The sequence below is a fragment of the Chrysemys picta genome, chromosome 15 (assembly GCF_011386835.1).
Source record: "Chrysemys picta bellii isolate R12L10 chromosome 15, ASM1138683v2, whole genome shotgun sequence".
Lineage (NCBI taxonomy): Eukaryota > Metazoa > Chordata > Testudines > Emydidae > Chrysemys > Chrysemys picta.
Genome location: NC_088805.1, coordinates 947279 through 1018312, shown reverse-complemented (window position 1 = coordinate 1018312; position 71034 = coordinate 947279). Strand labels below are relative to the sequence as shown.

The following is a 71034-nucleotide window of genomic DNA, read 5'->3' as shown; positions in this document are numbered from 1 at the left end:
TGGGAGGGAGGTTCTGTAATTCTATCAATGTACTGCTTGTGTCACTTGTGTTTTCATATGGAGCTCTGCTTCTCACTTCTGCAAGTCCCCTCCCAACGGACCTATCCTGCAGAACCTAGGTTCCCCAGGGCTGGGTTCCTCCAGCCCCAGAACCAGATGAACACACACACACACAGAGTCTGAACTTTCAAGCTGACCCCTTATATGCCCCTGGACTCTGGTCTGGGTCGAGCAGCACTTTCAAGCTATCACAGGTTCAGCACGTCCCTATCCCCACTTTCATGTTACAAGTGTTCTGGCAGTAACCCATTTGATGAGCAAATCCCACAGGATTTTTGGGCGCTACAGGGATCTTTAGCTTAGGTAGGAGAAGCGTTGCTGTAGAGTAAATGGGGAAGCTAAAAACACAAATGAGTAAAGTTCAGAGAGAGAGAGAGAGGGTAGCAACCAGCCTAACCATAAAAGTTATTTATTGAATAATAGTGATAAGTATACAAGGAGCCTAAACCAACATAACATACATTATTAAAGGTTACAAAAGTCATATATAGAAAACTATACCTGCCTGAGGTAGAAAAGAAAACAGAGAGAGAGAGAGCTGGGATCTCACCAATCCATGAAGCTTGAACTGGTCGGGGTTCCCAGGTGAAGGTGGTAGCTCAGGGTCCTGAGTGCTGGAGATAGTTCAGAGCCCTCAGCATGATCAGTCATGAGAAGATGAAATTCCAGTGGAACTGATGCAGAGTTGTATCCATGCATCAGAACACACACGAGCATGGGTAGGGGTTTTTTGTAGGGAAACAACAATGGTTCAAGGGAGAACACTAGATTTGTTTATGGGTAAACTGATGCCTCAAGGGTTTTCTTTAGGCAAGACAATAGGAACTGCTCATTCCTGGCTGTGGATGGTGTTCCTTCGAGGGAGCTCACAATGCAATTAGGCTGCTTCAGTATTTTGGATCTCAATCAAAGATTTATTACTAGAATTGGTCTGATAACTGCTGAGCTGGATGTGTGCAGGAGTAGGTTCATTAACATCTGGAGCAGAGATCCCCCAGCATGCAGTGCATCCTTCTTTACTGGTCTGGGAGTTCAGTGCGGTTCTTGCCTTGGAATCTCTGCTCTCCATTCTGTGTGCTAATGGAGATGCCTCCCTGTCCTATCTTTGATGCAGATGAGGCTAGGGGAGTTGCGTTAATCTTGTCACCCTTGTCAGGAGGGGTCAAGGTGTGTCTCCCACCACCCTTCACTGCTCTCTGCAAGTCTTTTCTCTGATCAGTTTTGGTTCAAGCAGAGGATGGGGGAGGGGGTGTCCTTTCATGAGTCAGACAGGCTGGATACTGCACCCTGGTTCCCCAAGAACACAGAGCTGACTGGTATCACGTGAGACACTTTGATCCAGAAAAGCAGATAAGATGTTTCCATCAGAACTAAGTAGCAAGCTGCCCTTAATGATTTTAAAAATAAAAGAATATTTCAGCTATCATAGTATGCTGTGGCAGTAGTAGAAGTGCATATCATGCACTACCACTATTGATATGTCATAATGTAATGTAAAAAATAATACAAATAATATAAAAATGAAAAATAAAATAAAATAAAATTCAAAGAAAATTGGAATTAAAAAATAATTTTGAAATGTCCTCCCACCCCTCCACCCCCAAAAATTTAATCAAAATCAGTACAATTTGGGGGGAAAATTGGTTTGGTTGAAATAGCTTTTTCTGCCAAAAAACTCTTTCAATGAAAATTTTCCAACCAGCGCTATCAATATACCGCTCTGTGCCTCAGTTTCCCCATCTGCAAAATGGGGTTAATACCCCTCTCGTGCACAGTGCTAGGAGATCGAGAGAGAAAGAGAGATGCTAAGGTCAGAGGGGACCACTGTGATCATCTTGTCTGACCTCCTGCATAGCACAGGCCAGAGAACTGCCCCCCAAATAATTCCCAGAGAAGAGCTTTTAGAAAACCTCCCATCTTGATTTAAAAATGTCATTGATGGAAACTCTACCATGCTCCTTGGTAAACTGTTCCAGTGGTTAACGACTCTTACTGTTGACAAAAAGAGAGTGCGAGCGCTAGCTTAGGGGATTTCTTCCTAATTTAAAGAGATGAGCCAAAATCAGGGTACATCTCTCTGAGCCCCAGACCCATCTTTCACTTAACTTTGAGAATTCAGCTAAAGTGGGATCTGAATCTTAATGATCCCTGGTTTGCTCAGCTCTCATTCAAATGTTTCCAATGACCGGTGGGGGTTTGAGGCTAAGAAGACCAGTATCCAAACCACCAAAACCACACCCAGTTTAAAACTGTGCCAAATAGGCCCTTTACTGAACATTTCTCAGTGCATTTGGACTCAGGCCCTGCTGGAGGGCACCAGAGACTGCTCCATGCCTTTTCCCAAACTGCCTAGCTGTCTCCTTGGTTTAGGGTGACCAGACAGCAAATGTGAAACATTGGGATGGGGGGGGGCTTAATAGGAGCCTGTATAAGAAAAAGACCCAAAAATCGGGACTGTTCCTATAAAATTGGGACATCTGGTTACCCTACCTTGGTTGAACTGAGATGACCCCAATCAACTAGCCCAAATATCTTAAGGCATTAGTGGCAACAAATTTTCCTTCAAGATCTGGATCCAGCGCTGATTGTGCCCTCCTAGTTCTGGGGGTGTTTGGATCTGGGGTTCTGAACCAGGCCCATCTTCAGTTCAACCTTTTCCAATCCTCTTATCTGATTTGTTCCTTCCCAGAATATCACAGGATCTGTCTGGTTCATTAGACAGGGCTGTTGCAATCCTTATCTGTGCCTTGGTTCTTTGGAGGACTTATGATTGCCATTCTTTTTGTTTTTGCTAATGGCCTTCCTGATACGGTTACGTCAAGACAGAAGCATGTTGCAAATCTAGCAGCTCACATTTGGGCTTACCCTGATAGGAGAGAGTTCTCGGATTTTTTCTGGCCATTGCCTCTTGGGCTGATGCCAGGACTGCTCCCCTCCCCACGGGACAGCAGTGGCAGTGTTTAAGTAGCGCATGGCCTTTCTCTTGCTTATCTCTCCACTCTTTCATAGTGAAAAGTGTTTGGGTTGTCATCGCTGTTCACTGGGTAGTGAACCACCAGTTTGGGGTCCTGCACAGGGAAAGTGCTGTCATTAGAGCTTTGCATTGATATACACTGGGCAGCTGTAACAAACCCGACACTGACCGTCCATGCCAATTGCATTCCATCGCCCAGCTTCGGACCCTGTTGTTCTTTCACTCCAAAGCTCCCTTTGTGTGTCCTTAGCCTCTGCCCCAGCACTCCCCAGCTCCTACTGCCCCAGGGAGTGAGACAGTACCAGGTCTCTCATTATTCAGCTCCTACTGCCAGAGTTTTCTGATTATTACCAGACAACAGGTACAACACTGGCCATGTTGGTGCAAGCTCCTCCTGTCTCGCCCTGCCTGTCCAAAGTGCCTGAATGCTCACCCAAAGAGATCCCTGCCAGCAGTGAGAGGGGAATTGACTCTTCCTGGTCCTTTCTGTCCTGGGCTGCTACACTGAGGGTACCAATTGGCATCAGGGCCAATTGTGGTGAAGTCTTTCGTGATGTCACCACCTGTCCGTGAGGCCCTGGATTGGGACCTGCTAGACTCGTTTCACAAGTCACTACATCGCCACCAGATGGTAGTGACTGTCAGTCACTAACCTCAGCTGGACTCCGTAGAATCTAGACAATGACACACTAGGGCAGGGCCAGTCATGCCAGCCATCCTCCAAATGTGCTGTGAGCTGGACATTCAGAGGTGAAAGGGTTTGTAGCTCGTCCAGCCCCCCCGCGATGCCTAAAGTCTGGGAGTAACACGTGAGTTGGATTAGGAACAATGGGCATCACTGAATAGTAACCATTTACTGCAGCTCAGGAAAGAGCCTTCAGTACAGGCCCCAGTCTAAGCCCAGGTGACTCTCGGCTGCTATGCACCCGCCGCAGAACTGTCATTTTCAAGGGGTGAACGGGTAATGCCACAGAACTTGCCTGAAGTCTCTGCAGCCTGGTCCCTCCTCACATGTCTGTGCATTTGCTTTTAAAAATGGCCCAAACCCTCAATTGGTGTAAATCCTCCCAAGTATCTACCTCCTGAAACTTATGCCCCATGAAATGGCCCAGCAGGCCAAAGGAAGCAGTCCAGACTCTGCCCACTTTCCACGGTTGGGGAGATCCCAGGTGAGCCAGATTCCCCCCTCCCACCATAGGCGCCGACTCCATGGGTGCTCCGGGGCTGGAGCACCCACGGGGAAAAATTGCTCTGCACCCACCGGCAGCTCCCCGTCATGCCCCCCCGCCCCAGCTCACCTCTGCCTCTGCTCCGCCTCCTCCCCTGAGCATGCTGCATCCTGCTTTTCCCCCCTCCCTCCCAGCGCTTGCCACTGCGAACCAGCTGGTTCGCGTGGCAAGCGCTGGGAGGGAGGGGGGAGGAGCAGGAACACGGCGCGGGGGGGAGGCGGGGCCGGGGTGGGGATTTGGGGCAGGGGTCCAATAGGGGCAAGGAGGGGGCAAAGTTGGGGTGGAGACTTTGGGGAATGGGCGCGGGGCAGGAGGAGGTAGGGCAGGGGTGGAGTTGGGGCAGGGCCGGGGGTGGGAGGGCAGACCCACCGGCGCTGGGAAAAGTTGGTGCCTATGCCTCCCATTCTGGATTAGGGATTAAACTGGTTGGGAATGAACTCCATTAAAAGCACTGCAGCAGCAAAAGTGACAAGAGGGTAGAGGAGGAAACAGCCCATGTACAAAGGAGACTTTCCTGGATGGACAGAAGCTGTTCTGTCTCTGCTGTGGCTGCTCGGTTTGTGTTGTGTTCCTGGGATTATGTGCTAATTTCATTCCCCCCCCATAATCCCAATATATCAAACCATTTGGGCAAGTTTCTCTGTAGATTCTGCTACAATGCCCCTTCCCACACACCCCGGTTCCTGGAGTCCATTGTATAAGGGTCACTCCTGTTCCTCCTGAGGCTCTGTCACCTGGCAAGTTGATTTGTCATGGATGGAGGAAGGACATGCGATGTTGCCAGGGCCGGGACTGCAAGGTCTCTGCTGGATCCATATCTGCTTCTGGGATAAATATTTACACAGTGGAGAGGGAGAGCTGCCATCATTATTGCCAATAGGAAACCACATTGTGTAAATAATGTCGGCAAGTTTGGGTCTGTCGGACTGTTATTTTGGGGAGAGTAAATTAAGTGCTCATAAAAGTGACAGATTGTCCATGCTAGCCAGAGCTGGGAATAGGGCAGGAAGGGTTCCCCCCCATGTTAGGGGGCTTATTCCTTCACCCGCTCGCTTCCCTGGCCCTTCTCGCATGAACAGAGAGCAACAATACCCGAAGTCCAAAGGTGCAAACAATTCGATGTTTATTGGGGTGAACTTCCAGCAAGCATGATTCCAGTTTCCTTTCTCAATGTCCCTTTCCCCAGCTTTGACACCACAGAGCCTTGCCTGTGTCCCTGTTCCCATTTCCCTAGCAAAACATGATTCCAATTCCCCCACCCCCATTCCCTGTTCCCATTCCCCACTTACTTCCTGATTGACTGCAGCCTATATAGTAAAACTTGAGTTTTGCTTAGCTATACCTTAACCAATCATTTTACAAAATTTAACTAACCAATTCTAACATATTATAACATGATTATTTAACCAATTATATCCTACCTCCTTAATTGGTTTACACCCAACAAAATTAATTATACAGCAGACAGAAACAATCCCAGAACCAGACAGAGATTATACAGACAAACAATAGGGAAGTGGAGACTACAGTGATAGAACAATACAGAAATGAGGATTTCACATCCCAGCTATTGATAAGTGAGCTCTTGCCAGGCAGGATGCTATCAAACTAAGTTTCCTTTTACATCTTCTAGGCTCTTCCCTTTCTCTGGAGGTGATAGATCGGATCTCCTTCCTAACAGCCCCAGATTGACTTATTTCAATGTGACTAGTTTGTAGGGTTACCATATTTTAATTTAAAAAAAGGAGGACACTCCACGGGGCCCCGGCCCCGCCCCAACTCCGCCCCTTCCCCAAAGTCCCTGCCCCAACTCTGCCCCCTCCCCTGAACGCTCCGCCCCCTGCTCCTCCCCCTCCCCTGCTTCCCATGAATCAAATGTTCACGGGAAGCCTGAAACAGGAAGGCAGCAGGTAAGCTGGGGCAGGGGCGGGGTGCGGCACGGTCCAGTCCGGCCTCCCTGGCCGAGCGGCTCCCTCTGGCGGCTGGAGATGCATCCGAAGAAGTGAGGTTTTTACTCACGAAAGCTTATGCCCAAATAAATCTGTTAGTCTTTAAGGTGCCACCAGACTCCTTGTTGTTTTTGTAGATACAGACTAACACGGCTACCCCCTGATACTTCTCACCAACAGACATTGCTCCAATAAAAGCTATTACCTCACCCACCTTGTCTCTCTTAACAGAAGCTGTCGGTTAAGTCAGATCATGCAGCGAAATAAGTAGGAAGTAAAACAACAGTGGTAGGTTGATCTGGGGAAGCACTAGTCCACCTAAAACTTTGCATAGGCTCCCGCTGCTTCAATGAATGATGCCCCTGGGAAACAATATAACAATCACAGGGATGCTAAAGTACTGCTCAGCAGCACGGTTAGAGAAATGCTAATCAAAGTATATCTATTTCTGCCACTCACGCAGTGTGGTTGACTAGATAAGGTTTGTGTTAGAGATCCCTTCACCCTCTCCCTGGGATCTTGTCATGCAGACAGGAAGCAGAAGACCAGAAGTCCGGAGTGCAGACAATGCAATGTTGTTTGGGGTTAGTTCCAAGCAAGCATATCCAGAGCTTTATACACCAGCAGAGTCTGTTTCCAGTGTTCAGGTCCAGCTCTGACACCACAGAGCATTTACCCCATGCCTCTTTCCCAGCTCTGACACTGCAGAGTGTTTACCTCGTGTTCCCCCTTCCCAGTTCTGACACTGCAGAGCATTTACCTCATGTTCCCCCTTTCCAGCTCTGACACCGCAGAGCATTTACCCCGTGCCCCTTTCCCAGCTCTGACACCACAGAGCATTTACCCCGTGCACCTTTCCCAGCTCTGACACCACAGAGCATTTACCCCGTGTCCACCTTCCCAGTTCTGACACTGCAGAGCATTTACCCCGTGCCCACCTTCCCAGTTCTGACACTGCAGAGCATTTACCCCGTGCCCCTTTCCCAGCTCTGACACCACAGAGCATTTACCCCGTGCCCCTTTCCCAGCTCTGACACCACAGAGCATTTACCCCGTGCCCCTTTCCCAGCTCTGACACTGCAGAGCGTTTACCCCGTGTCCGCCTTCCCAGCTCTGACACTGCAGAGTGTTTACTTCATGTTCCCCCTTCCCAGCTGTGATACTGCAGAGTGTTTACCCCGTGCCCCTTTCCCAGCTCTGACACTGCAGAGCGTTTACCCCGTGCCCCTTTCCCAGCTCTGACACCACAGAGCATTTACCCCGTGCCCCTTTCCCAGCTCTGACACTGCAGAGCGTTTACCCCGTGTCCGCCTTCCCAGCTCTGACACTGCAGAGTGTTTACTTCGTGTTCCCCCTTCCCAGCTGTGATACTGCAGAGTGTTTACCCCGTGCCCCTTTCCCAGCTCTGACACTGCAGAGCGTTTACCCCGTGTCCACCTTCCCAGCTCTGACACTGCAGAGCGTTTACCTCGTGTTCGCCCTTCCCAGCTCTGACACCGCAGAGCCTTTACCCCATTTCCCCCTTCCCAGCTCTGACATCTCAGACCCTTGCCTGTGTCCAGCTCTGACATCTCAGACCCTTGCCTGTGTCCCCGTTCCCCATTCTCATTCCCCATTCTCATTCCCCATTCCCTATTTCCCACCTCCTCCTTCTTAGTAGGCCCAAATACATCTGCCATGCATGCCCACAGTCCCACCCCTTACAACTTAGGGTCATGTTCCATTTTGGGTCTGGGGTCTTCGTTCCACCTCTTTTGTATCCCATGGGAGGGGTAAGGAGTGAGGTTGTGCTGCAATCAGGGATGGGCATTTCTTTGGTCTTTTAGTATTTTATACATTCCCCCGAGCCTCTTTGCCCCTCCTGACTGGTTGTTTGACTTGCCTTGAGATAGGGATTGAGACAATCTTAAAGTGTGCTCAGAGTAACACTTTAACCACTCTTATCCTATCTAACAAATTCAGCTGGCTAGGCAGACGCAACATCACAGTGTCTTTGTCCTTTGTATACACATATAAGAGTATCAAAAAGTCAAACCCAAAATTCTATCCCAGGCTAACAAACAGACCTCTATACTAACAGTTTGTATCTGTCATAGTAAAGACCTGGGTTCCATACCCAAGCAGCTTGAAGTTACCTAGTGTAACCTTTCTGTTCAGGTTTCAGTGATAGCAGTGTTAGTCTGTATCAGCAAAAAAAATGAGGCACCCTTGTGGCACCTTAGAGACTAACACATTTATTTGGGCATAAGCTTTCATGGGCTAGAACCCACTTCATCAGATGTATGAAGTAAAAGATACAGGAGCAGGTATAAATATATGAAAGGATGGGGGTGCTTTACCAAGTGTTAGGTCAGTCTAACGAGATAAATCAATTAACAGCAGGATACCAAGGGAGGAAAAATAACTTTTGAAGTGGTAAGAGAGTGGCCCATTAAAGACAGTTGACAAGGTGTGAGTAACAGTAGGGGGAAATTAGTATTGGGGAAATTAAGTTTAGGTTTTGTAATGACCCAACCACTCCCAGTCTTTATTCAGGCCTAAGCTGATGAATTGGGTTTGGGTTAGGGTTAGGGTTAGGTTCTAGCCCACGAAAGCTTATGTCCAAATAAATTTGTTAATCTCTAAGGTGCCACAAGGACTCCTCGTTTTCTTTCTGTTCACTTATTTGTAAAATGGGAGGAGGTAATGTCTGATCACTGTCTAGGGCTGCGATATGAGGCCTTGATCTGTGAAATGCAGGGCTGATCTGTGAAATGTAAGGGCTGTGAAATGCATGGAAATATAAACAGTGGTCAATAGAGATTAGCTCTGAATTCATGATCTCTTGCTTCCCAGCTCAGTGCACTTTCCTCTAGACTATGGTGCGAAAGTAGAATGAATTATATTGTAGAAATAGAATGAATTATATTGTAGAAATAGAATGAATTAAAGAAATGCTGTATGTTCCTTTAAGCAGGAATGAGGAATGTTGAAATAAAGTTGTCAGGAAGAGGAACATTAAGGTATTAAACAATGGGTCCACTTAAGCTGATGGTGGGACATTAACAGGAGATTGGTGAGAGTTAATAAGGACATGAGATATGTGTCTAGCCCCAGGTAAACTTATCAGTTCTGCTCCCTTTGTAATCTTGTTAATCTCACGCCCTTTTATCTGTATAAATAAGGTGGTTTGAGCCTTGTATGGTGCTCACATTTTCTGGGTGTATTAGCAGAGCGCTTTTGCTAATAAACAGAGTGGTCTGACAAATTGTGAATCCTGAGTCTGACTTTGACAATTTGGAGGTCCCACTGAGATGGCAACCATCTTCGCTGGAGCTGTGTGATTCCTGACCGTTTTTGCAGGCTGACCGTGGCAGCCGGCACCTGGGCATTTGGCCCGAGCAGTCCTCCGCCGGAACGGAAAGGTGCACGACCACAGTGAAGTCTATGCCATTGAAGCTGTTGGTTCCCATTCTGTTCTGGTAGGGATCCCAGGATCTGACATCAGGAATCTGGTCAGGTAATTATTTCTGTGTTTTGTCCAGACTGAGGACTGTCCTGTCTCTGTGTCTATCCATCCTCCCTGTGGAGTGTTTGAGTCTGGGTGCCATCTCCATCCGGGGATCGGCCGACCAAGGGGTTCCTGTCCCCTGCCTGAGTGAGTGAAACTGCACAATCGCAGCCGCACTGCACCTTGGGTAAAACCCTTGGTGTGAAAGCAAGGGTGCTTGAGGCAGTAGCCTGTGGGCTCCTTTTGTGTGTTGCACGAGGCATCGCTCTGACGAACCCGAATTTCCTTCTTGTGCGATTGGTGTGTGTGAAGTCCTCCTGTATGGGTAACCAGACGTCTAAGTCGGGACAGTTCCCTAAAGGAACGCCGGCTCATTTTATGCATTTTAGGAAGGGTCCGGACTCCTGTACATTTCTGGAAAAATGGTCTAGGTTAACTCAGGGGAAATCCAAAAACTCAGTGGCCACTGTTAGGATCTTGGGACAAAGACCGAGTGGACGTCTTAAAAGACAAACTCGGCCAACCTAAAGCTAAATTGGCTAGAAGAGAGGTTGATTGTTTCATGCAGTGGTGGGAAGAGGCAAATCGTAGGTGGACAGAATCGAAACTCGCCTCTCTCAAAGATTCTAATAATAAGTTAAAAGCTTTATTGGAAGCCTCCTCTCCCACCACCAGACCGAGCGCTCCTCTTTACCCCGTTCTCCGAGAAGACTCGGATCGATCCCAACCCCCTTCTCATTGTGGAAGAGGACGAAGAAAGCCCCTTGTTAAATTCTGGAGACGACGATGCAGAAGACGTATTAATTGGCTTAGCAGCCCTGCGTCGGATCAATAGACGGTCACCAACCTCCCCAGTTCAGGAACAACTCTCAGAGGTCTCCAGTTCAGGCCAGTCCGGATCATCCGATACCACCCAGACCCATTCCTCTGGTACCGCTCAGACCCGTAAAGAAAAACCCCCCGTTCTCCCAAAATCCTCCAGTTTGCCTGACTCCTCTGTTTCCCTCATACATACGAAGATAGCCTGGATAACGATTGGGCCCACCGCTTGTGCTCTGGCTCTAAAACTATCCAGGCTCCCCTCTGAATCCTGCATACTGGGGGCCAACAAGGGGGTCCCACTTGGAGCTATAAATCCTGGACTCATACAGAGCTCCATTCAATTGTAAAAGGCTTTCCGAAGCCCCTGGAAAATCCTACCAAATTCACAGAGGAATTTTTGTTAGTGTGCAACACCTATGAACCCTCTGAGGCAGACCTCCTGCAGCTGTGCAAGCTACTTGTAACCCTTAGCGAGCATGAAAAATGACTCACAGCAGCAAATTGGCCCGCCAGTGAGCGCCACTCTAATTTGCCAGACACGGGTCCTCACGCTGCCTACCAGAACAAATGTAAAGGCCGAGCTAAACACCTGCATGAGGCCATTCCTCGAGTATGGACTCCTAAAACCAACTGGACAGCCATACATTGCTGTAAACAGCGACAGGGAGAAAGCCCGGGCGACTATCGCACCTGGCTGACTGAGGTTTTTCTGCAACATTCTGGTATACAGCAACCGGGTGAAAATGGACAGGGCGCCCTGGCTCATGCACTGCCACCGCACTCTAAAAGGAAAGGAGGAACAGTCCTCCCAAAAGTTAATGGCCCTGCAAATACAGCATTATTCAGGGCAGGGCAGACAGTACCGGGGATGGGGAGGGTTCCCAAGGATGGGGACGTGGTTGCGGGAGGGGCCGTGGAACTGGATTTTTGGGTTATGGGGATGTTTGTAATTACTGTAAGCAGCCCGGATATTGGAAGAACGAGTGTCCGAGCCGGCCTGATAGCTCTGTAAATAACCAGTTAGACCCCCTGTCGGCACAGCCAGTCAGTCCCCAGCCTTACTTTGTCCCACAGCAATGACGGGACGCCAGGGAACCTCAGGAAATTTTAGCTCCTTTACTACCTCTCACTCCCACAGGTGAGTGTGTTTTGACTATCAATGATCTTTCTCTCCCTTTCCTTGTTGATACGGGAGCTTCACTCTGTGCAGTTCGTAGTACCGACCTGCCTGCGGTTCCCCGCTCCGGAAAAACCATGTCCGCTCTGGGCAATACGGGAGTCCCAACCCCTTATCCTCTTTCAAAACCTCTACCGGTCCAGGTTGATCCCCTTTCCGTGGATCATGCCTTCCTTCTCTCTGATTCCACTCCGGTAAACCTTTTGGGTCGGGATCTGTTGTGTAAACTTGGCTGTACCATCTACTGTTCCCCGGATGGTGTCTACTTACAAATTCCCCAGTCCTCTCTGAGTGATTCTGTGGCCTCCCTGCTGTCTGAAACTTCCCTTTCCACTCCGGTCCCCTGTTGCCCATTGATCCCATCCCTTGAACACCTAATTTCACAGGTCCCATCCTCTCTGTGGCCAACCCACCCATCTGAAGTGGGCCGCTTAAATACTGACCCCGTCTGCATTACTGTTGATTCCTCCAAACCCCTGCCTTGACTGTCTCAATACCCTTTAAATCCCGAAGCAGAGGCTGGCATTGCTCCGGTCATGACTACCCTGCGGGAACAAGGCATTATTATTCCCTGCTTCAGCCCCTGTAACACCCCTATCCTCCCATTTCGAAAAGCTGATGATGAATCGTGGGAGTTTGTTTAGGGAGGAGGGATAGCTCAGTGGTTTGAGCATTGGCCTGCTAAACCAAGGATTGTGAGTTCAATCCTTGAGGGGGCCATTTAGGGAACTGGGGTAAAAATCTGTCTGGGGATTGGTCCTGCTTTGAGCAGTGGGATGGACTAGATGACCCCCTGAGGTCCCTTCCAACTATGATATTCTAGGATCTTTGAGCCATTAACCACATTGTCATACCCACCTTTCCTGTTGTCCCTAACCCAGCAATGATTCTGGTTCTGTCCCACCAGATGCAACTCATATTACTGTTGTTGATTTGTGCTCTGCTTTCTTTTCTAGCCCGGTTCACCCTGACTCCCAGTATCTTTTTGCCTTTTCTTACAAGGGGCAGCAGTACACATGGACCACACTCCCTCAGGGGTATACTGAAAGCCTATCTTATTTTTCCCAAGCATTAGCCCAAGACCTCACTGACCTTGTTTTCCCATCTGGGTCCACACTGGTCCAATATGTAGCTGATCTACTCCTCTGTTCCCCTTCGTTATCTGTCTCAGAAACTGATTCTTTAGTGCTCCTTACTGCCCTAGCAAACAAGGGTCACAAGGTGTCTCGCTCTAAGCTATGAGCCTGTCAAGCCTCTGTCACATACCTTGGCTTTCTCCCCTCCTAGGGTTCCCATACACTTTCTCCCACCTGCATCCAAGCTATCCTTAGCTTTCCCCGACCCCGCTCCCCACGCCAGGTCCAAAAGTTTTGGGGGCATGGCTGGATTTTGCAGGCAATATGCCTCCCTTGCAAAACCTCTCCAGGAGCTCACTTGGTTCTCTGTGCCTGACCCCATGCTGTGGCCCCCTGAGGCCGACTCTGCCTTTGTTTCCCTCAAACAGGGTTTGGCTTCTGCCCCCGCATTAGGGCTGCCTAACTATTCTAAGTCTTTTACCCTTTTCTGCCACGAACAATCTAGGTGTGCACTTGGAGTTCTCACTCAGGTGCACGGAGGCAAGAACCGCCCAGTGGCTTATTTCTCTGCCACTTTGGACCCTGTTGCCCAAGGCTTGCCCTCTGCCTGCACGCTGTGGCTGCCGCGGCTCACCTAGTCGAAATGTCTGAATCCCTTGTCCTCCACTCTCCTCTTACCCTCATGGTCCCTCACTCTGTGGAAACTCTGCTGCCACAACGTAACACAACCCACCTCTCCTCTGTCCGCCTCACCAGGTACGAATTTTACTGCTGTCGGCATCGCATATTACTGTGAAGCATTGTTCTCAGTTAAACCCTGCCACTCCCCTTCCTTTGTCTGATGACGGTGAACCCCATGACTGCCTTGCAACTGTCTCTGCTGTCACCGTCCCGCTCCCAGACCTTTCTGATGTCCCTCTCCCTAATTCTGACCTTGTTTTGTTCACTGATGGTTCCTGTTTTCGAGACAACCAAGATCATCCCCTTGCAGGATACACTGTGGTGTCATTCTCTGAAACCATAGAAATCCTTTACCTTCTGTGAACTCAGCGCAAGTCGCCGAATTAGTTGCCCTCACGCCTGCTTTTTGGCGGAGGAACGCTCCGCCACCATTTACACTGACTCCCGCTACACTTTTGGGGTTGTACATGTCAAAGTTAGACTCAGGACTCATAGTTTGTCAGACCACTCTGTTTTATTAGCACAGCGCTCTGCTAATACATTCAGATAATGTGAGCCCCCATGCAAGATTTAACAGCCATCTGGATAGTAAGCAGTACCTGATGATTCTTTGATGTCCTTTAAGTCTCTTTACTTCTTCTTCTTTGATTCTGGCTATAACAATGGTCTTCACACCTTATCTTTTCCTGATGCATACATTCCTTATTCACACAGATTGAGAATACAAACAGTAGTATTTTATATCGAGTAAAAAGACATTGCAAATTAAACCTTGCTAAGTTTTACAATCAATAACCAAGACAATTTACATTGAGACCCAGGCCTTCAATATTCCTCTAATCTACTTAACATAGACACAATAGAGAATCCTGTTTCTTACTTACTAAACCTTAAAACAAAGAAATGTATATATAACTAGAGTGCCTACTTTGTAATACATATAGGAAACCATAGTAGACATTATAACTTATTCTAAAACAAAAGGGTGACCATAATCAGTCATAAGGATTGTTCTGGTCTGTCATTCCTTTCTGCTATTCAAAAGGGGTGGCTGACAGGATGAAATCAAATCATACATTAATTCTCATAGTATATTATAAAATCCAGCTCCTACATATCCCCCTTTTGACACTAAGATTATTAATCGCCAGTGTCACTTCTTATTTAGTCCACATAATAGAAAATACTGGGAGGTGATTTGGGCCTGTGGCTCTAGCTTTGCATACATTTGTCTTATGCAACAACACATTTCAAACATTACAATTAAACACATACAATTTAAAACCAAAACCAATTAGGGTTAGTAACATTAGTATGCCAGTAGTTGTGGGAGACCATTCAGAAAATATGTTATACCAATGGTAAGCTGTTATGTCTTTCTGCAGTGGCAATTCTTAACATGGCCCCATTTGTGTGTATAATATGAATGGTTCGGTTTCCCACATTGCCTTTTAACAGATGATTGGTAACTTTCTGCCATTCAATGCCAAGATTGAGAGAGAACTCAGCTAAATCAATGTTTACAGTAAGCTGAGACTTTTTGTTTGTTTCTGTATTAGGTTGTCCTGTAGCTGATATTAGCTTTTTCTGAAAGACAAAAATAATATTTTTCTACCCCTTTTGGGGTGGCATTTATTATTGCTTAAAATATTCCTTTCTTTTATAAATACCCTTGCTGATTTCAGGCAAAACAAGAGGAATTATCTCCATATTTTCCTGTGTTTTTGTTTTATAGGCAGGCCAGGTTTTAATGGCTTCTATCTTTTAAGGGTTATGGGGAAATTATTTTACTGTTCAGTCATTAAATCCATGAGGTGGTGTACCTCAGTTTTTCCTCTACAGCAGACCAAGTTTACAATGTCTTTCCAGCTGTGTTAAGCTTTAAGTTTGTTCACAGGTAACACTGGTCTACAATTTTTGAGAAGTCGTCTGCTTCAGAGATAAAATGTGCTATTTATTATGTATTTTGATGTGCTGAATTCAAATATGACAATTAAAACAATTGATTGGCTACTGTTTCTAAGATATTTAAGTTTTTACATTTTATGTCTATGTATATTGTGTAGATAGTAGAGTTTTAATCATAAATTGTAAACCTAAGTCTTTTCATGTGTTTATGGTTGCTTTACATGATAATATTTCACCTGTCCTGTTTATGTAACACTTTAAAAATCAGCAAAAGGGTTACATAAATAAAATTTATTATAAAACAAAAGGCAAAAAACTATTCTGTAAATAGTTTATTCCTATTCAGTGTCTACTCGGTGCTTCTTGGCTTGTCTCTTGTATTCATTAAATGGAGCATCTCTTGTCACTATCCAGCAACAGTCTGCAAGCATTGATGGGCTCCATTTGCCCTGATAGCATTTCTCCATTGTTGCAATGTCCTGGTGAAATCGCTCGCCGTGCTCGTCGCTCACTGCTCCGCAGTTCGGCGGAAAAAAATCTAGATGAGAGTGCAAAAAATGTATCTTTAGTGACATGTTGCAACCAAGGCTTTTGTATGCCTTGAGGAGGTTTTCCACCAACAACCTGTAGTTGTCTGCCTTGTTGTTTCCGAGAAAATTTATTGACACTAACTGGAAGGCTTTCCATGCCGTCTTTTCCTTGCCATGCAGTGCAGGGTCAAATGCATCATCTCGAAGAAAGTTCACGAATCTGAGGACCAACAAAGACACCTTCCTTTATCTTAGCTTCACTTAACCCTGGAAATTTTCCACGGAGGTACTTGAAAGCTGCTTGTGTTTTGTCAATGGTCTTGACAAAGTTCTCCATCAGACCCAGCTTGATGTGTAAGGGTGGTAACAAAATCTTCCTTGATTCAACAAGTGGTGGATGCTGAACACTTTTCCTCCCAGGCTCCAATGACAGTAGGAGTGGCCAATCTTTCTTGATGTAGTGGGAATCTCTTGCACGACTATCCCATTCGCAGAGAAAACAGCAGTACTTTGTGTATCCAGTCTGCAGACCAAGCAAGAGAGCAACAACCTTCAAATCGCCACAAATCTGCCACTGATGTTGGTCATAGTTTATGCACTTCAAAAGTTGTTTCTTGTTGTCCTAGGTTTCCTTCATATGGACTGCATGACCAACTGGAATGGATGGCAAAACATTGCCATTATGCAGTAAAACAGCTTTAAGACTCGTCTTCGATGAATCAATGAACAGTCTCCACTCATCTGGATCGTGAACGATGTTGAGGGCTGCCATCACACCATCGATGTTGTTGCAGGCTACAAGATCACCTTCCATGAAGAAGAATGGGACAAGATCCTTTTGACGGTCACGGAACATGGAAACCCTAACATCACCTGCCAGGAGATTCCACTGCTGTAGTCTGGAGCCCAACAGCTCTGCCTTACTCTTGGGTAGTTCCAAATCCCTGACAAGGTGATTCAGTTCACTTTGTGTTATGAGGTGTGGTTTAGAGGAGGAGGATGGGAGAAACTGTGGGTCCTGTGACATTGATGGTTCAGGACCAGAAGTTTCATCCTCTTCCTCTTCCTTGTCTGACTCAAGTGAGAATGATTCTGGTGCATCAGGAACCGGCAGTCCTTCTCCGTGGGGTACTGGGCGTATGGCTGATGGAATGTTTGGATAATGCACAGTCCACTTTTTCTTCTTTGACACACCTTTCCCAACTGGAGGCACCATGCAGAAGTAACGACTGCTGGTATGATCTGTTGGCTCTCTCCAAATCACTGGCACTGCAAAAGGCATAGATTTCCTTTTCCTGTTCAACCACTGGTGAAGATTTGTTGCACAAATGTTGCAGCATATGTGTTGGGCCCACCTCTTGTCCTGATCTCCAATTTTGCAGCCAAAATAAAGGTGATAGGCTTTCTTAACCATAGTGGTTATACTGCGCTTTTGTGATGCAAAAGTCACTTCACCACAAACATAGCAGAAGTTATCTGCACTGTTCACACAAGTACGAGGCATCTCTGCTCACTTTGGCTAAACAGAAATGTGTCCCTTTGCAAAATCAAACACTGACAAATAAGAGAGCACGACACTGTATGATTTCTAGAGTTGATATAGGGCAGTTTGTTCAGCAGAGCGATGTAAGCTTCGTTATGATTGCATCATCCATGACTTCTAGGAATAACATGATGCAATTCATATCATGTATGACGCAATACCAGCTTCAGATTGCATCATTCATTGTTTTGCCTAAAAAGCAAGTACTGTCCAAACCCAGTCATAGATTTATTCATAGATCCAGTCAAAGATGTATTTTAGTCATTTCTGGTTTAAATTGAGATCCCTTCCCTTCCCTTTATAACTCACTTATCCTCCGCCATTCCCAAGTCAAGGGTCGTATATAATGACCCAATAGCATATCTTGAAAACTAGAGCCAATCAACAATTTTAAGCATCATTTTCGTTCTCAGTGACCCAGAATTAGTAAAGTTTGACTACATTTATTTCAGAAGCATTTTGGCTGTAGAGCAGTGTAATAGCTCAAAAGCATCATTACAATAAAGGATTTTTCCAAAAATCATACACACTATACATTGTTACAGGGGTACTTATTAACATTACATTTATTTTAACTAAAGGTATCTTGTTATACCATGCCTTTTATTTAGACAATTTGTTTGCTGATGAGGTATGTCCTTTATTTGCAGTTTCTTTGTGCTGGCAGTTTTCTCCTTCCTTTACCAGTTAGGTAATTTTCATCAACACAGGCTTGGCTTTTGGATTCAAAGCCATCAGCAGAGCTCAGAGACTCTGGCCTTGGCTACACTTGGGACTTCCCAGCGCTGTGAAGCGCGAGTGTAGTCGCGCCGCCAGTGCTGTGAGAGCTCTCTCTCAGCGCTGTATGTACTCCACCTCTCCGAGGGGAATAGCGTGCAGCGCTGCAGGCTCTGATTACACTGGCGCTTTACAGCGCTGTACTCGCTGCGCTCGGGGCGGGGGGGGGGGGGGGCGTTTTCACACCCCTGAGTGCAGCAAGTTGCAGCGCTGTACAGCACCAGTGTAGCCAAGGCCTCTGTCTTAAAAGGAACACAATTAACTTTTACCAGAGTTTTGATTACTTTTAACTCTTGCTTCCAAAACACACAGAGACCTGAAAAAGAAAACACAATCTATTGTGGCTCCTTTGGAGCCCTAATAGGATTTTAATTAAGTAGCATGTTTCGTTTGCATTTCTTTTACCCCCTCTATAATATACACTGCACACGTCTGCACATTCCTTCTATACTTTAACTTTTAAAACATTAGCCATATTAGTTTTTACATAAGGTGTAACTGTTTCTTTTGTTCTTACAGAGTTTTATGTACCCTTATCAAAGTGACAGTCTGATTACACAGAGCCATTTTAAGGCTCAGTGTTTCTAACATTGCTTCTTTTTGTTTTGTGCACCTCACCCCTGCTGTTGCTTCAGAGGGGCACTGTCTTTATTCTTTTACTACAGCTCTCATTTGCTATTTTGTTACAAAAACAAACTAAACAAACAAACAAAAAGAATCTCTCCCTATTCTTCTGATTTTGACTGCCCTGCTGCAGTCATGACTTGGTCTTTATTTAAAAACATTTAAATTTTGTAAAGAATCAAGTTACCCCTTAAGGGTTAAATACCAAATCTCAAAGCCAACCAACACTGAGTATCTGTGTCTGGCAAAAAGGTCTGTCAGTTTTGCAACTTTGAATTAAAGAGTCAAATGGATTTTTAGTGGCATTATAAACAAAACAAAACAAATTTATCTTAAACCTACAAAACAGGAGTTTACAAACCTCACATATTTCCACTTTATTTATTTGATAGACAGATACATACACATTTTCTTTTCCTTAACATCCCTTTTATACTGCTCTGTTTTTACATAGCTGTACATAGATTACATTCCCTTTATACATTTGGGGCAGTTAAGTTCCAATAGAACCCTCCCCCCTTATGTTCTTTTAGCAAATTAGACTAAATTGTTCATAGTCAAATGATTTTAATTAGATAGTCTCTTTACCTGGATTATTTACAGACATTCCCGGAAAAGGGCCCATTTTTAGGGTTACCATATTTAGCAAATAAAAAAAGAGGACCCTCCACGGGCCCTGGACCCGCCCATTTCCCCACCCCAGCCCCGCCGCAACTCCGCCCCTTCCCGCCCCAACTCCACCCTAACTCCGCCCCCTCCTCCCTCCCACTCCCAGCCACGCGGAAAGGGCTGCCCGAGTGCTACCAGCTTCACGGTTTGCCGGGCAGCCCCCAGACCCTGCGCCCCCGGCCGGCGCTTCCCCATCACAGCTGGAGCCCGGGAGGGGAAGCGCCCAGCCGGGGGTGCAGGGTCTGGAGGCTGCCCAGCAAACCGTGAAGCCGGTAGCGCTCGGGCTTCGGGCAGCCCCTATGCCTCCGGACCCTGCGCCCCCGACCAGGCACTTCCCCTCCTGGGCTCCGGCGGCGCAGGGTCCGGAGGTATGGGGGCTGCCCAAAGCCCATAGCGCTCGGCTCTTAAACAGAGCCGAAGAGTCAGGGGAGGAGCAGAGCCGCCGCAGCCGGAGGCTCTGCTCCTCCCCTGACTCTTCGGCTCTGTTTAAGAGCCGAGCTGCCCGAGCACTACCGGCTTTGGGCAGCCCCCATGCCTCCGGACCCTGCGCCGCCGGAGCCCGGGAGGGGAAGTGCCCGGCCGGCGGCTGGGGTCCGGAGGCAAGGGGGCTGCCTGAAGCCCATAGCGCTCGGGCAGCTCGGCTCTTAAACAGAGCCGAAGAGTCCGGGGAGGAACAGAGCCGCCGCGGGAGGGGAAGTGCCCGGCCGGCATTTTCCCGGACATGTTCGGCTTTTTGGCAATTCCCCCCGGACGGGGGTTTGATTGCCGAAAGGCTGGACATGTCCGGGAAAAACCGGACGTATGGTAACCCTACCATTTTCCCTTTAGAATGGCTGCAAAGAAACCAAGAATTTTTTTAACAAGGTCCTTTTAACATTTTCACAAAGTTTAACTGTTTAATTCTCTCCAGCCTCTGTAGAGTTAACTTTTCACTCTCTTTCCTTAAATCACTTGTTAATCTTCCAAAATGACACCATTATCAACTCAGATTTCACCATTTTAAGTATTGTTCCAGGGGTTCATACTTGCACTTATTCCTGACACTATGCCCTTAGGGCTTCCAACCTGTTTTTCAGTTTCTTTATCTGTTGCTTGCCTGCTTGTCTGGGCCCGATCCTGCTTTTTCCAATGAACCGTTTTTGGTTTTTTGTGTGAATGATATTGTGGTCATTTCACAATTTTGAAAGAAATGTTTAAGGAAAGGGACCAGGAAGGGTGGGGGCTAATTGAGGAGCCCATCCTCCTTGCTGAATTGGTAATGGAACACTAAAGAATCAGTTTCTGAAGCAGACAACGAAGGGGAACAGAACAAGGGGCGTTTTATCCTTTTTACAATGAGAGGGGAGTATGAAGGGGGTTGGGATTGATCCGCGGTTGTTGTTTTTTTCTTTCGGAGAACGGGGTAAAGAGGAGCTCTCGGTCTGGTGGTGGGAGAGGAGGCTTTTAATAAAGCTTTTAACTTATTATTTGAATATTTGAGAGAGGCGAGTTTTGATTTTGTCCACCTAGGATTTGCCTCTTCCCACCACTGCATGAAACAATTAACCTCTCCTTTTCCAATTTAGTTTTAGGTTGGGCGAGTTTGTCTTTTAAGACGACCACTCAGTCTTTGTTCCAAGATCTCAACAGTGGTCACTGAGTTTTGGGATTCCCCTGAGTTAGCCTAGACCATTTTTCCAGAAATTTACAGGAGTCCGGACCCTTCCTAAAATACAGAAAATGCAGAGCCGGCGTTCCTTTAGGGAACTGTCCCAACTTAGACGTCTGGTTACCCATACAGGAGGACTTTACACACACCAATCATACAAGAAGGAAATTCGGGTTTGTCAGAGCGATGCCCGGTGCAACACACAAAAGGAGCCCACAGGCTACTGCCTCAATCGCCCTTGCTTTCACACCAAGGGTTTTACCCAAGGTGCGGTGCAGCTGCGATTGTGCAGATTTCGCTCACTCATACCGTGGGGACAGGAAACCCTTGGTCGACCGATCCCCGGACAGAGACAGCACCCAGACTCAAACACTCCACAGGAGGATGGATAGACACAGAGACAGGACAGTCCTCAGTCCGGACAAAACACAGAAATAATTACCTGACCAGATTCCTGATGTCAGATCCCGGGATCCCTACCAGAACAGAATGGGAACCAACAGCTTCAATGGCATAGACTTCACTGTGATCATGCACCTTTCCGTTCCAGCGGAGGACCGCTCGGGCCAAATGCCCAGGTGCCGGCTGCCACGGTCGTCCTACAAAAACGGTCAGGAATCATATGGCCCCAGTGAAGACGGTTGCCATCTCAGTGGGACCTCCAAATTGTCAAAGTTAGACTCAGGACTCATAGTTTGTCAGACCACTCTGTTTTATTAGCACAGCGTTCTGCTAATACATTCAGATAATGTGACCCCCATGCAAGACCCAAACAGTCTTATTTATACAGATAAAAGGGCGCGAACTAAACAAAGGGACAAAGAGAGCAAAATTGTAAAATTTGCCTGGGTACAATATGCATATCTTGCTTCCTTATTAACTCTTATTGATCTAAGGCTAATGCTTCACCAATCGCCCTTAAATGGAGCAATTGATTAACAGTTAATGTCTGCTTTCCTGACACCTGGATCGCAGCATTTCTCATTTCTACTTAAAGGTACATACAACATTCTTTAATTCATTGTATTTCTTTAATATAATTCATTTCACTTTCACATACATTACTTTGGCACCCTCTGGCAAGCTCGGGGTTTCCTTTCCTCCCCCAGTACCCCTATCAAAAATGGCCCCTACATCGCTGCTCTCCTGTATGCAGTTTTACTTCCGTCTGCCCTAGCTATTGTTAAGCGCCCTGGCCACTCGATGGCGGATACTGATGTTGCTAAGGGTAACGCATTTGCTGACGCCTCTGCTAAACATGCTGCTGCCATAGAACCTTCCCCAGATGCGTTTCTAGGTTCCCTTTCTGTTTCTATACCACCACCGTCCCTCACTGACCTCACCCTGCTCCAAGACTGCCCCAGAAGCCGAAAAAGACTCCTGGGTTGCCCAAGGTTGCGCTCTACATCCTGATTCCCTTTAGCATTCACCTACTGGTGCCTTCGTGGCCCCCTTTTCACTCTACCCGTCTCTGGCTGCCCTGCTACACGGTGTTTCACATGCTGGAAAGGAGGGGGATGATCTCTGCTCTAACTAAGGCAGGATGGTGGCCCCACCATTTCAGCTCTTTTGCAGCCCACCACTGTGCTGCCTGTACCACTTGCCAAAGCCACAATATTGGTAAACCTGTAAAAGTGGCTCAGGGGTTCCGGGGCCTGCCCCAGGCACCATTCTTGCATTGGCAACTTGATTTTGTACAAATGCCTAAGTGTCAACGATAGGAATTTATTTTGGTTACGGTATGTTTATTTTCTGGTTGGATTGAAGCCTTTCCTTGTCGCAAGGCTGACTCACGGTCTGTTGCTAAATGTTTGTTAAATCATTATGCCTGCCAAGGGAATTCCTGCCACTCTGTCCAGTGATCGGGGTACACATTTTACCGGACAACTTGTTCAACACCTGGATCGTGTGTTACATATCACACACCTGCTGCACTGTCCCTACCACCCACAGAGCGCAGGTGCTGTGGAAAGGCGAAATGGTGTACTTAAGAATAAGCTTGCTAAAATTTGTGACTCTACAGGGTTAAGCTGGCCAGCAGCCCTACCACTGGCCCTTATGGAAATGCGATCCACTCCATGCCAAAGGCATAAATTGAGTCCCTTTGAAATTGTTATGGAACGCCCTATGCGAGCTATGGCTACCATTACTCCAGTCCCAGACTTGAACTTGACTCACAGTACACTCCTTCAATATTGCAAGGGACTAATGCAAGCCGTAAGTCACTTCCATTCACAGGTTTGAGCCGCCTGGCCGACGGAACCCACTTCTGACGCTTGCCACGACCTCGAGTCAGGTGACTGGGTCTACGTACGACACGGCCATTGAAAACACGCCTTGGAGCCCCGGTGGAAGGGTCCTCATCAGGTACTGTTTACTACCCAGACGGCTGTTAAACTATCTGGCATCGCAGCATGGATACATGCTTCGCAATGTAAAAAGGCACCACCCCCAGCGAACCAATCATCACCTCAGGACCACGCAGGGTCAATTTTGACTCCAGAAGAAGACATAGAGGAACAGCCTGCAATACCTTACTATCTACGCTCTCGTAAGGGTTCCCAGAAGCAGACGACGACCTAAAGCAAGGCCCGAGAAGGAGCAGTAGCGAACCTGGCACCTGCTGCCTGGTGGACGTAAAACCGTGACTGTGGTTCCTTCAGTTGAGGTTGTCAGAACCAGAAGGGCCTTGCCTCCAACATGCGGCTCTGGTGGTGCCTGTTCTTCAGCTGCTGGTGTCTTAAGGTCTGGAGAGTCCACAATGACAATTCTTTTATCCAGCAGCAAGTGTGGATCGCTCAGACCCTTAATATCTCTAATTGCTGGGTCTGCAGCCACATCCGAGCCCACTCTCAAGCTGGTGTTCCTGTCCTGACAATCCCACTCAATTCCCCAGACCTCACTGGAGGACCTCGTCCGTTTAACAAAACATGGAACAGCAATGACACTTGGGAAGCGGTGGGAATAAATGTATCTAAATGGATAAGTGTGGTGGAGGGAAAAGTTCATTGGTGTTGGGTGTGTAATGGGACAGGGCTGGATCTGGGAAGGAGCAGTTGCCTTCAGCATATTGTGGCCACTTGTGTATGGGATTATTCGAACAAAACTGAAGAGTGGTGGGCTGGGTATGGAAATATGACTTTTTCTCAACCTGGGATCAAACAGAGAAATCAATCTCATGTTCCCCATACAGTAACCGTAGTGAGAACAATACAGTCTTTCAATGCCATGCAAATAACACCACTCCTCATAAGGAGAATTACTATGTGCCCTTTGGGAGATATTATTCCTCCTTTGCAGGCACCTACATGGCAAATGGGTGCAACCAACACTTTCCGGCCGTGATAGGGCATCATTGGGTTTGTGGGACCAAAGCTTATACCGTGTTACCAACTAACTGGTCAGGTATTTGTTATCCTGCCCAGCTCGTCCCACAATTCCGAGTGCTAGAGTCCTTCCCACAAGAACGCCTCCGTAATTTCAGGCGGAAAAGAAGGGATTTATCAGATGCACAATGGTATGTAAATAACATAAGCCTCTTAACCTGGGAAGAGGCTATTGGCAGTTCCTTTATCACATTTGGGGGAGTAATACACCATGCAAAAAGGCTCCTGAGGTTACAAGCAGTAGTTGAAATTATGGCAAATGAAACCAGAGAAAGTTTAAGAGCCCTGGCCAAAGAAACAGGGGCGATCCGACAGATGGCCCTCCAAAACCGTCAGGCATTCGACATAGTGCTGACGGCCAATGGAGGGACCTGTGCTCTCATTGGAAAAGAATGTTGTGTGTATATACCTGACAACGCCAATGAGGTAATAGATCGCCCTAGCCACTTAGAACAGATCGCATATCTTCCCCATGAAGAGCCAAGTTCTTTATGGAAGTGGCTAAGTAACCTGTTCAATTTCTCTGGCACAGGAGGCTGGTTGTTTCAGGGAGCCTAGACTATCCTGTTTGGAATCCTAATGATTTTTGTATGTTTTCAGTTAATCTCCTGTTGTATCCAAAATTGTGTAAGACATGCCACGCAGGTAGCTGCCCCAAACCAGAGTGCTAATATGATGATTCTAAATATCGCTGATGAACAAAAAGACAAAGAACGGTTGATATGTGGAACCCAGTAATTGTTGGTCATCATGTAGCTTGACCAAAAGGAAGGATTGTGAAAGTAGAATGAATTATATTGTAGAAATAGAATGAATTAAAGAAATGCTGTATGTTCCTTTAAGCAGGAATGAGGAATGTTGAAATAAAGTTGTCAGGAAGAGGAACATTAAGGTATTGGACAATGGGTCCACTTAAGCTGATGGTGGGACATTAACAGGAGATTGGTGAGAGTTAATAAGGACATGAGATATGTGTCTAGCTCCAGGTAAATTTATCAGTTCTGCTCCCTTTGTAATCTTGTTAATCTCACGCCCTTTTATCTGTATAAATAAGGTAGTTTGAGCCTTGTATGGCTCTCACATTTTCTGGGTGTATTAGCAGAGCGCTTTTGCTAATAAACAGAGTGGTCTGACAAATTGTGAGTCCTGAATCTGACTTTGACAATGGGCAGGGGAGTTGCTCTAGGTAGCATGTCTGGATGTGCCTTTGCAGTGAAGTGGAAAAGGCAACCTAACTCAGCTAAAGAGTGGAATGACCCACAAGCTCCAGTACATGTGTGAGGTACATTCTGACCACCCTTACCCTGTATCAGATGAAGGTGGAAAGTGTGGTTGAAGTACTTTGTTAAATGTAAGGAGCAGGAGCTGGAGGAAAAGAGGGACTGTATTCACACAGTACAGAACTAACATTGTTGAATTGCTCATCAGCTGCTCCCTTGAGGCAGCTGGCCCCGCCTGGAGTATTGCGGAGTGTAGGAGCACCACATCCCATAACAGAGCTGGCTATGTAGAAGCACCAACTTCTTTCTTCCTGACGCAGGAGAGGGATCTCCCCCACCCTCCTGTTGGCGCTCTCTCTTCTGCTGTAGGTTCATCCCCACCCTGTGGGTCAGGTCTCATTAGTGGGGTGCAGCTTGTGAGTTGTTCCCTAGGGCTATGCTGGAAAATACCCAAGGTGGCCCTGGCTGGGTCTCTGAGCCCAGCTCCTTTACTGATCAGTGCTTACGGTCATGGCCCTGGCCTCACTGTGGTGACACTGGCCAGCATCCAGGTAGGGCTTTAGCCTAGCATCACGCAGGGCAAAGCTGTTCCCATCCAGGGCAGGAGCTGGTTTACAGAGTACCTGGGCCCTGGCCCATGTTACAGTTTAGCCTCTTCGGTGCCAGATTCCTGCCAATCCCCAGCCCAGTCCTGCCAGCCTCTAGTTCGGAAGCACAAGCCAGGTCCAGAAACTGCCCTCACAGGAGTCTGGCTGCTGACTGAGCTCAGGGGGTGCTGCCTATAGCGCTGCAGCAGAAAAGCACATGCTCTTGCCCCCTCCAACCCCAGCTTCCCAAGCAGCAGCCAGGCTGCAGGACCACCCTGCTTTTGCTGACACACCTGGCTGGTGGCTCCTCCTGGGAATCCCTCCTGCCTCCCCGCCAGCCTCCCTCAGAGACCTTTGCCCTGAATTTATCCCCAGCAGAGGAGCTGGGGCCAGTGGCCAGGAGCTACAGGCAGCACTAGATCCTGCTTGCTGAGGCAGTGGAGTGGAGGCCTGTGGTGGCCAAAGCATACTGCAGCCACTGGAATTTAGGAAGCCTCCAGAAAGTGCTTGGGGAACCAGTTGGTTGAAGAGCCCAGAGCAGCTGGGTTTGGAGCATGCACTCGAGCACCAAGCTGCCTGCTCTGCCCAGGACAGGCTAGTTAGAATTGCCCAGTGATTAGGGCACTAGCCTAGACCTTGGGTACCAGTTCCTGTTCTGCCAGAGTCTCCACTGCCTTGCTGGGGGCCCTGGCTGACTCAGTCTCTGCGTAATGGCCCAGCTGTATCAGCAGGCCAGCAGTGACCGACCTCACCAGGGAAAGGACAGAGGGAGAGTGATGTCTAGAGTAACAAGGAAAATAATCAATTCTCCCCCCGCACCCCCCAGTCTTTCAGGCCTTCAGTCAGAGAGCAGCAAGGGACACAAAGGGTACGTCTTCACTACCCGCCGTATCAGCGGGTAGCAATCGATTTATCCGGGATCAATATATCATGTCTCGTTAAGACACGATATATCGATCCCCGAACACGCTCGCCGTCAACTCCGGAACTCCACCAGAGCGAGCAGCGGTAGCGCAGTTGGTGGCGGAGTTGGGGGCCATCGATCCTGCGCCGTCTGGACACCAGGTAATTCGATCCAAGATACTTAGACTTCAGCTAGGCACGTATCTTGGATCGATCCCCCCCAGCATAGACCAGCCCAAAGCTCCAACCGACCCTCTGTTCCCAGATCAGCCCCCTCCCCCCGTTTCTGACAGAGGCAGGAATTACCCTTGAAGTGATGGCGCCCCAGCGTGGCTCCAACACAACACTACCCTTCTGGCCCTGGCTGCTCTCCCGTAACATTGCTCCTGCCTTGCACAGCCCCAGAGGTAGCCGCATTCAAGTGGGACATGAGGCTTTAATAAATGGAAGATCATGGGGACAAGGGACCTCTAGGGCAGTCAGTTGGTCTGGAGCATTTGAAATGTGAGGTCCAAACATGGAGCAGCCATGAAATTGCTGGGGAGTCCTGGCTAGGCCCATGTCCCTCCTGGGCTCTGACATACCCCCTGGTGCAACAATTAACTAGTGTAAGTACCCAAGACTTGCAACAAGTTCATCCTGCTGGGGCTTAAGGATGGACTTTATGCAGAGAAGTCGTGGCCAGTGGTTTGAGCTCTTACGAAGCTGAAGTGAAAGCAGTCAGTGGGCCAGGTGAATTAATGCCCCTGGATCCCAAGATGGGGGATGGACTGCACCCCAGGCTCCTCACTCGAGGGAGGCAGAGAACCCCACTCCCAGCAGCACACGCCTTCTTTACACAATCTGCTTTATTGATTCTCTGTACAAAAACATTGCAACTTCATTCACTGATTTATTTTACAGAGTCTCACCCACACGGGCACATTGTCCAGCATTGTTGGGATGGGCAAGGAGAAGCCCCTCCAGTCAGATCCCTTCCACCCCCAGGAGGCAGTCTGCAGAGAGGCTAAGACTGAGTGAAGAAGAAGAAGAAGAAGAGGGAAGGATTCCTAACAGACCCCTCGCCCCCGGACTCAATGATGCAAGCTGGAAAATAGATCCGCCTTCCCTTTCACCTTTGCCATCAATATCTGGGGTTCCCCAACTTCAGTCCACCCGAGGCTGCACCAGAATCAGCTAACACTGCCCTCTTCAGTGTGGAAGTGCAACCTGCAGTGACTAATGCAATATGCCAGAGACTTCCTGGATCGAGAGAGCACTACAGTCTGGGATCTGCAGGCTGCACCCCCATTTAGGAGGCAGTGGTTGTTGCCCTTCCACATCTGGATTAATCCCTGAATATACCTGTTCTCTCCCAGCATTCGGGGCTGAGATGCCAGGCCTAGCACTAGCTTTAATCAGACAACACGTGCTCCAGGTGGCCTCATTTACCTTGCCAAACAGCCCCAGGAAGGGCTTCCCCTGCAAACCCAAAGCAGCAGGCTCAACTCAGTCCCCTGCAAGCAGTGCTTTCACCCAGGTCCTGAGCAACCAGTGCCAGCCCTGCCTCATGCAGACCTTGTCCCCAGCCCCTTGCATCCTGCCCAGAATTTGCAGGCGCCCACTGAGGCGGATCTAACCTTTCCTATATATTGGCAAGGCTCCTTTTGAACAGTTATGCTACACAAATAAATAGGCTCGCTGCAGTAGAGAAAGTCCAAATAAATGCTCAGGTGCAGCTCTATAGAAATGGAGGAGCAGGGTGGGGTGGGAATGTCAGGTCATTTCCTCCTTAACCCCCTGCCCCAACCAGATACAGCCTCAGTTTGGAATCCGCCGAGCTCAGGCCAACAGAGCCAACCCTGTTGGGAAATACAGAGACACTCCTGCAGCACTGGCTGGGGCAGGACAGAACAACTCAACTCTTCCTCCACAGCTCAGGCCAAGCATGTGCAGCAGCTGAGCCTAGGATGCACCTCCACGACTGCTGGGTACACACTCCTCCAACCCACTCAGCGACGGAGGATTGGCCCAGCCAAGACAGCAGCTGGGATCCTTAGAGGGAACTTCAGCATGGAAAGAAGCCACCTGGGCTGGGAGGAGATAGATTCTGCCCCCTGCTCTGCCTCAGGTCAATTCATCAGCTTATTTCAAACATCAGCCAGCCCCCGTTGGAGCAGCCAGCCAGGCTCCAGACCTTTCTTGGGAACAGGGCTTTGAACCTCCCAATGGAAGGAAGAGACTCATTCAGACCTCGGGCAGACGCACGATCACAGCCCTTTGCCTACAGGTCTGAATGATCACCCCAGGCAAAGCCCGGCTCCCTTGGTCTCTGCTCTGCAAATCAGCTGCAGCCAAACAATAAATAAAAACTTAACTCCCACAGATAAGGCTCCTCCCCCCAGCACCCAGAGTGACAGGCGAGAGGCCCCCAGACACACCCTACTCCCCACTTGGCTGCAGCAGGGAATCAATCCTGAGTCTAGGCCCAGCTGGCTGGCCCTCTGGTGCAGAGGTGGCAGCCCTGGGCGCTCTGCCACCGTGGAGTCAGAATGTGCTGTGACCCCATTACAAGTAGGTGTCCTCGCTCTCGCGGGAGCTCAGGCTGTCCTTGGACTGGTGATGCGGGGAAGCCCCAGGCTCAACGAAGGCCTGGTCTCTTGTCTCCTCAGGGATGGGGCCATTGGCCGGCCTGACTTTTCCTTGGTCTCGTTTCTTCTCCTTGTTCTTGCGGCCCTTGGGTGGGAGCGCCTGGCCGGGGGGCAGGATAATGGAGGGCGAAGGGTCCAGCGCCTTGCGGGAATGTGGCTCCGAGTCGCTGATGGCTTTGGCGCCATGCAGGCGTGGGGGAGACCTGCACTGCAGCTCCCCACGGGTCTCCTTCCACTTTTTCAGCTGGATCAAGTGCTCCCGCTCAATGTGCCGCTCCGTCACCGGCAGCTCTATGATCTGTGGGGACAGCACATGCTCCTCAGGCCCCTGCCCAGCAGGCTAGGCCAGAACTGGGGGCTGCCAACACAGCTGTCTCCCCAGGGAGCAGTCACAGCCACATGTGACATGGGTGGGGTGGGGCGGGACCTTAGGGAGAAGGGCAGCATGAGGGCAGGGGCACAGTTCGGGTACTGGTGGCCCCCCCCCACACTTTTAGGGACCTTCCGTTGCTCCTGGACCAGCATCCACATAGTTCATGGTTTCCCTGGAAGGCCTGCAGTACCCTGATAGAGGACCTGCTTGTTATCCAAGCCTTCACCAGCAGAGGGCAGCACTGCACTGAACACAGCTGCTTCACTCAGTGCCCGGAGAGAGGGGGGAGGGGGGTAGCCCTTGGATTTGAACTTGCTTCTAAGTCTGGGGTTCCTGAAAGCCCTTCACAGCAGAGCCCAGGGCCCCTTCCCCAGCCAGGGCTCTCCCACACTGAGCACCTGCCTCCTGCACAGGGCCCCTCCAGAAGGGGCTCTGCAGGAAGCTGATGATCTTGCCCCCAAAGCTACTTTCCCAGGGCTGGGGGATCTGAGCCAAGTGCCCACCCCAAGGAGTGTTTAGCTATTGACAGCCCCTCCTGGGAAATGCCACAGAGCAGCCTGGGGCAGCAGCATAGTCACTGTCCCCAGGAACTGGTAGATCCCCCAAGCCAGGAGCTGCCCATCTGCCAGGGCGGGATGTGGGCTGTTTGCCCCCATTAGGGAGCTCCCTCGCCTGCTGAAGCAGCAGACTGGGGGGGGGGGGGGGGAAGAGCAGCAGCAAGGTGCACTGGGAGGGAGAGACCCCAGCCCCCTTAGGCCCTCTCCACACCCCAGCTCACTTCCATTAGAGGGAATGTGAGTGCCGAGCGCCAGCCAGGCGGTGCCAGGCTTTGATCCCTGGATGAAAGGCTCAGGCCATGGTTCCCATCCAGTCACCGCTGTGAGGGGGGAGAGGGCTGGTGAGCTGCCAATTGTGGACATGTCTGTCGGGGGAGAGGTGGGATCCCAGGCTGCCCTGGCACACGCATCTCCTCACCTCCTGCACCAGGAAGGCCTCTTGCATGATCTTGGGGTTCAGCGCCCTCAGCCTCTCCATGGTCTCGTATTGCCCCTGGCAGGACTTGAGCTTCTCGGAGGAGCCGAGCGTGTGTTTCAGCAGCACCAGGCCGACCCGGAACAGGATCTTCACCCCTGGAAGAGCAGAGCCGCCAGCTGGTTAGCACCCGCACAGCCCCAGGGCTCGGCCACATGCCAGCCCGCTCCAGCCACAGGGACTGGAAAGATTCTTTGCCCTGCTCTTCCCCATTGGTACGTGACCTAAAACAGGGACCCCCACCCCCATGTAGGCCAGCTGGGAGTCAGCAGCCCTCAGCCTCTATTAGACTCCACAGGCTGCAGCATGGCATACTGGGACGGGACGCTCTGAAGAGGACAGTGAGTGCAACAGTGATAGTTTAGGACAGTGACCCTCGGAGCTGTCCCCACGCTCTCCACTGGGCAGTCTGGGGTTAAAGGATGGCGGGAAGTTTCTCAGAGCCAGAGACACAAAGGCTCAGATAGGAGGGGAAGATCCAATGACTGCTCCCCTCCCCTCCCCCACCAACTCCCAAACCTAAAATTTACCCGGCCTGCTGCCCCATTTGCCTTTGGGGCAAAGTGTGGGCCCCTTAGTCCCAAACCAATGTCTTGCTTGTGACCCGACACCAGTCTGGTCCCAGGCAGAGACAAGGAATTACCAGCACCTGCTTCATGGACACAATCCCCCAAGAGCAGGCTGCAAGGCAGCACCGGGATCAGCACCGTCCTTCCAATGGCTCCCCTGCCCTGTGCTACATTAACCCAAGTATCAACCAGATCGCTTGGCAGCCTGGAGCCCGGTGCCCGACGCATCTTCCCCGGCAATGCTGCCAGGAAAATCATCTCTTCTCAGAAACTTGATCTGCAGAGGTGCAAGAGACAAGCACCCCCGGGGCCCAGCTGAGGTTACACTGGAGCTGCCCCCAAACTTCGCTCCAGCTTGAAGTAGCCATCCAGTGGTATGCTTTGAAATGCTGTTTGTCGGAGAGCTGGCTCCTTGGCTGCCTTCTCTACACCCGCCAGCGCTCTCCTCCCGGTAGCTCCTTTGGGCGCAGTCTGAAGCCAGCCTGCGCAGAGACCCCAGCTGAGATCAGGGCCCCACGGTGCTGGCATGAGACACAGCCAGAGACAATCCCTGCCCTGGAGAACTGATGATCTGAACAGGCGAGGCAGGCAGAGGATCCAGGGAAACCAGAGACCGTGAGGGGAAACGAAGCGCCTCTGTGCTGGGACTGCCTTTCAGATCCATCCATCCCACAGCATGACCCCCCACCTCCCTACCAACCCTAGGCCACAATCCGGTCTTGCTGCACATCCCTTCCAGAAATGAGCAGGGAAGCTGCAGCACCTCCGCCCAGCAATTAGCACTCAGAGGCAGAAAGCACCAGCAGGTGCTAAGAGCTGGTTGTTTTCCTGGGCTCTGACAGACTGAGAACCCTCCTGCAGTGACAATGCCCTTGAACAGGGGCAGCCCTGGCCCCTTCCTTGGCAATAAGGCAGGGTTTTTAGGTACACAGAGAGGATAATGAACCAGCACGACTCATCCAGGGCCGGGGCAGATCCGCCATCGCAGGTGATGTTTGCCAGCCAGACTGGACGTGTAGCTACGAAACCTGCTCTAGTTCAAACAGGCGTTACTTCGGGGGAGTTCTCTGGCCCGTGTTCCACAGGAGGGCACTGGTCATTGACTCAGCTCAGGCGTGAACACCCCACCCTCCTGTCCTAACGGGGAGGGGCCCTCCACTGACGTTGCCCCGACGGAGGCGAAGGAGGGTCAGGGTCCCCCAAGCCTAGCCCAGGGGCACAGCTTAGCAGCAGCAGCGTGGAGACAAAGGGGGCATATTCAGAGCCCTCTCTGGAGGGGTTGCGCAGCTAGAGCCCTCAGCAGAGGGAGGGAGACTGAGACTTGCGACCGTCTATGTAATTCTCAAGCTTCAGCTCCAAGTGAAGAGGGGGCAGTGTGGAGAGCCCAGTGAACCTGGTGCAGGGAGACAGGCTGCCAGCAGGGGGCAGGAGGGAGTGGAGCGAGTTTGGACATGCATCACTGCTAGGGTGACCAGATCACCCAGGTCAAATATCGGGACAAGGGGGTGGGGGTGACGGGCGTGGCAGGGTGGGGAAGATGGCAGAGAAAAAAAAAAAAAAAAAAAAACACACCCTTCCTCCACAAGTGCTGGAGGGAGGCCCGGGAGACGCAGGGGGAGCGCGCGGCCAGGGTGAGTGAGAGTCCTCGAGCGCAAGCAGGACTCAGTCGGGCGGTAGGGAGAGTAGGGAGGCGGCCCGCAGGGCCAGGCGGTGGCTGTTCTCCTGCCCTGGACAGCGGGACTTGGGAGCAGCCGCTGATGCAGCTCCCACTGCCGGAGGAAGTGGCCATGGCGCTTGGCCCCCCGGGCTCTGGTCTGTTGCGGGGACCCAGCAGTGCGCACACTGCGCCCAGCCCCTGGCCAGTTGCGTCTGTGCTGCTGCCCAGCTGGTGCTATCCCACGGCGGCCCCGGAGTGGGGGCAGCAGGCTCCAGCCCCCCCCGTCCCACTCGGGTCCTGCAGGGGAATGAATGGGGCTGGGCTGCCGATGCCTCCGCCCTGGGGCCACTGCGGGATTGCACCCAGACGCGACTGGCCAGGGGCTGGGCGCGCGCAGCATGCGCGCTGCTGGGTCCCCGCAACAGGCCCAAGCCCGGGGGGTTCGGGCCCGGGCGCCAGAGCCGCAGCCGCCGAGCGCCACGGTCGCTTCCTCCCCCCGCGGCAGTGGAAGCTGCAGCAGCGGTTGCTCCCGAATCCTGCTGTCTGGGGGGGAGAACAGCCAGCGCCTGGCCCCACGGGCCGCCCCCATACTCTCCCTACCACCCAACTGAGTCCTGCCTGCGCTCGGGGCCAGGCCAGACTCTCACTCACCCTGGCCCCGCGCTCCCCCTGCGTCTCCCGGGCCTCCCTCCAGCACTTGCGGAGGGAGGAGGAATGGTGAGCCTGGGGAAGAGGCGGGGATTCGGGAAAGGAGGGGACGGAGTCGGGGGGGGGGGGGAAAACGAGCACTTCCGGGCTCCGGAGTATTTGCTTGTTTGTCCAGTGTCCCGACCTAACGTTGGTCGGGACGTGGAACAAACAAGGAAATATCGGGACAGCCCCGATAAAATCGGGACGCCTGGTCACCCTACATCACTGCCCAGTGCAGACACTTGAGGGAGGCCATGCAACCCCAACCTTTTACCCAAGGATTGAGTCCAGTCAGACCCTAGCCACAGTGAATGTCAGACCCTATCCTCCCTGGGGAGCCCTTTGAGGGTGAGGGGCCCTGCATCTCTTACCCAGCGGCCAGACTCGGGGCCACTGCCTCCAGAGAGACGGCTCTCCACAGCTGCCCGTGAGCACCAGGGCTGGGGGATGTGGCCAGAACAAGCCGGAGCTCCCAAGCAGCCCCACCGATGAGCCAACCCCAGCAGGGATGAGTTCCCAAGACAGCTCAGCCAGGCCACAGTACCAGCTCCAGGGACCCCGAGGAGGGACCCCTCTGCTCAGGATGATGGGGGAAGCAGCACAGGGAAGGCGAGAGCCCAGCCCTTTGGAACAAAGATCCTCAGTGTCATGGGGACAGGAAGGGCCTGGGATGCTGGTTGATGGAGTACATAGGATTCTGCTCTTGCCCTGGCCCTGTTCAGCACAGGGAGACGCCCAGCACTAGTGATCTGTATCCCCACGTTAAACGGCCAATCCAGTTTGTTCCTGAGACGCACAGAGGCTCCTGTCCTTCCAGGAGCGAGACCAAAGAGCTGCTGTAGCCCAGCTGAACCTGACAGAAAGCAGCTCCCACTGCACTGTTACCTGCCAGCACAGGCAAGCTGAGCAGGTGTGTTGGTTTGATCATTTCCACTTCTGTAGCCAAAGATCTCGGAGTACTTGGTTACAGATGGGGAAACTGAGGCAGAGAGGCAGCCAGTGGCAGAGGCAGGAATAGAACCAGGCCCCATGGGTTAGAATTCTACGTCGGGGCCATGAGAACATGGCTCCCCTCGGTGCAGACAGCTGAACTGGGGGCCAGGCTGGCAAGTCCCCCAGATGTCCCCAAGCTAGGTCCCAGTCTGAGCACAGAGCAGCCGGGGACCCATGTGCTACCTTCACAGAAGAACATGTCCCAGACACGCAGCACGGAGCTCCACGGCAGGGTCCTGGAGAAGGCGCACATGAACCACTCAGTCATGTACAGGATGGGGTCGATCTTTTGCTTGCTCAAGTGCTTGTAAGCCATGGGTGCGAATCTGTGCAGCAGTGAGAAGAGGATCTCCCCATCCAGCTGGATGGCCTCCTGCAGGGAGAGCAGCAGATTACGAGAGGGGAGAGGCGCTGCTGGGGAGGGCTGATAGAGCACTGGATTGCAAGGAGCAAGGTAGTTTCTGCTCCTGCCTTGCTGTGACCTTGGGCACTTCATTTCCCCAAACAGTGCCCACCCGCCATCCACACACTTATAGTCACCAAGAAACAGCCAAACAGCTGCCGTCTACCAGCAACAACCCAACGGGAGAGGCAGGGCCAACTGCACCAACTCCCGGCTGGCTACGGTGGTGCTACTATGCTCCAAGTTACAGGGCTTTCCATTTATCATCCTCTCCAGCTGGGATCCTGACAGGCTCCTGAGGCAGAGGCTGGGTATTTGGGGCTGACCCCATGTGCCAAGAGGAAGGTGTGAACAGCTGTGAAGGCAGCGTGCCACCAGCAGCAGCACAGAAGTAAGGGTGGCAATGGGGCTCTAAGTCTGCTGGGAAAAGTGATACTAACAAAGTTTCTTTGCGTCCCTCCAGTATTAAAACAGTAACTAGTTACAAAATAATTTTTTGCTTATAACAATTCAATAAAAATGTATTTTAGTCTTGATTTAAAAGTGGTGAGAAAAGGTAAATTCAGTTTAAACAACAAGGTTATAAGTTTAGCATGTAAAATAGTGTTAAATATAAAAATGAGTTTTTAATTTAGAAGGGGGGGCGGACGCACTCAGAGGCTTGCTGTGTGAAATGGGCTGCCAAGACGTTTGAGAACCACTGGTCCAGGTTCACATGCGCCCCGCAGCTGGGTCAGCATCACCCCCATTGTACAGGAGGGAACAGAGGCAGGGGGTGAGCAACTTGCTAAGGTCAGCAGGCGTCTGGCAGAGCCAGAAATTGGACCCAGAGCCACAGAGTCCCAGTTCATGGTCGTCCTTCCTAGTCCACTCTGCATGGCTGCTGGAGCTCAGTCTCTAGGGCTGCCAAGCCAGAGGCACATCCTACCAGTGCAGAAACACACTGGGAAACCCCAGTCCCCCTGCAACTCCCCCCTCCCTTCCTCGGAGTGACCCACTCCCGATGCATTATGGGAACACGCTGCCCTCCTAGTGGGAGCAGATACTGCAGAATGGGGGGGGGGGGGAGGAAGAGAGGAAGAGAAGGGGTTTGTCCTCCAGAGGACGAGCCAGTCCTTGCTAAGAGTCTGGTGCAAGCCAGTGGCCCCGCCCACAGTGGCAATGCAGTCTAAGTGGGGTGCCCAGGGCCATGTGCGGTGGGAGGGGACTGGCAGGACTTCTGTTTGGGGAGGGGGAGAAATGGAGCCTGTGAACAGAGCCTTTTGCTGTGTCAGATAAAGATCTCAATATGTGAGCGGGATTCACACTCTGCTGCGACTACACAGCTACTGCAAGCACAGGGTCAGCTCACGGCACTCGGCTCCCCTCTCTCTCTCCTCCCCCCCCCCCCCCCCGGCATGAGCAGTCACTGCCCCAGGCTGGACAAAAGAAACCCAAAGCAGCTCCCCATGGGTGCTCTAGACATCCCTGTGATGGGCATGGAGCAGCTGCTCCCGGCCTAGCCACAGAGCTGCTTTTGGAAAGCTGGAGCATCCACCTGCCTCTCTGATCTATCCAGGACAGGCCCTTTCTGGACTAACCCGACACATAGCTCAGCAGCACCCGAGGCGCCCAGGAACCCATTGGGCCAGGCGCAGAACAGCCTCTGCACCCAGCCAGCGAGGCAGGGCCAAGGAAGCAGCATCCCCAGGACCCAGCAACACAGTCCCGCAGAGCTGGGGACTGAACCCCCATCTCCCAGCCCAGAGCCTAACCCTGTGGCTACCCTCCCTCTGGAGCAGGTGGCCCAACAGGCCCTTTGCTACAGAGCCTCCACACTCGACCCTCTCCGGGATCTGCTCTGGTAGAGGTGTCCACCTGCAGCCCCTGGTGACTATCGCAGGCAGAGGAAGCCAATTGTCCTCCTACTACTGACCCAGGCAGCTACCAGCTGCTTTCTGGGGGGCAGGCTCAGAGGTGTCAGAGGGACCTCTCCCTCCCGCCCACCCTCACTCACCAGCTTCTCGCTGTAGTAGCCGGGGAGGTACTTCTCGCAGATCTGCACCAGGCACCAGAAGGCTTGCTGCAGGAGGGAACAGGCCGTCAGTGCAGGACAGGGTGGCATGTGCTGCAGCCCTGCTGGAGATGCCCTCCATGCGCTCACTGCTGTCAGTGCAGCCCCAGGCCCCCCCACTTGCCAGTGCTGCTCCTCCCAAGCCACGGGGCCCAGCAAGGGGAAACGCAGCCCTATGGGCACCCTGCTTCTGTGTAGCGGTACTGCTGTGCCTAAAAACAGGGCCAGCCTGCGCCCAAAGGGCCTGCCCCCTTCCCTGCGGCCATGCAGCAAGCTTCCCCCTGGGCCCTCACCATCCCTTTCCCAGGCCTGCCCAGAGGCACCTCATTCCTGATTTTCAGAGGGCTGGGCACCCAGTTCCTACCCATCAGTGGGAGCCCAGGTTGAGCACACCGGAAAGCCAGGCTGGTCAATGCTGGTGGCGGGGACCCATGTCTGAGATGGGAAGGGCTCAGGGGACAGAGCCCCAGGAAGTTTGAGACCGTGCCCCGTGCTGTGCAGCCCAGACACAAACGTGGCTGCGCTCCAGGAGGAGTTTATTAATCCCAGCTCTCTGCTAGCGCTCATTACCAGCCGATCCCCAGCGCCTCACGGAGGTCAGGCTCACTATCCCCATTCTACAGATGGGGAAACAGGCACAGAGTGGTGAAAGGTCTTGCCCAAGGTCACCCAGCAGCAGAGCTGGGCACAGAACCCAGGTCTGAGTCCCAGGCCAGCACATTAGCCATTATGCCACACTGCCATAACCCAGAGTGGGGGCGGGAATCCCCATGGCAGGCAGCTCTGGCAGTTACGATGTCTCGGGTGCAGGGAAGCCCCATCCCCCGGAGGGCAGACAAAGTCCCTGGCATTCTCAGGAGGGGGGAAGATGTGGCAGAGCATAAGCCAGAACCAATGCCAGTGGGATGCCTGCTTTAGTGTTTCCCTAGGCTCACTCCATACCCTCCAGGGCCTGGAGCACACAGCACTTCCGATACCTTTGGGGGGGGGGTGCGGCAGCCCAGTGCAAGGGGCAGTTGGCTGTCTGTCTGCCCGTCTGAATGAGCACTGCCCAGGCCGCCCGCTTAACAAGCAGGAGGAATGGGGGGGGGTCCTTTCTGCGGAGAAAGGAACACGCCCTACACGCTGCCTCCTTAGCTCAGCCTGAGCAGGCACCAGCCAGCCCTGGCACACATTACTGGGGAGAGGAGAGGCTCTACAGCCAGCACCCAGTGAGATAACCGCTGCTCGCTGGTGCCCCTGGCTGGCTGGCTGCAGGCCAATCCACATGCGAGCAAGGTTGTCTGCAGGGGCCAGACATGTTTGGGTTTCCACCCGCTGAGAATTGAGACAAGGCAGCAACAGCAGCTCCTCCACCACAATCAAAAGTTGGGGAGACCCAACAGCCCATCCCCTGCCGGCACAGGGTCCTGCAGTCCCTGGCGAACCCCCTAGGAAGCTACTCCACCCCTTGGGCTGAAAATGAGGGTAACCCCCCATTACGAGAGCTCCTTTCCCCTGCAACTCCTACTTCTAGGCACAACCAGCACACCCCAGGAAAGGCCCCACTCGCTGGGGTTTGCTGCCACGGCCCCTTGCCCTGCCTCTCCTCCTTGGGGGGTGTCAGCCCTGCAGTCTCCAAACACAGCCGAGTCCTCGGTCCCTTCCCAGCCACCTAACTGGAGGACTGGGAGTCTCCCGAGAGGACTAGAGATTCCCTCTCCTTAGCACGGGTCAGATCCCGCTGGAGCCATTACACCGGACACCAGCCAAACCAGCCCTCGGGACAATCTGTGCAGGGAGCACGCAAGGAGGGCCAGCTCTGTTGACAGAACAAGGAGCAATGATCTCAAGTTGCAGTGGGGGAGGTCCACCTTGGATATTAGGAAACATTATTTCACTAGGAGGGTGGTGAAACACTGGAATGCGTTACCTATGGATGTGGTGGAGTCTCCTTCCTTGGAGGTTTTTAAGGTCCGGCTTGACAAAGCCCTGGCTGGGATGATTTAGTTGGGAATTGGTTCTGCTTTGAGCAGGGGGTTGGACTAGATGACCTCTTGAGGTCCCTTCCAACCCTGATATTCTATGATTCTGTTGTGCTAGAAGATGCCCTCCCCGGGATCCGAGATCACTGCAAGCAGGAGCAAATCATCCGTGGGACAGAAAGAAAGCAGGGACCTCTCCTCACTCTCTCACAGCTGCTCCACCCCCAGCCTCCTCGACCACCTCCAGGGAGCTAACTGGGCTCTTCCCAGTGCAAGGGCCAATCCAGGTGGAACCGATACCAACAAGGCAGGGGGATGGGCCATGATCTGGGCCAGAGGTGGGTGGGTGGGGGGGGTGTCTGTGTCAGAGCCCTCCCCTGGCCCCAATGGTCCTGTCCGAGGTGTTGTGCAGTCAGTACCTCCACAGGCATATGCATGAGCAGCACTGCTGCGACGGGAGCCTGGGCCTGGCAGTAGCCCTCCTCCGGCCGGTACAGCGTGTAGGCCTTCAGCACCCGGAACAAGTCTTGCTGCCTGCAGAGAAACAGCACCCACTGAGCAACAGGGAGCAGGGACATGGACAGGAGGCACATGAGGGTGGTGTCTGATCTCCCACCTTTAGGCTCTCGAGCCCCAGAAGGACACCATGCCCCAGCACCTATAGGTGGGCAGTCACACAGTACCGGGAACACAGAGATCTACTTAGAACCTCACCACTAGAGTCCCAGGAGCTAGAGGCAAACACTGGTTGGGGCCCTGCAAGGGGACACCTCCCAGTCCACAGCAGCAAATCAAGTAGACGCCGACCTCAGTACAAAATCACTTTTCATTCAGTCGGACACCAGGCACTAGTCTACCAGTTCCATGCTGCTGAGGGCCTGAGTTCGCCCAGCCAGATGACTCCAGCCCATCTCAGCATGGTTCCTGTACCAGGAGGGCAGGACACAGGCCAATGCAGTTTGAGTTGGCTGTGGCACGGAGCCTTCCAGGCACAGCAGATCGCAGCCCAACGAGGCTCTGCACTGGGTTCTGCTCCACCACTCTTCTCAGAACCTGCCCAAGCCCTGACACCTGTAACGTCCTGCCCCAGACAGGCAGCTGGTTACGGCGGTCACCTCACCGGGGCCTGACATTTCCCCACCAAGATTAAACTCTTTGGACGGGGCTCTTACACACAAACACAACAGGGCCATGCAAGCACTACTGCAATGCAGATAACCAGACTGAGGCTCTGATCTCATCAGCAACACTCCCCAGGGAGCTCTGGTGTCTTATTCTCACTGGGTGCATGCAAGGCTGTTAGCCCCGTCATCCTCTCAGACCTGGAGCCCTTCAACAAGGTTAGTCATGTTTCATCAAGGGGCTTACAACCAGCCTCCGCCTCCCACCCTCACTGATCTGGCTGGAGATGCTGACTCAGCAGCTGACTCCGGCGCCTCTCCAGATGGGAGAGGGAGAATCTGCCTTGCACTGGGAGCCTGGCACTGGTGTGATGGAGACCTGGGCTGGCGCGTGCAGCACTCACAGCATGGGAGATGACTCAGCCAGCTACTCAGTCACGCTCTATTGGCCGACGTGCCCAGGCCTGCAGCTATCCGCACAGAGGGACACAGCTCAGGACATACATGGTTACCAGGTAACCCAGAGAGGCCTCTCCCATTGCTACATACACATCTCCCTTTCACTCCATGCTTCGTGTGAATAGCCAGCTCCCCCTCCCTCTGGTGTTTGATCACGTGTCCACGTCCTCCCACCCCATAGCGTCCCTCTTGCAAGACCCTTCCCCAGGCCTGTCAAGGGGCTCTAGTGCAACCTGCACAAAGACTGAGTGCCAACATGGAGCTAGACAGCCAGCAACAGGTGATGAGCAACAGAGGGAGCCGGCCCACCTAAACTCTCAGCCCATGTCCATTACTGCTGGGTCTGAGTACCAGGGTGGGCTGGCTGCTAGAGGCAGATGCGACATTGGAGAAGGGAGTAAACAAGACTCTACTGAGCTGATCTGCAGGTAACCTGGCTCAGCCCAGAGCCTCAGCTACCAGGCCCTATGGATGCTGCAAACAACCAAGTCACATGGCAGAGAGTGGGAGCTCTTACCCGTGTCCTCCCCGAGACACAAACATTTCATGGAATGGGAACTGCCTGTGGAGATCCCGCTCAATCACATCCAGCCACTTGGGGTCCCCCGCCGAGAGATCCAGCTCCTAGGAAGGAGAGAGCACATGAGTAACCACAGTATGCTGGGGGAGCTCACCACACACTGGCCTCAAACATCACGTTCACCTCTCAGCAAGGCCTTAGTTCGGCTTGGAAGGATGAAGCCGACGAAAAACATTTCCATGGATGATAAAATTTACAGCTAGGCAAGTAAAAAAAACACTGTTTGAAACCAAAGTAAAAACCCAGCGTTTTTGACTTTTGAATGAGGCTTGTTACAAATGAATAGTGCAAACAGGTGTGATCTCTTGATCAAGGGTAATAACTTTGTCAACATCACATGTCAAAATATACAATGTGTGTTTTAACCGTTTATAAAATTTAACTTTCTGAATCTCAGTGCCTGTCACTAAATAACTGTCAAATGCTCCCATAATTCCCTGCAACTGTGAAATTTAAAAATCAACAAACATTGAAAAAGAGGCTCAAAACCAAACACTGATATCCACCAAAATCAGACAATGTTAAAAACTCAATTCTGCCAGCCCTAATCTTAGTGCAGCTATGACCCGCCAGCGGCAGTATGAACCGGGGCAGCCTGTGCATGCACCAGGACCTACGGTCAATGGCTCATCTCAGCCCCAGCCAGCAATACCACATTATTTGGTGGCCGCCTGTTCTGAAACTTCGAGTGCAACCTCAGTAGGGAGAGGCTCCTGGCGCCCTGCAGTCATTGCTCACAGCATGGCCTGAATGAGCTCCAACTTATGGTGAAGCAGCTTCTGTCTCCCTAGATCATCCCAAAACAGGGTCAGAGGACAAGAACCCCAAGTGCCTTGCCCTGCACCTGCGCGGGGAGCCACGAGAGAAGAGATTCCAGCTGCACAATCCAAGGGACTCCCCCTAGCCCTTATCAGCTGGGATGGGACAAGGTTTCAGATCCACATTCACTCTCCCACACCTCAGACACCTGGGTCCCTTCCCTGCAGCCCCTACGGGTGGGTGACAGAGTCTGAGTCAGATGGCGGCTATGGAAACCTGAATCCATGAGGAGGTGAGGTTTGGCATTTCTCACTCCCAGCTGTGGCGTCAGCTCTGCCTTCAGGCCATGTCCCACACGCAAGCCCTGGCAAGTCAAGGGCTGTGACTCCGAGGGCTGTGGGAATGGCTCCAAGCAGGTGAGCCATAAACAAGAACTGCCCTGCGTGGCCAGACTGGGACAGCCAGCTCAGGTTGCATCCGCTCCACTTGGGAGTTCCTCTGCTCTTGTCAGCCCCCGGAACCGCACTACCAGCATCCCCACTGCTGCCATACTTCTCCCCTTGTCATCAGATCAGCTGCCACTCCCTAGTGACGGGTGAGGGCTTCCCCAACAGAGCCACCAATCTGGTGAATTGGAGGCCAGCAGCAGGAAACTTGACAGAAGGCCTCTCCGTAAGGCTGGCTGGAGCTCACCTGTCCTGTCAAAGCAGGTGGCCACAGGAGCCACAGCTACACCTAGACCCAGCACTTGCTCTTCTGAGATGGTGAGAGGGAGTGGAGGATGAAGTCCTAGCTAGCCTCGGCCCAAGTACAGCACACAGCAAGGGCCTCCTCCTGCCCCCCAGCCTGAAATGTGGACCTCAGCCCTGACCTAGAGGGATCAGTCTCATCTTCTACAGTAGCACCCACCTGTCCACACTACAAGAGTCACCCAGCACAGACTGGCAGCTGAACGTGTTCAGTTGCTCCCCAATAGGTAATCTTTGTAGCAGACACAGCTGCAGTGTGGATTCCATTTAGAGCAGCTCTGACCTCTTTGTTTCACTCCATTCAATTCAATTTCTTGTGCTAATCCCCCTGGAATGTGTTTATCACCGGCTGATCAGGGTTAAGTGATCCATACCCAGGGATTAGCACAGCCCAGCAGGAGGGCAGCTGGCATTATGGGGAAGTGGGGGGAAGAAGAGCCCTGGCTTTCAGGTTTGCTTCAGCAGTTCCCAGCAAAGAGCGGAGGGGAGACCAAAAATCCCCCTCCCCCACCTCTTCTTCGAAGTGGTGGGGCTTGTTTGGCAGTTAGCCCCTTCTCCCGAGCAACATTCCCTGCATAGAGGGAGTGCCGGGGAGCACTTGTGGGTGGCTAGTCGCACTGAGTTCTTTGAGGCAGGGCCCCTCGGAGCGGTGTCTGTACAGCACCTGGCACAGTCCTGGGCCACAACTGGGGCTGCTATGGGCGACGGTACTAAAAATAGATCTAGTTTGCGCTGGCTCTCCTTGTGTCCAGCTGCACATGCTAAGCAACCCCTAGCTTTACTGATGCCAGGGCAGCAGTTGCTGGAGGTGCCTGTAGGACATGATGGCTGGGGCAATGGGGTGGGATTGGGGCGATGGCCACAAGACACTAGCACTACCAAGCCCTGATTTTGGGATTGCCCCTTTGTGTTTCGGGCCATGTGGGGGGGAGTGCAGAAAGCTCTGGGACAGGAGGGGCAGTCGGCCACCTGATCGGAAACAGACACTATTCTACAGCGTCTACCCCATTGCTACTGCTATACCGGCACTAGCCTCGGTACCTGCCTCGACTGTAGCCACACGTGTCTATACCCAACATTTAATACTGAACTATGGAGCTGCCACAGAGCCATTCACCTCGGTGAGATCAGGCATGTGCATTCTGCATTCTTACCAGAGAGCGTTAGCAGGGAAGGGGGAACTGACCGCTGCACCGATACAAGATGGGACGCTCACACTGCAGCTGGTGGGGTTAGTGTCTGCCGGATACAGGATCACGGCCACCAGGGGTTTAAAACAGGAGATCAATGCAGCTTTTCAGCCCTGCACAGCAGTAGCTGGGCGAGCAGCGATCCAGTCCCAGTGGTGCGAAGGGCAATGTGGAAGCGAGAGCTGCTATGACCTGGTGCTGCAGGCAACGGGCAGGTCATCCCAGTTCGGGTGGCCTTCCTAGATGTCAGCAGCGTCCCACATGGGCACATCCTTTGGGCTCATTTTGCAGTCAGCACCAGCTAACCTCTGGGAAGCTGCAGATCATACAGGAAGAGGAGAAAACGAGAACTGCTTACATCAAACCTGCCAGTGTTCTGTTCCAGCTTGACCTTGCCCCCTGAGAGGTACTGCCAGGCCCGGCCCCGCAGGGAGGGCGGGATTCCCTTCTGGCAGCGCAGCCGGATCTGAAAGGCAAAGGGGGACAGGCACTGAAACCCAGCGGGGCAGATATGAACGTGGGGGCTAGCCACAGATAGGAGAGCAGCAATCTAACATGCATCCAGCAACTGGCACCCCAGAGTGATTCACTAGCTAGATGCTCACAGACTTGCTTCACCCAAAGAGCAGCCACTAATGGGCGAGAGACAGCAGCTGATTGAACAGAGCACTGCAGGACAGCGAGTGAGGCACACTGCAGGGCGACTGGAAAGCAGCAGAAGGCAATTTGGCGCAGAGGCCGAGGCTGGCTCCCCAGCTCTGTGGGAAGCACCACAGGCTTGGGTTTACATCCAGCTCCAAGTTCTGGCCAGGCTGGGCTAGCACCTGACAGAGGCAATGGGACGAGCATGCAGACACAATGCTGGCCGGCACTATGGCATCTTGCCAACACTGGCACTGTACAGCTCGGAGCACGCTATGGGGTGACCCTCAGGCACACTGAGAACCAGAGCACTCCCGCCCTCCTGCACCAACACTCAGACTGGGGATCAAACTCACAGCTTGGGGCAGCTGCAGTCAAGGCTTCGAGTTGCTCGGGAAGCTCAGAGGAAAATTCCTGCAGCACCAGGAACCAGTTCACATTAGGAACCCTCACATTGTGCGAATGATCAGCCCAGCTCCATGCTGGGATCTTGGGGGCAGCAGCCCCAGGGTGCCAGCAGAGATGCCAGGCTGCCTGCAGGGGTTGAGGGCTTGCAACTGCTTTGGTGGCTCTTCTGTCCCCCCAGCCCTGCTCCTGAATGCGGCCTCAGCTTTGGGAGAGGAACCTGGCTGCTGCAAGCCCAGGTAATCCGAGGGAGCTGCCATTTCACGCCAGGAACCAGAGGAACAAGATTGTGTTGCAGTTTTGTTTTTGCAGCCAGCTGAGCTGTGGCCAAAGAGCTGCTCGAGCCCTCTTAGTCCAGGAGGTGGGGATCTGGAATCTGCATTTTGGAAGCGTCCATGGGGGGGAAGTGTCAGGGCGGATAACGAGCCACTTCCCTGCTCCCTGAGCAAAACTAACAGGAAACCCCAGGAATTCAATTAGGCCATTCACCGGCAGAATGGAGCCACCAGGGCTTCCTTAATGATTTCAAGGGAACCATGCAAATATGCTAACTCCCAGAGCCAGCTCTAGCTTTTTTGCTGCCCCCCCCCCAGCCGAGCGCCGCCCACCCCCCCAGCCGAGCGCTGCCAGAACCCCCCGCCGAGTGCTGCCAGAACCCGCCCCCCCTGCCGAGCGCCGCCAGAACCCGCCCCCCTGCCGAGCGCCGGAGCCCCCGAGCTGGCTGTCCCCCCCCCCCCCCCCCCCGAGCGCCGCCGGAGCCACCCCCCCTCAGAGCGCCGCCGAGCGCCGGAGCCCGCCCCCCCCGCCGAGCGCCGCGCCGCCGGAGCGCCCACCCCTGCGGAATGCCGCACCGCGCTCCCCCCCGCCGCCCCTTACCAGGTGCCGCCCCAAGCATGTGCTTGGGTGCCTGGAGCCAGCCCTGCTAACTCCTCAACCTCAACTGCTCCCTGCAGCTCCGGGGAGGGGCGGCTGCCTCTGGGCAGCACAGGGGAAAGTTTAAAGGTTCAGAGACAGCAGCCGGAGCTGGGGATGGTTGCAGTTTCATAGTCCACGTCAGCAGCAAGACAAAGCAGGGTATATACCAGGATCAGCCCTCCCCAGGACTCAGCCACAACACAGACTAGGCTGGGGATTTGTATTATGAAACAAAACAGAGCCCTTCCCGGCTCCTGGGGCGCACTGATCCTCGCAGCCTTCATACAAGCTCTGCAATGACAGAGAACAGCTGAGTGCCTGCACACAGAGGAAGAGTGGAAGGCAGCCAGACATATGGAAGCTGCTTCCTCCTTGCAGCCCTGGTGCTGAGCCAGGGCTAGGCTGCTGGGCACGAGGTGGCACACTCCAGGGAGGAGAGGCAGCAGTGTTGCAGGAGGCGTCTCCCCCATTAGGGGAGGGGAAGCTTGACTCTACTATAGCTTTGGTGCATCCAAACCAACATAGTGTTTGAGTGAGCTCAAATGATCAGCCCCACTCCCCCACTGACAGCAGTGCGAGCTGGCTTCCCACCACAATGCCGACCTTCGCAGCCAGGAAGTGGAGGGCCCCAGTGACCCTTTCTTAGGAGCCTAGGAATTGCCACAGCACATCAGACTTGAGACCCATCTAGGCCAATACCCTGTCTCACAGCAGACAGCTCCAGCTACTTCAGATGCAGGTGCAAAAACCCACCAGCTGGTAGTTCAGGAATAACCTGTCTCCCCAGGAAGTTTGTTCCCAACCTCCATCAATTAGTAGTTGGAATGAGGGTTTCTCTCTCTGACCCTGTGTACTGCAATAGTAGATAAGGATTGGACACTTGCCCCAATAAGTGTCTGAATCTAAGCAGCTCTTGGCCACATCTTGTGGCAGTGAATTCCACAGGTTAACTGGGCATGGTGTATCAAAAAAGACTCTGCTGAGCTGGACCATCTTGTAGGAGCCAGACAACTCTCAGTAGCTCTGTGCAAGAGGAACAAGGGAGCGCTTCCATCAGAACATCCTTTGGCTAAGTCAAGGCTGCAGTATAATGGCAGTGGCTGGAGCCAGGCAAGAGCAGTGACAGATACCTTCCCATGCCAGCGCATTCCAATCTAACCAGCTGCAACACCCCCTGCTACCCACAGGCCGGGCCAGGCCTGAGGGGTAGCAGCAGCCCCCGCAGCTGCCAACTGTGTCAAACGTCCACAACCTGCAATAGTTTTTGGATGCACGTGTTCAGTTGGGACCAAAGTCCAAATCACGAGGCAGCTGCCTGCCTCCCCACAAAGGGGAGAATCAGTAGAGCTCTCTGGCTGCCAGGAAACAGGCTGTGGCAGAGACCACTGCCCAATGAGCTATTCAGCCAGATGAATTTAGAGCCCAAGAATGATTGCAGTGTTAGAAAACACCTTAGAGCAACAGATCCCAGGAGCTCTGTGTTTAGCTTAGAGAAGGGTAAGGGGTGACGTGATCAGTCTAAGTCCCTACATGGGGAACAGATATTGTCAGTGCGCTCCGCAGGCTAGCAGAGGAAGGGATAACACGATCCAATGGCTGGAAGCTGAAGCTAGACAAATTCAGACGGGAAAATAAGGCACAATTTTTTAACAGCGAGAGTAACTAACCACTGCAACGATCCACCAACGGGCATGGTGGATTCTCTATCGTGGGCAGTTTTTAAACCGGCGTCGGAAGCATCTCCAACAGCCACTCCAGGTCAGACAGGAATTCATTCAGGGCAGTTCTCGGCATGTGTTAGGTCATAGGGTCCCAGGGGTCCCTTCGGATCAAGGAAGTGGATCGCAGTGGGGCTGCTCCAGTCGCCCTGCCACATGGAGGCAGCTCTGGCAACGCAGGAAGACGCCCTGAGGTTTCCTTACGCAGCCCTCCCACAGTACACGGTCTGGCCGGGAACCTGCCACACATCTGCCACTAGGGCTACCAAAGCCGACCTGTCAGCCTCTCCAGTGCCCTAGAAGCACCCACTGCTCCCAGCCAGGACTTACTCCCCAAAACCCTGAGCTGCCACTCAGATCTTGACACTTAATGATGCTAGAAACAGCTTCTCTGTACACAACAGCGAGATTAGGAGGAGACGGGGGTGGCGGTAGGGGGAGCGCAACCCCGGGCTATGGCCCAGCCGGGGGCAGAGGGTAGATTTAGGGGCACCTCTCAGCATGGCCCAGTCACTTTGTAGCAGCTGCTTCCGTCAGGAGTCCAGCTGTTTGAGGCTGTGCTGATCAGCCCAGCAGACACCTCCTCTACCAAAGACCCCAATGCGCCACTGACCAGGCAGGGGGACATGTCCAATAGGGGGAAAGGCAGCTAATGCTGGAATCGCAGCCCCACCCACAGCCCCACTGGTACTGGGGAGACTGGAGGGGTGCAGTCAGCTATGTGAGAGCAAGAATCCAAACCCAGTGACCCCTCTATATAATCAGAAACCTCTCATCCCATACAGGGTTCTAGACCCTGCTCTGCCATTGACTTGTGACACCTTGGGCAAGTCAGTACAAATAGGGAAACTGAGGCACAGAAGTTGACCACTGACCCCTTGGAGAGTTCTGATATGGGACATTATCCAGCAGGCTGCCCAGATCCCAGACAAGAGGAAAGCACAGTCCTGCAATCCTCAGCTGGCTGTGCTCCAGCTGCATCCCCATAGGCTCTGCTTCTACTCCCTGATGGGCCAAGCTCTGGTCAGCTGTCATAGAATCACAGAATCTCAGGGTTGGAAGGGACCTCAGGAGGTCATCTAGTCCAACCCCCTGCTCAAAGCAGGGCCAATCCCCAGACAGATTTTTACCCCAGTTCCCTAAATGGCCCCCTCAAGGATTGAACTCACAACCCTGGGTTTAGCAGGCCAATGCTCAAACCACTGAGCTATCCCTCCCCCTCCCCCCCATAAAAATTTTTTTTAAATAAAATTTTGGGATCTGTCAGGAAAGCTCAGGAGGCAGATTGTCACCAGAACGAGCTGGAACTGGGCTTGTTTGCTCTCGCTCTAAGAACTGCAGTGATCTGTCCACCCAGCACCCGCCATTCTGTTTTGCCACTGAGCTACTGACCAGTCACATCTAGCCTAGCAGAAGCTGCTTTGGCTTAAGGCAGCATGGCGGAGACTCCTCAACAATGGGCAGTAACTGCATGTGCTAGCCCCCACCCCAGGTGAGAACCGTGTTCCTGGAAACACAGGACTTCCTGGTCTACGGGCCAGGGCAGCTTCCAACACAATCAGCCTGAACAAACAACTCCCCAGCAGAGCAAGGCCCTGGGCAGCGTAGGGCCTTCACACTAACAGGAAGCACTAGGCACAGCGCCCAGAGCAGCAGGCATCTCTGAAACGCTGACGGCTTCTTTTAAAGCCACAGTCCCCATCCCACTGGTTTCTCAGGCAAGGAGGAAGCAGAGCTGGGAGCAAGAACACCTTCAGGTCAGCTATCCCACTGGATAAGTGGCACCCGGGCCAGGCCCTGCACAGACAGCTAGAGGCTGAGGGATTACCCATGCACTGGCTTCTACTCGGCTCGGCAGTGCCTGTGCAGCTGTACAGTCACCGCCAAGCTCCACTCCCCTCTCCCATGCACAAGGCTGCACACAGGGACAGTGGGAACAAGGCCCAGGTTCCCTGCGCTGCAGGGCTTGCATGAGGACGCAAATCTGGGAGCTGAACCCAGCCATGAGGGGATGGCAGCCCAGCCAAGATGCCTGAGATTTTTAGGCCACGAAAGCTCACCTGGATGCTCATTCACCGCAGCCCTTTGTGCCAGGGATGGGAAGAGCCGAGGCCAGAGCTGCAGCATCCCAGGCTTCACAGATACTGTGCCTCAGGCTCGAGGGCTGAACTGGTTTTGGCAGGCAGGATTTTAAGCACAAGTAACGTCCAGAGTCCTGCTGTTTCCATACCACACTGGGCACTACACTGGTGGGCAGCCACTAACTCTGCACTGTCTTCCCACGTCTCCCAGCACCAGCGCTGCCTGCTCGCGCCATCCCTCAACAGTGCTGCCAGCTGAAAGCTAGCCTTTCACCTCCTCTAACCTCAGCCCACTGCCCCCCACAGTGAGGATCTCTGAGTCCCAGCTCTCCACTCCAGCCTGTGCATAGCTCTGCCAGCCACCCTCTTCCGCACAGAGCTGTCTCCTTCCCCACTTGCGGCCCCGCGTCTTCCCCATTCAGACCAGGAGCCAGTTCAGAATCACCCCCTGCCTGGCGCTGAGGTCCGCTGAGCAATCCCTTCTCCTTCCCACCCTGTCCCTGCCAGTGGAGCCCCTTCTCTGCACCTGCCCTTGGGAACAGCCCAACTTCCCTTTTCAGGATCGCCACTGATTAAGTCTTGCCAGTTTCACTTGTTACCTTAACTCTAGTGTTCAAGCGGTATCTGCAGAACGAGAACCTCTCCCCGGGTCACCCGGCCTGATCCTTTCTGGGGGCAGAGAGACAGGAAGGGGCTCTGGATCAAATGCCTGGTGGGCAAAGTCTGACAAGGTAGGAAGCGATGGACAGCAGGGAGAAGGTGAAGCCAGAGCAACGTGCCAAAGCTGTGTGTCTGGAGGGCCCACCGGGAAGGAAGAGCAGGGAGAAGCAGAAGTGAGGGGTCCAGGCGGCTGGGGTGTGCTGCTGAGCAGATTCTCCAGAGCACCTGAGAAGGGCTGGGCGGGAACAGGCCCAGGAGGAAGTCTCGGCATGCCAGGAGACAGAGAATCCTGGTTAACACCATGGGCAGCAGGGAAGTCTTGGTGACAATGATTCGCACTCCCCACCCCCCCACCCCGAATTCTACGCACACCTGACAGAAGGCTGCAAAACCAGAAGCAGAGCAGTGAGGGGCCCCAGTGCTGAGATTTTACAGGGAGCCCCCACCCCAGGAACAGACTCGCTCCCCCCAGCCTTAGCCCTGCCACTGACGTTCAGCAAGAGGTGCTGGCAGCCCTCTGTTATTCATGGAACGCAGGCCAGAGCCTCTGGTCGGCTTGAGGGGAAGTGTCATGTTCTGGGGCACTGCAGATGGGAACTGGCTTCTGCCTAAGCCCAGTGAGCCCTCCCCAGCAGAGACCCTGGGCTTATCAATCATCTACCAGCCCTTGCAATGGGATCTGGACAAGTGCTTGCTCCATGGAGACACGTGACTCCGCTGGGCTGCGGCAGAGCCAGAAATGCTGAGCCTGGCTGTTGGCTTCATGCTCTGGCTCCATTCAATCATCTCACAGCACTAGCATTAGAAGTTCCCCTTCCCTGGATTGCTCTGTACAGAGGAACAGTGGAATGGACGGGTCAGGCAGAAGCAAGGAATGGGAGCTCAGTTCAGACCTGCCTGTGCGACTGCCCTTGCCCAACCCCAAAATCGAAGAGAGGATTTGGAGAGTTCGGTGCTTGGGAATGGTGTAGAGACTAAGCAACCTGTTTTCTCCAAATGGGATGAGAAGGGAGGGCAGGCTTTGGACTAAAGCAATGGGACTCACTCTCCAGTAGGACTTGTCCATTTCAGGCTGTCCTACCCTGGAAGAGTGCACAGGAAGGCAGTGCTCATGTACAATGCCCAGGCCGATCGGTTAGTCTGGGGAGGTTTGAGGGGACCCTTACCACGGATGCACATGTGCAGCGTGTGATCACGTTTCCCTTTAACCAGTCCCACGAGGTGAGAATGAGGTGACACTAAAAAGGAACGCTGAAGCCCAAGGCATGCACAGCATAGCATGCGCACAGTTGGATTTCACCAGGCCAGGATAAGGGACCATTGACATCGGCAGCTAAAGATAATAAGAGCTGTTCAGTCTTGATGCTTCAGGGTAGGGAGGTCTGCATGAAGGGAGTTACCCCAGAACCGCATTGCACAGACTGGACAGCTGTGGTGCCGCCAAAGAACCACTCCCAGCCTGGAAGCATGCCGGGACTCTTCTGCTCCTGACAGCTAGCCCTAGACATTGGGCCCCAAGTGCAGCACTGGAAGGCTGCTCAGCGCTTTCAGTCAGACCCTGGGCACAGTGCTGCAGAGATCTGCACAGGGATCAGTCCTAGCTACAAGGAGGAAGTCTCAGGCTTGCAAGCATGCAGGTGGGGCACCACCGCAGGGCTGGAGCCTGCGTTACTAGCAAGAGGCCTTAGCGCAAGCAGTTCGATTGCCTGGGAGCTCGCCTGGCCTGCTCACCTGCCTTCTCCTGGGAGCTCTGTGGACTTGACTCAAGCAGTAGAATGAGTGATTGCTCTGCTCAGAGGAACAGCACAAGAGTTAGGAAAGATGCTGCCAGAAGCATCCTCAACTGCATCTGGTTTTATTAGGGTCGGTAACAGAGAAACAAGTAGGAGACAGGTGGGCTCCACTCCAGACAGAGCTGTGCTGCCAAGGGGCAAAAGGAGACCAAGACAACATTGTTTGCCCTTGTACAGCCCACGAGTAACAGCAGGGCCCATCTCTTAGATCCCAGTGACAGGGATGGATGCAGATTAGCAATCTATGGGAAACCTCACTGACCTAGATAGAGATGATGTAGGAATCTAAGTTCAGGGCAGAGCGCCAGTCCACGTTTGAGCCGGGCGCTGCTCAGTAGGGCTCCAATTGTCACTGAGCTTTTGGGCACTGCAGCACTATGGACACAGGCCTAGCTAAGACACTGCACTGAGCTCTGCAGGTCTGTTTTTCATTTTTAAAAAGTTTGATCCCCTCCCAAGGATGACAAAGCAGACTCTGGCACAAGAGGAAATGGCTCCTCCGAGAGGGGTTCAGCCAGCGAGTGGCTATACTGTCGCCAAGCCCTTAGCCACGTCCATTCAGGTCCAAAAAGGAAAAGTTACAGACAAAAGCTCAGAGTTTGAGATTCCCATGATGCCAATGAAATTAAAGATGTCAATGAAAACATCGTTTGCGTTCCCGTTACTCTGTACTTGCAATGCAAACACTTCAGCACAGGCGTAGGGAACAAAGCCATAAGTGAAACTGACTAGCATATTTCCATTGTCCGAGCAGACCACACAGTGGAGCAAGCAGCATCGGTGAGGAAACGTGGATTTCAAACATTCAGGGTTAAGTCAAGTGTTAGACTGGGAAGGAATTTTGTTTTTAACCTTTAAGTGCGCTCCCCTTCCCCCCCCCCCCCCCCCAATGCTTGGCTCCCCAGAGCTGATGTCTGAACATGGAGCGCTGCCTTTGAAGACCCAGGGGAGATGGGAACAAAGTGGGCCAGGCTCCTCTCCCCTTCACATTAGGACACCCCCCAGTGGGGGAAAAGGAGGCTCTGCTAAGGCCAAGCTGCCCCACCACTAGCTGCTCCAATACAGTGACACTTCGGCAGCTAAAGCCAAACAGCTCCCAGAAAGGCAGAGAGGGCACCACCCAACCCCACTGTTCTCTCCCTGAATGAGAGAGGCCTGGGAGAAAAACTCCCTACCCAGCTCCCAGGATGAGTCAGCTCACAATCAGTCCTCTGCTCACACCTCTGAGCACCCTGCTTGGATGAGCACAGCTGAGGTGTCGGGAGAGGGTTAGGCAGAGGGAACTCACACCAAGGAAGGAAACCCCCAACCCCGGGGGCATTTACACAGACCCTCTGGGTCCCAACACCCCGAAGTGAGAACTGCCAGAGCCAGGGTTACAGGACAGCTGGGAGAAGAGCACTAGAGCTCTCAGGTACACTTACCTTCTTGTGCTTCTTGGCCATCCATTTGTCCCAGTTATTGAGCATATCCAGCCATTTGGACTCCCTCTGCCTCAGCACCTCCAGCGGCACCTCCTCCAGCCTAGGGGACGGGGGAAAGAGAAGAGAACATGTCACACGGGGCAAAGCCACCAAATCAGGATTTAGCATCGCTCCACTCACAGCAAGTGGAACTGGGAGCTTGCAGCCCTTCCAGAGGATTTCATCTCCAAGAGCACCTGCTCCATGCACCCCATCCCCCTGCGCTGCTCCCTGCCGCCTGGAGCACGGCTCTAACCCGCCCAGGCTCCCTAGGACAATGGGGTTGGACAAGTGCTTGCTGAGAATCCCCCTCACATACAACCCTCCTACTCTGCATGCTCACGACACAGACCTCTAACCCGGGGCTCAGCTTAGACTCCCCCGGCCCTCTCCTTGCAGCCCAGCAGCATCACACCTTGCTGCATTCCTACAATCCAGGCTGTTCTGTCCTGGTCCCTGGCGCTCCACCTTGTCCTTCCAGTGTGCGTGCAGGTTCCTCTTCCCGGCCTGCTGCTCTGCTACCTACACCAGCTCCCATCATTTCACCACCGCAGATGCCAGCGCCTTGGCCCCACCTTCAAGAACCCTCCCAGGTGCCCCTTCTCTACCTAGCCTTGCATCTTGCCAACCCCCCACCTCCACCGCACCAGCAATGACGCCATTCTGGAATGCCCATTCCTCTCCTTCCACCCTTCCTGACCCACTCCCAGCCAGCTTCCCACGTCTCTGCCAGTCAGACACTGGCCAGCGATGGCCTGAGGGGAAGGCAACAGCTGCCACTAGTCAGACTGTAAGCTAAGCAGGGCAGGCACTGCGTCTGGACAGATTTATACAGCAGCTAACACAATGGGGGCCCAGGCCTGATTAGGCCCCAAGTACTAAACCTTTAACAGCAGCAATGTAAGTCAGGGTCTGGTTCCTGAGCCAGAAGCAGTAGAAAGAACAAGATACAGGCGCCATCAAGCTACTCCAGAACCCTGAAGCATGTGGGCCACTCTGCACACAGAAACAGGCAGCAGCCCTTGCCCTGCTCTGCTGGGCAGGAGCGTTAACTTCAGAGCTCTGAAGAACAAAATACGGCAGGGTGCTGCACTAACAGACTCTGGACTGGCAGCCGGTGACAACTGGCAGCACCAGTTTCTTAGGGTGCATCTACACTGCAGCAGGGAGATGCAATTCCCAGCTCAGGTAGAGGAAGATTGTGCCTGTGTTCTACAACCAGTGGTGTGACCATGGTGGCCCAGGCTAACCATCCAATAGGGACTGGACTTGGGTGGTTAGTCTGAGCCATCACCCATACCACTGTGGTCACACTGCTGGTTTTAGCGCACTAGCTGGATCCAAGTTAGCGCATGCATGTCTATCCGAGCTGGGTGTTACTCACAGGGAGCCACTGGCCAGATCCTGACCTCGGCAGCTCAGGCAGCCTTCCAGGTCCTCTACAATTCCTACCAGTCATTTTCTGCACTGCCTCTGCTCCCTGAGTTTGGGGGATGGGATGGATTTCGAGAGCCTGGGTTGGAGTCAAAGCCAGCTACCAGACATCGCCCCAACCCCCTTTTAACAGCTTCAAGTACTGCCAAGGGGATGCTTCAAAGCCAGGGCCCAGGTCTGCCAGAGATCTACCTCCCACCAGCCCCAGACTGTCCTACACAGCAATAGCAACATCTGGGCTCAGGCCTGGGGATCCGATGGCAGATCAGCCCTGGTTCAGAGGGATGCGCTTGGGACAGGATGGACTTGAGAGCTCATGAACTTGGCAGCGGTTTTACTCTCTCCACTGGTATTAAGACTTTTACTGGGTGTAAAGCAAAGCCATAGCCCTCTTCCTCCCAGACCAGCCCCCATCCAAATGAGACCAGCCAGCACTACAGATACCATCCCTCAGTGCGGCACAAGCCCTGAGCCCGGGAAGCTAAAGAACTGGCACCAACCCACTGCACAGAGAGGCAAGAAATTGAGTTAGATCCTGCATCCAGGAACGGCCTGTGCTGCGCCCATAGGAGCAATCCACATGCAACTTGGATGGCACCTGCAATGGAAGGGAGATAGGCCTTTCACATGGGCTCCTTGCCACGGGCCTGCACCATCCTTTAACAGCTGTGTGCTCCTCCACCAACTCAGGTAAGATGGAGCCCAGCAGGCGCTGGGCTGGGAACAAGCAGCATGTCATGAAAAACTCGATTCAATTCAGATACCCTGGGGGAGATTTTTAATGCACATCAGGAAAGTGACAGCGCACCACAGCCTGTAACGCAGCCTTCCCCCAACAAGTATTACTGTACACTGCTTCCTACAAGCGATACAGTGCGGTAGTGACACTCGAAATGCTAGTGCCTGTGTCACCCTAATAGCACTGAGCTGTAGCGGATACTGGAAACCTCAAACCAGCACAATCTGAGTTTAGCCTAGATCTGATTTAGCCCTTGTACTACACAAGCTCAGGCAGAAGGGAGGCAATTCGGTCACCACGCAGAGCCAGCAGCTACAGTCCCAGTCCGTGTGGAATGAGCATGTCCCCCTTTAACCTTCAGCAAGAACCACGCTCACCACAGCCACGGTCACACCCTCACTTCTGCTTTCAGTGCGGAACCATCATGACCAGGCTGTGCCTCTGCCTCGCGCCACATGGGCCCTGGCTCCGCATTTACTAGAGCGATTGACTCCAGCTCTCCCCTACCCACCTCTGTTACACAGCCCTCCTCACAACCAGCCACTTCTTCCTCCCACGGGAGGAGGGGAGAATTACCTCCAGTTACACACTGGGGCTCTAAGGGACTAGCTCACGGTTACCCAGGATGTCGTTGGCAGAGCAGCATTTGAACCCAGGGCAGCAGGGTTTCAGACATGTCCTGAGCAGGGTGAGAGGCAGGGGCAGCCCTACACCAACGCTGCTCCCACAGTGCAGCTGCACCAGGCATAGCACAGAGCAGGGCAGGAAGTTTGGTGCCGCCCATGGAATGATGGGCGGGCCTTGCTCCCAAACGACCCCAGCCCGATCCGACGGACAACAGACCCACCAGCTTTCCAAAGGCCTGTCCTCCCAACAGCGGGACTCAGCGCTGCAGCGACTCGGGGGGAAGAGTCAGTTTGGTCCAGTCACAGACCGGGAAGCTGAAGAGGCAGCCGCCAGCTGGCCCACTCCCCTCCACGGATTCCACATGCCTGGAGCACACAGCCAGCCGCTTTGGGAATGAGTGGGGAGCAGGGGGGCTTGGCTGGACCCTTTGGGCTCTTCACCACCCGCATTCCAGCAAGATCAATAGCTCCCACCACATGGGGAGAGACAGAGTCTGCACTAGCTGAGCTAGCCCTCCCTACCCACACACCTGCTAGGTTAGAACCTCCCCACGGCGCCCTGGGGCACAGGCCCAGGGCACCTGCGTCCAGCAGTCAGCGCTGTGGGAGCCAGTGGAGGCGTTACTGGGTACCAGGGTCAGGAAGCAGGACTGCCCCATAAGAGGAGACGCAAGCTGGCTGGCCAGCTCCTAGAAGGGAGGCCAGGCAAGGCTGTCCCTGAGGAGGAGACTCAAACGCTGGAGTGAGGGGCGGGGCTGGAAGGGCCCCATGCAGAAGAGGTAACTGGGGAGGTAAGGCATGTGGAGACCACATCAGCACCTCTGTTCCAGAGAGACAGGGGGTGGATTGTTTGTGCAGGGCGCATGGTTAAGTGCCCCCCACCCCGTGGTCAGAGCTGTCTGTGCAGGGTGACCCAGCGAGCCAGCCGTTGTCACCAGCCCTCACACTGTGCGCACAGGGGCACATCACCTCCTCCCCACACCACGTGAGTCCCCATGGCAAGAAAGTGATGCGGCCACAGCAGAGAAGCCAGCACTGCCAGGACAGGAGGACAATTCAGCCCTCCCCTCGCTCCAGTGAGCCGATACCAACTCACGCTGCAGCTGCCTTGGGCAACGGACTTCATTCGCTGGCACAGCCCAGAGGCAGTTACCCTGGCAAGCAGAGCCTGTCAGTCTACAGCCCCAGAGGCCAGCAAGGCTGGCTCCTCGTGGGCGGTCTGCCCCACACCTGCAGGATTCAGATCCCCAGGCCACCAGGGCAGTGCAAAAGCAGCAACTGGCCCGTGACAGCTGACTCGGGCTAAGGGACTGTTTAATTGCGGTGCAGATGTTCAGGTTCAGGTACCTGTGAAGTGGGAGGGTCCCAGAGCTGCAATTAAACATCCCCCTAGCCCGGCCTGCAAGCCTGAGTCAGTTAGCACGGGCCAGATGCAGGCATCTAATTGCAGTGTGACATACCCCAAGTCTATAGCTCTTAGAGAGGGGTCAGCTGCCGTGACTCCAGCTGGCAATGAGCATGGGCCCAGGGCACAAGGGAGCCTGGGAACACCCTTCAGAGGAGGGGGAGATGTTTTACCAGGTCAGCAGGGACACTCATCCCCTCTCCTGAAACCCACAGCCCAAGCAGTCCCCTTTGCAGCCTCCCGTGCCGCAGCGTCAGACAATAGCAGGCAAGGTCACTCCAGGCCAAAACCATGGTTTTAAAATAATTATGCAATCTTATTCCAAAACTCTGCTTCCCTTGAACAAAACAAACCCCTGGCCCCCACACAGCTGCACAGGATGCTCCCTTAGTCTCTCTCCCCCACCCACAGCCCAGTGACTGCTCCCCTCTGCTGGGTAGTGAATGGGATTAGCTGGCTCACCTTCGGCCAGATGTTTGGAAGGCTGTTATCACAGGCTCCTCCAATGCCCAGCACCACCATGTAACAGGCCTGCGAAGAGCATGCCAGCGCCACGCTGAGCACACGCCAGGCTTTCTGCAGGAGCCAGGACTCCAGGAGCAGGAGGTGCCAGGGACTGGTCACTGGATACAGAGCCTGTGCTCTAGTCCCCTGGGCCCAAGCCAGCACAGGCTGGAAATCGTTACCATCTGATGGCTGTTTGGCAGCCTGCATGAAGTGAGTTTTGTGGCATCTCAGTCCAATTCCTAGTGGGAGGAGTCACAAGGCAACCCTCCCACAACCATTAGTTGGCAGGCTCAGCAGAGACTAGGAAGGAGTGGGTGGAAGGACAGCCTAGGGCCTGGACAGGGACTCTGGAGACTGGGTTCAATTCTTTGCTTTCCGTGAGCTGGAACATGTCATTGCTGTGCGTTGCTTCCCCAACTGCAAGCCAGGAAACATACTGGCCCCCTTCTCCACCCCTCTCTTTGGCTCCATAGGCTCTCCGGGGCAGGGGCTGTGTCTTGCATTGGGTATGTACAGCGCCAAGCACAATGGGGTCCTGATCTTGGGGGCACCATAGGTGCTACTGGAATACAAGCAATGAGACTAAACTCCCCCTTATGGGGGGCAGCGCAGAGGGATAAACAGACCTTCAGTGTAGCACCTTTCACCAACACTAAATCTACTCTGGAAGAGCTCTGCAAGACAGGCATGAGGACCAGGGCAGAGCAGAGGCTAGACCCTTGACTCTTTGCAATCAGGCTGGCGCTTCAGCACACCCCTGCGCCTCGCTGCTCTTTGCTGATGCTGACTGCACGCTCAATATGACACCACCAGAAGACATGGCTGAAAGCAGGGAGGGAGAGCTCCCTACCCCAGCAGATCAGCACTGCTTCTGGGGCAGGCACAGGGGGCCCCTGTATCGCTTTGCAACCCTGAACCCACCCCAAGCCTGGCAGAACAAAGAGACATTGTGCAGCAGCTCCTGGGTCACCTGCCCTTGGCGCCAAGTGACTGGCTAACCTGTCTCAGAGATACACAAAGGGCTGTTCAGTCCGCATTGAGGCACAGCAACGGGGGACTTGGCTGCTCAGCACACAGCTGGGAGCTCTGCTCAGCTAGTGAGCGTAGAGCTTCATCCCGTGGACTCTGCGACTTCAGCCATCCATCCAGAGGGGGGTGCTGTGACCACGACCCAGCCCAGGGCCTTGCTGCCAGGCCCCTGAAATGGCAGCAGATGGCATCGCTGATCCAAGTGGGGCATCTATGGGAGATGAAGGGTCAACCCCAGAGGTGATGGGTGACCCCTGCTCCCAGCTGCCATCTGAGTCCACCTGGACCAGCTTGGGGATTCAACCCTGTTATCCAGGCCAGCTGGCCCCCAGCACCCAGTCAAGTACCGGGGTGAGGAGGGTGCTCAGGAAGTTGGGCCCTGTCTGTTGAGCTGGAACAAGCTCACATAAGGGAGTGCAGGGTCCAGATCCATCTCACACAACGAGGAACCCGCCACAGCAGATCAGGACGGTGGGCGGGGGAGGGGAGGACTCGGCAGTTGCTGCTGAACGCTCTGTAGGCTGGGCCCCTTGGAAGGCTCGGGTGTCCCCCAAAAGGCAGCTGGCACAACTGTGCGCACTCAGGGATTCCCGCCTTTGCATCTGCTTCTCCATGGCTGCCTGACCCTGACACCAGCACGTCAGTACATGGCACTTGAACCAATGGGACGGGGCCACAGGTTTAAAGTTCCACACGCATGTCAATATTTTGTGGGACCAGGATGATATAGCACATGCTACCCAATCCACCAGTTCAGGGGATCCCAAAGTTCCCCCCACAGCCCATTCTGATACCAGCTGACGTTCAGGGACTGTCAAGAACCATCACCCCCCAGCGAAGTCGTCTCCCCGCTGCTCTAGAAACTGCCCTGCGCATGGATGCAGCAGAGGGAAGCCTATATTACAGGGCAGCAGCTCTGGAACTCTCCCTACAGAAGAGCCCCTCCAGCTAAACCATGTATAATGCCAGCTCCCCACTGCCAGGCCTCCTGCACGTGGCAGCAGCCTCCCGCTGGGTGCACAGGAGGTAGTGAGCCACCTCCATTAGAGTTCTCTTAAAAAGCATTAATTTGTGGGGGAGGGGAGCTTTGCTCCTGGAAAGAACTAAGGGTCCTTGCACAGCCCTGACTCCATAGGGATGGGCACATGAGAAGGGGGGGGGGGGGTCAGTGTGACCTGGCAGCTGGTTGGATGGTTTAAGAATCAGCCTTTGCCCTGACTCTGTGCCAGCACCCATTCCATACTGAAGAGCTCTTCCATTCCTAGCCTGGAGGCTCAGACGCTACCCCACACAAGGGGCACTACCCAGAGCCAAGGGCCCCCTTTACAGGCCAGGGCAATCCCCTCTCACCAAGGTGCACTGGAATGGCAGAGGAGCCTGTCCATAAAATGCTGCCATGCACCAGCCCAGAGTCCTGTTTTGCTGCTCCCACAGCATGTTGCAGAGGCAGCAGCTCCTTCCCTGAGGAGTGAGCCCCTCACCCCCACCCAACGACACTGACTGAAGGAGCAGCACTGAGGGTAGGTGGGAAGCATCTCCAGCGATCCTAACGACTGCAGGGGGGGATCTGAAGGGGAGGAAGCAATGAATCTCACCTATCCCCCATCCCCAAAAGTAAAGACCCCATGAGTTGTTCCCAACTCATTGGATTACTGTATCCTAGCCCAGAAACTAACATGTCAACAGCTTTGGACTGACATCAGTCCTTTCTCACCCACAATCCCAGCAAGTCAGGAACACAGGGCCAAGGCTGCGCCAAATGGAGGGCCAACGACCAGGAGAACAGAGCATTAGCTGAAGTGGATTAACAGAAACAGTTACTGGAATTCAACCATGTGCCACAAGCAGAAAAAGCTCCCTGTATGGAAACAGGAGCAGCATGCGAGAATGCCATCAGCCATGGGCAGGGGATAACGTTTACGAGAGTCACAAGAGCCCTACGACTGTTCTCAGCAGGACTGTCACTGATCAGGTCACCTGGAGGGGGAAATTGTAAAGCCCAGAGCCAGCAGTGACAAATCTCCTGCCCCTGCGTCAGGCATGCCGGTTCCTATGGGTCCTGGTGAGGATAAGGGAACTCGAAATCCTGGATGTAGTATCTCCCAGGGGAGGTGATGCCTCACACTGCCTGATCCAGCACAAGGCACTTCCAATTCCCTTGGCTCCAGCTAGCAGAGTTATTGGAGCCACCCATGCACCTTCCAGGGATGTCACAGCCATCTGCAGAAGCACTCCTTGACGGCTGGCTGATTCTGATGGGGGTTCATACAACTCAGCAGCCTCGATCACGGTCTCAGACCGAAAGCTCTTTGATACAGCGCTGAGCACACTGATGGCCAGAGGCCAGGTTCAAGGATGGTATTAAACAATGAGTTAACATTGGGTGGGAGGGATAGCTCAGTGGTTTGTGCATTGGCCTGCTAAATCCAGGGTTGTGAGTTCAATCCTTGAGGGGGACATTTAGGGAACTGGGGTAAAAATCTGTCTGGGGATTGGTCCTGCTTTGAGCAGGGGATTGGACTAGATTACCTCCTGAGGTCCCTTCCAACTCTGATATTCTATGAACACCCTCCTACAGGCACACAATCACAGCAGCATTGCGCCAGGAGTCCCTTTACAAGGGGAAAAGGATCTAACGGGCTGCTGTGTTTAAAAAAAAAAAAAAAAAAAAAGCCATGAGACCTTCCTCCCCCTCCATTACTACATCAAGGCTGATGTGTGGGTATTAGGCGTGCCCTTACTGCTCAAGAGGACACATATACTTCCATTTTACAGATGGGGAAACAGGCATAGAGCAGTGATTTTCACAAGCCACAGTGAATCTGTGGCCAGGGCCGGCTCCAGGCACCAGCCCACCAAGCATGTGCTTGGGGCGTCACGGCGCTCCAGCCAGTCGGGGAGAGCAGGGCCCCGGCCAGGCTCGCTGCCCTCCCCCCGGCGCTCCGGCCGGTCGGGGAGAGCGAGCCCGCGGTTGGACTCGGCGCCCTCCCCTGCTGCGCTCCCCGCCAGGGGCAGGGGGAGCCTTTTTTGCCTGGGGCGGCACAAAAGCCAGAGCCGGCCCTGTCTGTGGCAGAACATGGACGAGAACCTGAGGGTCCCAACTCCCAGCTGTACCCACTAGACTGCACTGTTTGGTATTTTAGAGAACTTTACACTCACATTCAGAGTTCTAAGGATACACTCACACCAAGGGGTTATATATATATGCATCCAAAGAAGCGGGCTGTAGTCCACGAAAGCTTATGCTCTAATAAATGTGTTAGTCTCTAAGGTGCCACAAGTACTCCTGTTCTTTTTGCGGATACAGACTAACACGGCTGCTACTCTGAAACCAAGGGGTTAAACAACCTTACCAGATGCCCTAGCTGCTGACTCTGTACCAGGCTAGATCGGCCCTCTCGCTGACCCACTATCCACCCCATCAGAAGCAACGGCGCAGCAGTACAAAACAAATGGGCTGCTAGCAGCTTATCTCATGCCCACAAATTACAGAGGTGCCGATCACGGGTAGCTACACAGCTAGAGGAACATGCTGTAATTTCCACTCCGGCCCCAAATGAGATCACAACTAACAGATCCTGCCCAGCTCACTTTTTCTGGGTGTTGCCACAGAAATCACTCTGGAAGCAATCATGCTGCAAAACCGGATTGCAATTAAAGTGGGGCAGGCAGAGCACATTCCTTAGCATTCTACAGCACAGTCAGGGCCATTCCATCTCTACGAGAGGTGCAGCCCGCAGCCTGCAACACTCCACCATGAGCAGAGGTCACACTGCATGCTGGGATATGGAGTGCATCTTTGCTAAACAGGAGAGAATCCAGCCTGTTCTATACAAACTAAGTGCAGCCTTTGGGCTCCCAGCAAGCTGTCAATGCTGCCCCTCAGCTGGGCAAAGTTTGAGCGGCTCCTGAAGAAAGCTGAGTCAGTCTTAAGCAGCCAGACTTCCTAGTGGTAGATCAGCTGCAGGAGTTCAGGGGGGTGGAGTTCAGACAGGTAGCTGGCTTGCAGAATCTTTCTTCTGCAAGTGGGAGCCCTGACTGTCTGCTTCCCCGTTACCGCAGCCCCTCTGGATCACTTACAATAACCTCTGGCTCTTACAACAGCTACAGATGTACTGTTCTCCTCACAGGAAGCCAGCACCCACGGGAACTAGATGACAAGACAGTCTCCCCAATTACACTATGGCCAAAAATATACAGCCATCTAGTGCTCAGAATTCAAAACAGGCCTCAAAGTAACCAGAAGTTGCCGTCATGGATGGAAGGGGAACACACAGGCCTTGAAATTATTTACAAATTTAACAGAAGCCTCCTCTATTCCCAGCTTCCTCCAGCAGAGCCAATACTTTACTGTTAAGACCCTCCCTGAGTTTGCTCCATCCTCTCATGTAGGGCCCACCTCCTCTGTTCCTGCAGAGTCCCACCCCCGAGGGCGAGAGTGCCTTCTCCTTCACAGCCTTTGTCGATCTCCAAACTTCTCCTACTCCATCTTTTCAAGGCTTGGCCCTTCTTTGCATTGCAACGTGGGTGCACTTGGGAGCACTGTCCACACAATGATACCAGCCACAACAGAATCATAGAATCATAGAATATCAGAGTTGGAAGGGACCTCAAGAGGTCATCTAGTCCAACCCCCTGCTCAAAGCAGGACCAATTCCCAGCTAAATCATCCCAGCCAGGGCTTTGTCAAGCCGGGCCTTAAAAACCTCCAAGGAAGGAGACTCCACCACCTCCCTAGGTAACGCATTCCAGTGTTTCACCACCCTCCTAGTGAAATAGTTTTTCCTGATATCCAACCTGGACCTCCCCCACTGCAACTTGAGACCATTGCTCCTTGTTCTGTCATCTGCCACCACTGAGAACAGCCGAACTCCATCCTCTTTGGAACCCCCCTTCAGGTAGTTGAAGGCTGCTATCAAATCCCCCCTCATTCTTCTCTTCTGGAGACTAAACAATCCCAGTTCCCTCAGCCTCTCCTCATAAGTCATGTGCTCCAGACCCCTAATCATTTTTGTTGCCCTCCGCTGGACTCTTTCCAATTTTTCCACATCCTTCTTGTAGTGTGGGGCCCAAAACTGGACACAGTATTCCAGATGAGGCCTCACCAATGTCGAATAAAGGGGAACGATCACGTTCCTTGATCTGCTGGCAATGCCCCTACTTAGACAGCCCAAAATGCCGTTAGCCTTCTTGGCAACAAGAGCACACTGTTGACTCATATCCAGCTTCTCGTTCACTGTGACCGCTAGGTCCTTTTCTGCAGAACTGCTACCTAGCCATTCGGTCCCTAGTCTGTAGCAGTGCATGGGATTCTTCCGTCCTAAGTGCAGGACTCTGCACTTGTCCTTGTTGAACCTCATCAGGTTTTTTTCAGCCCAATCCTCTAATTTGTCTAGGTCCCTCTGTATCTGATCCCTACCCTCTAGTGTATCTACCACGCCTCCTAGTTTAGTGTCATCTGCAAACTTGCTGAGAGTGCAGTCCACACCATCCTCCAGATCATTAATAAAGATATTAAACAAAACCGGCCCCAGGACCGACCCTTCGGGCACTCCGCTTGAAACCGGCTGCCAACTAGACATGGAGCCATTGATCACTACCCGTTGAGCCTGACGATCTAGCCAGCTTTCTATCCACCTTACAGTCCATTCATCCAGCCCATACTTCTTTAACTTGGCGGCAAGAATACTGTGGGAGACCGTATCAAAAGCTTTGCTAAAGTCAAGGAATAACACATCCACTGCTTTCCCCTCATCCACAGAGCCAGTTATCTCATCATAGAAGGCAATTAGGTTAGTCAGGCACGACTTCCCCTTCGTGAATCCATGCTGACTGTTCCTGATCACTTTCCTCTCCTCTAAATGTTTCATAATTGATTCCTTGAGGACCTGCTCCATGATTTTTCCAGGGACTGAGGTGAGGCTGACTGGCCTGTAGTTCCCCGGATCCTCCTCCTTCCCTTTTTTAAAGATGGGCACTACATTAGCCTTTTTCCAGTCATCTGGGACCTCCCCCGATCGCCATGAGTTTTCAAAAATAATGGCTAATGGCTCTGCAATCTCACCCGCCAACTCCTTTAGCACCCTCGGATGCAGCGCATCCGGCCCCATGGACTTGTGCACGTCCAGTTTTTCTAAATAGTCCCGAACCACTTCTTTCTCCACAGAGGGCTGGTCACCTTCTCCCCATGCTGTACTGCCCAGTGCAGCAATCTGGGAGCTGACCTTGTGCGTGAAGACAGAGGCAAAAAAATCATTGAGTACATTAGCTTTTTCCACATCCTCGGTCACTAGGTTGCCTCCCTCATTCAGTAAGGGGCCCACACTTTCCTTGATTTTCTTCTTGTTGCTAACATACCTGAAGAAACCCTTCTTGTTACTCTTAACATCTCTTGCTAACTGCAACTCCAAGTGTGATTTGGCCTTCCTGATTTCACTCCTGCACGCCTGAGCAATATTTTTATACTCCTCCCTGGTCATTTGTCCAATCTTCCACTTCTTATAAGCCTCTTTTTTGCGTTTAAGATCAGCAAGGATTTCACTGTTTAGCCAAGCTGGTCGCCTGCCATATTTACTATTCTTTCTACACATCGGGATGGTTTGTTCCTGCAACCTCAATAAGGATTCTTTAAAATACAGCCAGCTCTCCTGGACCCCTTTGCCCTTCATGTTATTCTCCCAGGGGATCCTGCCCATCTGTTCCCTGAGGGAGTCAAAGTCTGCTTTTCTGAAGTCCAGGGTCCATATTCTGCTGCTCTCCTTTCTTCCTTGTGTCAGGATCCTGAACTCGACCATCTCATGGTCACTGCCTCCCAGGTTCCCATCCACTTTTGCTTCCCCTACTAGTTCTTCCCTGTTTGTGAGCAGCAGGTCAAGAAAAGCTTTGCCCCTAGTTGGTTCCTCCAGCACTTGCACCAGGAAATTGTCCCCTACGCTTTCCAAAAATTTCCTGGATTGCCTGTGCACCGCTGTATTGCTCTCCCAGCAGATATCAGGGTGATTAAAGTCTCCCATGAGAACCAGGGCCTGCGATCTAGCAACTTCTGCTAGTTGCCAGAAGAAAGCCTCGTCCACCTCATCCCCCCGGTCTGGTGGTCTATAGCAGACTCCAACCACGACATCACCCTTGTTGCTCCCACTTCTCAACTTTATCCAGAGACACTCAGGTTTTTCTGCAGTATCATACCGGAGCTCTGAGCAGTCATACTCCTCTCTTACATACAATGCAACTCCCCCACCTTTTCTGCCCTGCCTGCCCTGCCTGTCCCTTCTGTCCATGGAAACTACGAACATGTCCCCAGGAGTCAGCTGGAGGCATTTTGCCTGCATGCTCAAGCCTGAGTTTACTTAAGGCATTTTTTCTATTCGTGACAGTGGTGAGTTTAGCCCTGTGGGGAGAAATTCTCATGTGACTGTGGTGCCTGGAAATGGGACACTAGGTGGGTATTGCCCGAGGTTGCGGGATCCCGTGACACACTGCATGGATGAATATTTTAGGTGAGAAATTATATAACCTGAGCCCATAAAATCTCTGCACTGAGGAATGTATGTACAAGTGTCACCGTGAATGGCTAACAGAGCTGGCTTAGAAATGGTCCCAGAGCATCCTGGGTTTAACGTCTGTGTCCCAGTGGCCTACTGTTTCAGGCATCTGCCAGAGGCTCCTGCACATGGTAGCTGTAGTAATCTAGGCCCTTACATGTGCCAGAGTTTCCATCTCTCATTATATAATTTGCAAACTTCTCGGCTTGCGAGTTGTTCCTGTGTAGCAGTCCCCGAAGCTTCATGCCGCGTCTATGAGTGCAACAAGAAAAGCAGCACAGGTGCCCTGGTATTTGCCATTCGTTTGTGAGCTTCTCACTGGTGAGACACAGTCAATGATTACCCCACAGCCAAGGGAGCAGGTGTGATGGGAGGCACCTCAGCCCCTGCAGAGGAAGAGTTGTGGTGGGCATAGGGCAGCTCGGAGGTTGTGGGAGCCAGGGATGACTCGGGAGCATGAAGCAGACACTAGCATCCAGCGTGCTGTTGGAATCAGGGCACCCTGCGATGGGGAAGGAGAGTACGGACAGGGGGTCAGAGTATAATGGAAGAGTGAACCATCTGAGAAGAAAAGTTCAATGGTTCTTTTCACCGGTGAGATGCCTGAAGTTATGTAGCAACAACAACAATTGGAAACAAAACTGAGTAAAGGTTGTAACACCCAGGTTGCAGCTCTGTGGCTTGTGAGGGAAGAGAGACCCTGATACCCACCCACATGCATTCAAGGCCAGGAAAGGTCCCAGCGCTGGCCTTGGACCAACAATCATAAAGGAAAATTCAGTTTCAACAGTGTTGGCTGTCTGACCATGTCAACGTTGCTCCCCACCCCCACAACACCTAGCGTTTGCTCGTCTGTCCATGTACTCCCTGCTCCCAGTCCCCACACGAACCAGTGCTGTCTACCTCTCCATGTACATACACTCCCCATACCCACACGAATCAGTACTATCCACCTGGCCATGTAACCCCTGTCTGCCCCAGAGCCCACAGCGCTGACCACCTATCCATGTACACCCCACTCCCACAACCCCCAGCGTTTGATCACCTGTACATGAACACCTCCTGCCTACCCCACAACCCCAATTACTTCCCGTCTGTCCGTGTATACCCTGCTTCCAGCCCCCACAGCCCCCAGCGTTTGCTTGCCTATCTGTGTACAGCCCCTGCCTGCCCCACAACCCCCAGCACTCCCCACCTGCCCATGTACACCCCCCGCATGTCCCACAACACTGAACGCTCCCCACCTGTCCATTTATGTCCCCCATCTGCACAACTCACACTCCTGCCACACAGTGATACCACTCATCCCAGACAAAAGCCAGGTTCCAGACCCCACAGCGACAGCTCACAGAAATACGTCATCAGGCTAGGTTAAACTCACTGTCTGCCTGCATGGGGAGATCTGTCTGAACTGCCTCTCCAGGGGTGAAGGGAACCCCAGTGTCTGGGGCTCAGCCTGTGCAGGGAAGGAGTGAGGGACAGACCTGGCGGGAGGAAGAGAGGACGTGGAGACTAAAAAGAACCAGCACGTGTAACTCTTCCTCAAAAGACCCAAAGCTTTATCGTATTACAGTCTGTTAGAAAACCAGACTCCCCTTCCTGAGACTGCTTTTCCATGTTGGCAATTGCTGACATTACCAGGAGGTTGTAGTGGGGTTGCTCACGGGGGAAGGGTGGTCCATATGAGGGATGGTGTCTGAGACACCCCCTCCACCCCAGGAGGCCTTATTACACCTTGTTGGTCTGTGCATTAGGCAGTATGTCCGTTCCCTATTTTGACTGTATTCAGGACCCCACACCATTGTGATCTGGATACAGCACGTCCCCTCGCACATCCTCCCCACCATCACACACACACTGTGCATTCTGCAACCTCCCCTGGAGAGTTTTCCAACACCACCTGGTTTCCTCTAAGCCAGAAACATGCTTTTATTTTCATGGTTCTCGTCCTCTCCAGAACCTGAGATCCCACAGCACAGAGAGAGAAGTCCCCTCTCCCTACACAAAAAATCGTTATCCTCAGTGTTCTGTAGGTCTGTGAGTGTGAGATTTCAGCAAGACTCTTGTCAGTTGTTATTTTTGGTCCAAATGAACTCACCCGTCCTTAGAGGCCACAGGACGATTTCAGTTGAAGTCACTGGCATCTTCTGGCCGGAGTAAATCAGACCATTTATTTAGGTCCCTACATGTGGATTTAGAGTGGCTGTGTTGGAAGAGTGCCATAGATCTCAGTGGGTCCTGCTACCGAGGGCATTATTTTGTTGTGCTCAGAAAGAGTCTGAAGGAAACTCCCAGTTTATGTGGCATTCTGGGACCAAGCATGAAAGATGGGGATTCCAAAACACATGGGCTTTGATTTTGCTCTCAGGGAGTCCAATGTCAATCAGAGTGACCCACTGTAGGCAGAATGTGAGAGCAGAATCTGGCCAGTGTGTGACCCATTCTTGTTGTGAACCTTCTGGTAACACAGATACCTGTTGCAGAGGTTTTGGCTTCACTTCTTCAGAGGCCAGTGAATTTGCTGAATTGGAAAACGTGAGCGAAGCAGAGGAAAAACCACACAGCCCCCCCACACAGCAGAGGAAAAATCACACAGCCCCCCCCCCCCAAAAGGAAGCTACTGAGACAGATAGAAGGACACAGTAAAAGACAAGGAACTGATTATACAAATAAATATTTGCCTAAACTATTTCCAATACATTAGTAGTTCCAATTTTACCAAGTGAATCTCTTGGTGTTTCTGACAATACTAAACAGTTCAAGTCACCGTGCTGCTGAATTCCTGCCCAGATGGTTCTTGAGTTGAACCCTGGAACCCTTCCTGAGCCCTCAGCACTAACTTTAAGGTAGAAACAGGCAACTCACCACAATTCTGCTTAGCAGAGAGAAGAAATCTCCTTACGGATAGGAAGGAAGAGCCTTAAGAATGAAGGTATGAATCTCACATCGCCATGCTGGGCAGCGATTTTTATGATTCCCCTCTACAGTCCCTGCAGACTCTCAGATTGGCCAGGACTCCCAGACAATTCCCTTGGCTCCGTGAGCAGATGGAAGAGCAGAAAATAGAGCCTGGAGAACTTCAGCTTGAGAGTCTCCCCCGGGAGTGAAGAAATGATTTGCCAATACCAGGGGCTCAAAATTGTCAGGGCAAACTGAGTCTTACAGTCTGTTGTTCAGGCTAGCAGTTGACGTTGTTTTTTCCCCTGTGTGTAATGTACAGCCATCTGCACTGTGTGTGGGAAATGCTGCCACAAGATATGGGACCAAAACCCATTTCAATTGATCGTAGCAGCAAACCGCTGGATACTGCCCATGCAGTTGTAATATACAGTGCATTACTCGCTGCAAAGTCAGTGCCACTCTGTGAAGGCAAAATGAAGTGAACTTGAAATGAAGTAAGCCACAGGGCATGGAAAAGGCTTTCTTCTCCCAGGATTCTGGTATCAAAGCTATTTGCCAGTATCTGTTTGTGAGGTCTACGGTGGATATATATCTGGAAGCTCAAACTCTTCTAATATTTCATCTGCTCTCTGCATCGGGTAATCATCAAATTTCAATATTCTGTGGATCTTTCAGAAATCAATGCAGAAAAGGGGTTGTG

General features: G+C 52.6%; 1 protein-coding gene across 2 annotated transcripts; it reads right to left on the bottom strand.

Moving 5' to 3' along the window:
• Positions 1-28083: 28083 nt before the first annotated feature.
• On the bottom strand, positions 28084-54314 carry TBC1D10A (TBC1 domain family member 10A). 2 transcript variants are annotated; one of them, XM_065568415.1, is made up of 8 exons: positions 54114-54314; positions 44834-44941; positions 41715-41821; positions 40037-40151; positions 37597-37662; positions 35381-35570; positions 31232-31386; positions 28084-30181 (listed from the first exon to the last, which is right to left on the bottom strand). In XM_065568415.1, exons 1-8 carry the CDS (start codon positions 54279-54281, stop codon positions 29801-29803), a joined length of 1290 nt encoding a protein of 429 aa, XP_065424487.1. In that variant the 5' UTR covers positions 54282-54314; the 3' UTR covers positions 28084-29800. The 2 variants fall into 2 exon arrangements, with proteins under 2 accessions (XP_065424487.1, XP_065424486.1); XM_065568414.1 differs by lacking the exon at positions 44834-44941.
• Positions 54315-71034: the final 16720 nt, after the last annotated feature.

Excerpts from the sequence above, each read along its gene's own strand:
- TBC1D10A (XM_065568415.1), bottom strand. The coding sequence starts at position 54,281 with ATGCTAAATCCTGATTTGGTGGCTTTGCCCCGTGTGACATGTTCTCTT. Across the intron at positions 44,942-54,113 it reads TGGCCAAGAAGCACAAGAAG|ATCCGGCTGCGCTGCCAGAA; the intron begins GTAAGTGTACCT and ends TTTGCCTTTCAG. Across the intron at positions 40,152-41,714 it reads GTGTCTCGGGGAGGACACGG|GCAGCAAGACTTGTTCCGGG; the intron begins GTAAGAGCTCCC and ends GTTTCTCTGCAG.